Genomic DNA, 72,089 nt, shown 5'->3' on the forward strand with positions numbered 1-72,089 from the left:
CAATTCGACGATAGTGTAGTTAAAATTACAAATCACTCCTATGTTCCCCACAACACTTTGGCAATAAATAATTCTGATGAAATTCGAATATGTATTAATAATCAAGACTTGCTAACTCTCCCATGTAGGAGTTATCTGTATATTAAGGGAGAAATTGAAAATCATGATAAAGGTCATTTTATAAATAATGCATTTGCGTTCTTATTTGATGAAATTAGATATGAAGTCGCAGGCAAAGAAATAGACATTGTAAGAAACCCAGGAATTTCTAGTCTTATGAAAATATTGAGCTCTTACAATAAAACTACTAAATTGTCAAATGTGGCATTTGATTCTGATACAAATTTAAAAGAGTTCCATAAAGGTGGTAAGTTTAGTACAGGTTTGCCATTAGAGCTGTTAATGGGTGTATTTGAGGATTTTAATAAGGTATTAGTAAATGTCAAACAAGAGTTGGTGTTGAAAAGATCCAAAAATGATTTGAATTGTATATTAACAACCGCTAGTGCTCCAGCCAGTGGCACTGCTGATATGATTCCTAAAATTACACTTAACTCAATTCAATGGGTGATGCCACATGTGATACCATCAGATGGAGAGAAGTTACAATTACAAAAGATGTTATTGCAAAATAAAAATTTGCAAATTGCATTTAGAAGCTTAGAGCTGCATGAACTTCCATCATATCCCAATACTACAAGACATACATGGTCAGTAAAGACGTCTTCAAGTTTGGAGAAGCCTAGGTATATTATATTTGGTTTCCAAACAGCTAGGGATAATAGTGCACGAAAAAGAACTGATGAATTTGATCACTGTAAATTAAAAAATCTCAAAGTATTTCTAAACTCTGAATATTATCCTTATAGTGATTTAAATCTCGACTTTGAAAATGGAGATGTCTCTAAAGCTTATGAGATGTTTATGAGGTTTAGAGAGACTTACTACAATACTATCCCAGATCCTATGATTAGTAGGGCTGAGTTTATGAAGAAATATCCACTAATTGTAATAGACTGTTCTAGACAGAACGAAACAGTGAAGGAAGGAATTGTTGATATTAAATTAGAGATTGAAACTGCAGAAAATGTGCCAGCAAATACATCTGCATATTGTTTGATAATACATGATAAAGTGTTTGAGTACAATCCTTTGTCAAATGAGATAAATAAAATGTAAATAAAAGATGAAAAACATTCAACAAGAATTGGTTGACTCTGCAAATCAAATACGAGAGAAATATAGAGCTTTAAAACGTGGCAAGTTTCTAGAGGCTGAAGAGAGGTTCCAAACATTCCAACCTTTACTAGAGCCATTACAAGAATTAAAAAAAATCACATCAGAGAGGCCTCGAATGGAGATTCTCCCAATGACACCATCTAGAATATCAATGATACCAAGATTACAACCATTACGCCCACCCACCCCACAGAAATTAGATTTCGGTCTTTTAGCATCAGACTATTTAGGAAATTACCTCAGTAAAAGTAGTATGACAGACACTACATATGGTATTAGACGAGATGCAAATAAATTTTTTATTGGAAATAAGGAAGTTGATATTGCCAACGATGATGTTACAGTTGCAAATAAAGCCTACAAGGGAACAAAAGGTTTATGGGAATTGTTAACTTTAAAAGAACCTGAGAACTATACTCAGGTTGATTTGCAAAATTATAAAGAGATTTTGGAAGCTACAAACGGTCATTTAAAGAGTTACAAAGATGGTGCACCAATTTCAAGTAATAGACATACTAAATATCTTAATATAATTAAACCTCTATTTAAATCTGTTGGTGAAGGTATGAGACAAGTGACTGGTAATAAAATAGATTATATTTATTGGGATGATCCTAATGAGCTTGTAGATAGGTTAAGACTTCTTTGGCTAAGTCGCCAAGCTGGTAACTCTGGAGTGGATAATGAAATAGATTCCATTATTGAGGAATTGAGAGAAAGTGGAATTATTTATTAAATAAAAATATGTTTATAGATAAATTTTATCGTTTATATAATCCATATAATAAGCCTACAGAACCCAGGGCTAGTAGTGAACCTACTTTAAATTTACAAGATGATAGTTGGAATGGTTTAAACCGTAAAATTGGTAATGTTAAAGATGGAGAGTTTGTAGATGATGTATCAACTTTGGGACAGACATTAACTAGAAAAGGTGATGTCTTTTTACAAGGTAAAACTAAATATGAGTTTTTAGAATCTAAGAATAAAAATTGGAATGCTAAAAAACAGAAAATTACTAATGTGGAAAAGGGTGTAAGTTTAGATGATGTGCCCACTTTACAACAGACTTTAATACGAACAGATGGTGGTACATTTGTACAAGACAATAAAAATTATGAATTTTTAGAATCAGAGAATGGTGTTTGGAATGCTAAGAAACGGAAAATTACTAATGTGGAAAAGGGTAAAAGTTTAGATGATGTGCCCACTTTACAACAGACTTTAATACGAAAAGAAGATGGTAAATTTGTACAAAACAATAATAATTATGAATTTTTAGAATCAGAGAATGGTGTTTGGAATGCTAAGAAACAGAAACTTAGCAATTTGATGGAAGGTACAGATAGTAAAGATGCTGTGAATGTTTCACAAGTTCCAAAAATGGAAGCAGGCTATTGGAATTTTAATAATAAAAGGTTAGTACGTGTTAAACCTGCTATTGATGACACTGACTGTGTTACAAAAGAACAGACTATAACTTATAATAAAAAACTATATTGTTTTGATGCCAGAAAACTATTTATAAGAAATCTACCAGAGGGGAACATTCGGATGACATTTGTCTAATGTCACAAGCTATGCGTTATGATGGATCGAAATTTGTGTTTGGAGAAAAAAATTTTAATTTGATGGAATATAATCCTGATTTATTAGTTGCTGACCCCACATCTTTGAGTGGATTTAAGTATATAGATAATAGATCATATATACCAGAAAACTATGTATTTAAAAGAATGGAAGATAATCTATTAATTGGGGCTAATGGTGATGTATTTAGAGTTACAGGAAAGGATGATGTTATAAAAAATGAATGAAATTGCATACGAACTTCATAAGCCTGCAAGAAAGAATTTCATTAGAAGGTCTTTTAAAGTATTGGGGTATAAACGAAACCATACAAATAGATTTAATTGATATGCAAAACTATGCTAGAGAGAATTCTGGCAATAAATATATTTTAACTTTAATAGATACATTTTCTAAAAAAGCTTATGCTGCTCCACTAAAGAATAAGACAGGGTTGGTGGTTACAGAAGCCATTAAAACCATTCTACCAAAGGTGGTTAAAAACATTCAATCTGACAATGGAAAAGAATTTTTTAATCAATATTTTAGCAAACTAATGAAACAATTAAATATTAATCACTATCACACTTTTTCTACAACTAAGGCTGCAATTGTGGAGAGGTTTCAGAGAACTTTAAAGAATTGGTTATATAGGGAATTTAGTGCTCAGGGAAGTTATAAATGGTTGGATTTACTTCCAAAGTTAATTCGAAAATATAATAATAAGGTGCATAGATCTATAGGTATAAAGCCTAACCAAGTGAATATTAAGAATAGTAAATATGTGCATGAGAGGTTGACTTCTAAAGTAGTGCAAGTTAAAAAGCCAAGATATAAGGTAGGTGATAGTGTGAGAATTTCCAAGTATAAACATGTTTTTAGTAAAGGTTATACTCCGAATTGGACAGGGGAGCTATTTACAATAGCAGAAGTAAAGAATACAAAGCCTGTGACTTATATCTTGAAAGATGAAAATGGTAATATAATCAGGGGAGGCTTCTATACAGAGGAATTGTTAAAGACCAAATATAAAGACATGTATTTGATAGAAAAGGTTATTAGGAGAAAAGGTGATTTATTATTTGTCAAATGGCTTGGGTTCCCAAGTAGCCAGAATTCATGGATTTCCACTAAGGATGTCCAAGGGAGCACGCCATGAGTCGGGAGCGCGCCTGTGTTCGCGTACAAACCTCGCTCGATTTTGAGAATATACATGTGAATGGGTGTTGGAGATGGATTTGAAATTATACAATATAGATATGGAGTTGTACATTTATATAGGCTTGTATAGGCCCAAGAGCAAGTTTAAGAGGTATATCTCAAAAGACAAAGAAATGAAAATATTAAACAACTCATACAACTAATATATATATAGATAAGACAGAAATATAGACAACAATATATCAAATCAGTCAATAGAACAACTAGAAAGGGGAATGGTAGATGTACTAGCAATTAGGCATGGGCGGAGAGTTAGCCCAAAAACCCCGCACCTCAAAAAACGGCAGCGACAAACTATACTACTAAAAAAAATACACGGTGTTGCTCCTGATACAGTTAATAGTGTTTTTACACACAAAAATATATATTCAATCCAAAACAGGTGAAACATCGTGAGTAAAATATCGTGTACCGGTACACATGATGAGGTGCTATGGTACAATTGGGGGTTGCTGCTCCTGATCCAGTGAATAGCGTTTTTACACTACTATACTACTACACACCGCTGGAGATGAGAAGCATGGGCCGGGAGTGCGCTTGAGTTCTGCTGCAAATCTCACATGATTTGAAAATATATGTTGATTTGTAATGTTAATGGAGTTGTACAGTAGTATAGGGGATGTATAGGCAAAGATCAGGATTTTTGGTTTTAGTGGCCAAAAAATGATCCCATGTTATTTCTTATGGGAAAACGTGCCCCAAGTGGCGTTAAACCCGTAGTTCGCCACTACTTTCGGTGCTTGGGCCTACACTTTTTCTCATCATGATCAATAATCTTGATCCCCTTGGAACTACCCTCATATTTGCGGATGACACTTCTCTCCTGTCATATGATACCAACATTGACCAGGACGTCTCCAGACAGCGCCTCGAAGATACAGCTGCTTGGTTTCTGGCTAACCATTTTCAACTTAACGAGGATAAAACGCAGCACATCATCTGCAGCCTTTCCAGAAATCAACCAGATGTTCAGGGTCCTGTAAAACCGCTTGGTTTTGTTCTTGATGGTAAGTTCAGCTGGACACACCACATAGACCAGACCAGCAACACGGTCAGTTTCCTCCTCCTGAATTCATATTATGCGTAACGGAGTCATACTGGGCGATGGTGTACCATTCCTCCTAAGAATGCGGTAAATTTATTTCTATAGCCTAGTGCATCGGTTACAAGTTAAAATAAAAATAATAATCTCTTTGCTGTGTTATTATTAAATGAAAGTCGTTAGTCTTCATGAGTTAATATTAACTCAATCAATATTGAATATTAATAATTACTCTACCACTGTCCCCAAACTTAATTTTTAATCAATCAAATTCGAACCAAGAGCTTTAGGACTTGCGAAATACATATTAATACCTACTTGTTAAATCTGTAAACCTAATAACGCCCTATACACAAAAAGAAATCAAGTCAACTATTCTAATGCCACTAATGTGAAGGACAATAGGTCCTTATGCCGTTGTCCGTTCTGGGCTGGTGGGTGAAATCTATTACGTCCAATCAAACATTGTGTAACTAACGTCTCACGGACAGACTTACGTGCAAACGTACGCACGCGCACACCCGCATTGTGCTTGACCCGTGCAACTAACAGTTGCACATAATTAACAGTTTCAGTTTCAGGGTTAACAGTTTCTAACAGTTTCAGAACATAATTAATTGTGACTGCAGTTAGATGAGGTTTAAACGTAAACAAGTTTAAAATTATCATAGGCATAATATCAAGCTTTTTTTGTTTCAAGAACCAAAATAACTTTCTGAAGCTTTTCTCTTGTGGTCAGCTTTTCCATGAACAATTTTCGTATACATCACTGAAGCTCTTTCCACTTAAATTTTATAGGCCAATTAATTAAGTTGACAATCAATAATAGACAGTAATTCTGATTTCTTCTACCTGTTGATTAGTCGGTCATTCTGCTGTTTTTAAGAAGCAAACTAATACTGCTAACCAAATTATCCAGATACAACAATAAGTATGACGGAGCCCGTCGGATCAAAGGTTTATTGCCTTAAAAAGTGCGGAAGGCATCGGAAGGTGTCGGAGACTAGTTGGGAGGTGTCGTGGGTTTCCTGCTTTAGTTTTAAGCGTAATGACAACCGACAAAATAGACTGTTCATAAATTCCTATCCGGCCCGATTACAAACCGTACTTGTTAGACTTTTTAAACGCACTAAATATGACAATTTAATATGTTGAATGTCAAAAAATAAAAACCTAAGACATCAAAACGTGACGATGGCCAATGTAAGAATAAAAATAAACGCAAGTCTCTGCGAAATTGAGGAATAATACACTTTTATTTTTAAATCAAGATTGCTTCTTATTACGTCAGATGGCAGACGGCGTGGTCTCGTGTCACTTTCATTTGAACGCCGCGTGAGGCTCCTAATAATTTGATGACATTTTTTTGTTTTGTTACAACCGATTTACCTCTGAGAACCATCTTAGTTTATTTGGACACAAAAAAGTTGTTTTCGAAGTGATTTATGTGTGTGTGTATGTGTGTGCGTGTGTCTGGATGTGTAGAGCTAGGAACCATACCTGTGGTCCGATTTAGATGAAATTTGGTATGTAGGTTCTAATCCATGGTATCTCCAGGCGTTTTTTTTTCCTTTTTTTAAGATTTTTTATGGGCATTTTTCCATAAAAATCATAAAAAACCGGAAAAAACGGTTTTTCACAAAATATTGCCCGAACAATTTTGATAAAAATTTAGTATGTTTTAGCCCTTTAAATTTGGAACAAAATGGTAAAAATACCATTTTTGTAAAAATTAAGGTTCAAAAGTTATTGTAAATTATGTTATTTTCCCCATAAAATCCCATAAAATAACAAAAAATAGGATTTTAGAAAAAAAGTCCTGCTTTGATTTAACATAGTATGTTATGGTCCTTAAAATGTTGATAGTTTTTTTCCTTTTTTGGAAATTTGGATTTTTAATGGGTATTTTCCCATAAACCCCATAAAATAACGGAAAAAAAGGATTTTCCCAAAAATGGCCCGAACGTTTTTGATAAAAGTTTAGTATGTTCTAGTCCTTTACATTCTGAACAAAATGTTACAAATCCCATTTCTGTAAAAATTACGGTTCAAAAGTGATTGTAAATTGTGTTATTTTCCCATAAAACCCCATAAAATAACGGAAAATTAGATTTTCCCAAAAATGACCCGAACGATTTTGATAAAAATTTAGTATGTTATAGTCCTTTAAATTCTGAACAAAATTGTACAAATCCCATTTCCGTATATTTAATCTCACCTCTTTCACATGATAAAGGTTTTTGACATACTTAAGGGAGAAAGTATATGTCAGAATGCTGATACCGTTTATTTTCTTGATGCCGACGTTAGAGGAACTTTTACAGTTGAGGCAATATACGGTGTACTCAATTATTAACACTTTGAGGGTAGATCGGTCCAAATCTATACGTGTTGTGGGTAGCTGGGAATCGAACCTATTCCCGAATAGGTTTATACTATATAGGTTAACTGTATATAGGTTAATTATAGGTTAACTGTATATAGGTTAATTATAGGTTAACTGTGTATAGGTTAATTATAGGTTAACTGTATATAGGTTAATTATAGGTTAACTGTATATAGGTTAATTATAGGTTAACTGTTTATAGGCGTTCTATACTACCATAATACTACCCTATAACTTCCGCAGTGAAGTCCGAGACGCTAACCACGATCTAGGCTAACTTTTTTTTTCCTAGCAGGCCTCATTTTACCATACCCTCTGATTCCCACAAATTGTATAATATCATACCCTCATTGCATTATACTATATAGTTTATACGGGTTCTATACTACCATAATACTACCCCAGTCTCGAATACTCTTTGTGACCTAAAGTAACATTTGATTATGATGCATGTTCATAAAAGACAACTAACTGTAAGCGGTGGTACGGTGGTGAGACTTAGAGTTCTCTTATGTTTTGTGGTTGCATAGTTTACCACACTCTCTAACTTTGAATATCATCTTTATCCTCTGGTTTCCACGTTCATTTTTCATTTCTTCTAGTTAACTGTTTCCTCTGTTTAACATGCACTATTTTCTCTCACCTACTCTTCATTTAAACCTGTAGTTTACCAAATGCTCATTAACCATACGAAGTTCACCCCCTATAGATCCTCATACTCTCTGATCATACTTTCCAGGTTACCATGCCCTCGAGGACGTCCCTACACCCTGAACGTATCGTTAGGCAACCGTGGTTTGGCAAGCCTCAGTGATTCTTGGCACGCTCAAGAAGCCTGCTTGTATAAAGACTACTGGACATCGGTCGCTGGTCATCACACACCACCATGAGCTCCAGTCTGGTAAGTCAACTCTACTTGGTGTTGGTTTACAACTGTTTTAAGTATTTTGTTTTAATTATCAAATTCAGCTATACATTTACAAATCCAAGGTTTAATGAACAGTATGAGCAAAGTAGCATTTACTTTCTGTATTATATTGACAAAAACCATTATGATGGGTAAGCGGTGGGAGTAAAAGCTATGATATTTTATGGGTAAAAGTAACAAAAACTGCAATAACTTCGAAAACGTGATTTATACAGCATTTGGGTTTGTGCTATTTTGTTTAAAATTTAAAAGTCCATAACATACGAAGTTTTACAAAAAAAATGTACGCAGTTTTTCTGAAAATCTGGTTTTACTGGGTTTTATGGGAAATCCCCATCAAAACTAAAAAGTCTAATGAAAAAAACCTTACCTTATATATTATGGATTGGTACACACATAAAAAATTTGGTCAAAATTGGACATAGGTGTAGGCTGAAGCACTGTACAAATCCACACACACAAACCCATCCACAATCACCACTTCAAAAACCACTTTTTGGGTTTAGGAGATATTTCCAGCAAAAACTGAAACTTGAAATTTTTACGAAAACAATACTTTTCTTTGCTTTACTAGGGGGTTAAAGTAAAGATCTGCTTTATTAGCTTTGGTATCAAAGTTTTCTAGTATCCCCTTGAGTTAAATTTTATGGAATATGCGTTTATATTCTAAAATATGTAATTATATTGTATGAGTCAAGCAACATAAGTATTCTGATGCATTTATCGTCGATAAAGGAGCATATTTCAGGAATTTATCAATCTTAGAAAATGTCTATTGCGTATCAAAACAAAAGAGTTCGATAAACTGTATTTCATATTTATTCTTTTTATTACTTGTTAATTTAACATATTTTAAAATTTTTTATTACTGAATTACCCCATTGGTAAGTACCGCAGTCACCATTATTAGGACCTAGGTTAGGGACCACTTTGTTTTTAGTTTTAAAACAGATATTTGGCAGGTCACTCATATTTTTGACGATGCATAAATAGTTTCTACTGTTTAATTAAATTTGAAACAAAATTGCTTCCTTGCCCATGTTTGTAGTCAACGTTTCGGCAATCTTTATAAGTAATGCACACCATATTCTCATATAGGTCCTAAGGCATCCTGGGGCTACAGTGGATTGTTATCAGTTTTAAATAAATTTAAATTTAACTCTCACAATTAGGAAGGGTAAATTTATATCCAACACTAAGATATTCTAAGAGTTAACAAAGAAATAACCCTCCAATTCAAAGCCAGTAATAAATGCATAATCCAATTATTGTTTAAATTTTATATGAAGGGATTTTTTTTTAATAGTATTTAGAATTATCTTCTTACATTGAAGACCCAAAACACGGAAAGATCTTTGAACGCAGCAACCACTAGGAAAAGTTGAGGAAAATCTTTTTTCAGCAAAGAATTGTGAGAAAGAACACAAGGATATTAACTTATAAGAAGATTGAACGTTTATAAGGAAAAGTGTAAAAATATGTAACAAAACATGTGAATATAAGTATTCCAGTAAATCTATTCTTCTCCATTCTATGATGGCAAAGCACACTGGGATACTACGCAATATAATACTATTGTATATTTTTTTTAATTTCAGGAAAGAAACATTTAATTACTTGACTACTGGATGTGGAATTTATTTAGGTAGCCAATCAAAACCGATCCCCTGTTACTATCTTTGTGTACATGTTTTATCTTGTTTGACAATATAGTATGTGTGTTTTCATTTAGAGTCCGTGATAGTTTAAGTGAATTCCGATAAATTGCTTAAACCAGTTAAATTAATCATCCATTGAAAAAGTATGATTTAAATTATTAGTGTGATAAAAAGACTCTGGACGCCATTGCATTGTAGAATGTAATTTCCTGCTTGAAGCCAAATCAAGGTTTTTTTCTGTAGCGTTATTGTAAGACAATGCCCCAAATGATTGATTTTAACGCTCAAAAGTATAGAGGGTATAAGGCTAAGTACCTGGGGACCGAACATTGCTCGGGAAAATCATTAGTTTGTTCTGATAGCAGTCTTAGTATTGCAGACACATAAATCCATTCCCAAACTCTACACTGCTCGCCTTTACTACTTCCTTCAGCGCTCCCTACGTTGTGGACCTGTTTCCCTCCCTTCCCATTGCATTTAAAAATTGCAGATACCTTAATCTAATCATCATAAACAGTTCCCACACTCCAGACAGCTCAGCTTGACTACTTCCTTCACCACTTCCTACGTCGCGAGCTTGTTTTTCTCCCTTCCCATAGCATTTTAGGATTGAAAATATCTTAATCTAATCGTCATAAACAGTTACCACACTCCGGCCAGATCGCCTTGACTACTTCCTTCACCACTTCCTACGTCGCGGACCTGTTTTCTTCCCTCCCCATAGCATTTTAGGATTGCAGATACCTTAATCTAATCGTCATAAACAGTTCCCACACTCCAGACAGCTCGCTTTGACTACTTCCTTCACCACTTCCTACTTCGCGGACCTGTTTTCCTCCCTTCCCATAGCATTTTAGGATTGCCAATACCCTTATCTAATCGTCACAAACCGTTCCCACACTCCGGACTACTCGGCTTGACTACTTCCTTCACCACTTTCTACGTCGCGGACCTGTTTCCCTCCCTTCCCATAGCATTTTAGGATTCCAGATACCCTAATCTTATCGTCATAAACCGTTCCCACACTCCGGAAAGCTTGCCTTTACTACTTCCTTCATCACTTCCTACGTCACGAACCTGTTTCTCTCCCTTCCCACGGCATTTAAGATTCCAGATACCTTAATCTAATCGTCAAAAGCAGTTCCCACACTCCGGACGACTCGTCTTGACTACATCCTTCACCACTTTCTACGTCGCGGACCTGTTTCCCTCCCTTCCCATAACATTTTAGTATTGCTAATATCCTTATCTAATCGTCATAAACAGTTCCCAAACTCCGGACTACTCGCCTTGACTAGTTCCTTCACCCCTTCTTACGTCGCGGACCTGTTTTCCTCCCTTCCCATAGCATTTTAGGATTGCAAATATCATAATCTAATCGTCATTAACAGTTCCCACACTCCAGACAGCTCGCTTTGACTACTTCCTTCACCACTTCCTACGTCGCGGAGCTCTGTTTCCCTCCCTTCCCATAGCATTTTAGGATTGTATATACCTTAATCTAATCGTCATAAACAGTTCCCACACTCCGGACTGCTTGCCTTTACTACTTCCCTTATCACTTCCTACGTCACGGACCTGTTTCCCTCCCTTCCCATAGCATTTTTTGATCGCAAATACCATAAGCTAATTGTCATAAACAGATTCAACACTCCGGACAACTTTCCTTTACTACTTCCTTCACCACTTCCTACGTCACAGACCTGTTTCCAAACCTTCCCTTCCTATAGCATTTTAGGATATTCAGATGACCTTAATCTAATCGTCATAAACAGACCCCACACTTCGTACTGCTTACAATGCCTACAATGTATCGAGCATTTTACAGTATAATCTTTGCTCAATAGTAGCTAGCAAGTGATGCTTTCCCTTTTGTACTGTATTTGTAATTTGCTAGTATACTGTGGGTATTTGGCTTATTATGAACACGTGCTACAACTTCAAGTCTTTTGTTTACTTTTTCCTTGTTATTTAATTCAACCAACATGGTTACTTAGCAACCCATAAGACTAATGTTAAAAAAATGCGACTTTTAGTTTCGTTTTTCAACGTAATTAGATTTTTGTTGGGAGTTCTAACTGCATTAAGCTCGTTTTTAGGCCAAAAATAAACTATTTACAAGATTTGAAGAAAATCGTCGGAGCCGTTTTCGAGATCTTTCTGCAAGCAAGCAAGCATGCAAGCAAGCAAGCAAGCAAGCATACATACAAGCAAACATTGCTCGTATTAGAGTATAGGATAAGGCTTCATAAGTAGACTTTTTAGCATGTATTTTAAGCTAATTATTTTCAGTAATCAGTTGTGTTCGGTATCTGACACTACCGGTCTTAAAAGTGTCGGATTTTCGAGAGTAAACTACACTAACATTATTTCTTAAAAAAGGACTCTTTAGAAACGCAAACACTACGAGTATATGATTACAATGACGATTCTAATATATGACCCTGTTATGTTTCAGTTCATCGTCTTCGCTCTGACTGTGGCGGGAGCTAGTGCTGCCCCCAGTGCCGTAATCGCCGCCCCCGTAGCCTACGCCGCCCCCAGCGTAGTCACCGCCTCCAGTCATCAAGTAGTAGCTAGGAACTACAATGGTTTGGCACCCGTTGTCCCTGCGGCCCCCTACGTTTCTCCATATGCAGCCCCCTACGCTGCACCTTACGCTGCACCCTACGCTGCACCCTATGCTTCGCCCTATGCTGCCCCCTACGTAGCAGCCCCCTATGCTGCTCCTTTGGCCCCTTACGCAGCACCCTACGTCTGGTGAATGGCAAATGTTTGAACCCATTAGTGATTTTTAGAAAATTGTAAATATTTAATAAATTCTTCAACTTTACTTTCCCGAATTTTATTTTATTCTTAACCATTTCCATGTTACAGCACCGTTGTGGCATTGTCTCTACTAAACAAGCATTTCAAATAGCTACAGATTATATTTTCCTTACACTGAGCCAGGTTTACATAGAATGTTCCACTATATCCACGTATATTATTATCTGTTCACCTTACATGATAAATCAATTTTGTCTCGTTATATGTTCTTTAAAATACCTATAACATCTTTCCAATAACTCTAAGAACAGCTACTCTGTTGATTTTTTTAAGTTTATCCCAGTTAAGGTAGTACATAAGAAAACACAATAAGGTGCCAAATATGGTTTTATTATATAAAAATAGTGGACGATAACTCGAATCAAAATTTATCAAAATTTATTAATATTTATCAAGTAAGGTTAAAAATGGGCTACCCATTTTTTTAAACATAAAATTTAATGGAGCTTAAAGAACAAATAATTTATTGAATGAAAATGTTGCTGTAAGCTCGGTGGTTAAGGAACAAAATTTAAAAATATCGCATTAAAAATGTCCAGGTTATTATTATGGAGAATAAGTAAATGTTTATACTTTGCATGGTTATTGGTTATGTATATAGCCTATTTATATCAAATTAGGCAAATTTATTTTTCATATTAAGCTAATAGTACCTTTCCTGTAGCAGCAAACTTTAGTTATCATTTAACTGAATGTTTTTAAAAAGGCAATAAATCTAAGTCAGATCTATTCCCCATTTAAAAACATTAGGAAATCTTTTAGTGAATGGAAATTCGCTTAGTCTACAGGCTTGCTGCAGCGGGGGTATTTTTCATATATGTTAGCTTTACCGGTATTTTTAAGGTATTTTTAGCCTCAGTCCACCTACCTGGATTTGCAGTTTGTATCAGCAACATATCAAGCCAAGCCGGTACAACCAGATCATAAAACCGGTGCAGTAAAAACGTTACAGTTGCGATGACCGTAATTAATGATTGCGGCTGTCTCGTAAAAGTGAATAGAAGCATTCCCACTCACTATTCACAGCAGCATTGCTTTGATTTCAAAGTTGGTACCGCAGTCGACGAGCCATCAACTCACAATTAAACTATTTAATGTATTCAAGCCCAAAATATAGCTAGAGATATTACAAAACCTTTACGTTATAACAATTACATTTGACAAGCTATAACATTTCGGCTAATGCAGTTAAGTAAACTAGGCTTTCAAGGATTCGCAAAGTTCTAAAAATGAAAATGAAGATGCAATTTACAACCTGGGAAACCCATGCACCCCGCTGACTGTGTGAAACAGACTAACTAGGCAGAGCAGTGCCGCCGTCTGACAGAATTACTTCTGTTTGTGGTCACACAGAGGAATCCGGAATTGTGTGCTTTGAAAACTTATTAAATGCTATATAACCTCTGTGGAGGGATTTTTTTTTTAATTGTCTATTAAAATTGAAATGTTCTAAATATCTTTTGTTTTGAGTAAGTACTTAATTTGAGTAAACAGTACTGGATTACTGGCTTTTATTTTTTTATGTATGGACATGGGGTTTACCATAATTTTCTTTTGATTCAGTTCTTATTCGTTTATCATTAGAAAAAATATATGGTGGGATTCGTGTGGGTTTTCTTTTGTAGTATTTAAATTTCAGAAGGAATGTGTTTTTTTGTTTAAGGCTGGACAAATTGAAATACTATTGAAAGGTCCAACTTACCAATGACACGCACATTTGAAATACGAATACAAATTTTCAGGATGAGATAAAAGCCTTGACGATGTATGTAACCATCATGTGTGAAAACCAAGACGTAACCTTGTGAAATTATAATTATTTATAAAGAACATTCAGAACATTGAATTCACTGTAATTACCTTAAAATTGCGTTTTGTTGCTTATTTTTTTAGACATACATAAAAAATGGTTGTATCCTTCTCTAAAGCAAGTATGTTGAAGATTTTGTCAAATCAATCTCACAAAAACCTGTTATAAAATTTGAGTGGGGTTCCAGTGACGGACCTATCATGTATATCACATTCAGTGTGAACAAACGTTAAATTAATTCAAGAACTAAATCCATTTAGATACCAGGGGCCTTATAAACAGATTATGTCCTTTAAGGTTTCATTGAGCTTGTTTTGAATTATCAAAACCAGGACCACCCACAAAAAAATATAAAATCCATAATTTATTAAGTACAGCGACAGAACAACTTCTTAAGCATTAAATAAGGATCACATAACTATTTATCTGCATTGGTTCTTTATGTCAAGTAGTTTCTATACTACATTCTTTCTACAATCAGGAGTGGCTTGTCCGTGCCACTCATATCCTTATAATGAAGTAAATGTCTTCAGACACCATCCAATCCAGTAGGTTGAAGTTTAGCATTCAAGGTTAAAAATCAAAACACCGAACATGACAAATAACTTATTTATTGAGCACATCCAATACGAGGGTAGAGTTGGTTCCTAGACGACGACGGCGGGCGCGTGGTACAACAGAGGGGCCGGAGCATGGTACACGGTGGCAGCTGGCACTACAGCTGGGACAGGGTGGCTGGTGAACTGGGTGTGTGACACGTGGGAGTACGAGGTAGGGTAGTGGACCACGGGGGCGGCGGCGGCGTAGCTCTTGACCAGATAGGCGTGAGGGGCGGCGGGCACCACGGGGTATAGCAGTGAGGTGGGGGCGGCCTGAGCGGCAGCGAGGGCAGCAATCACAACAACCTAGAGAACAGAAGATAAAATCACATAACTTGTACACTCTGCACTCACATTACAGGGCGCTGGGCTCTAGGTTTGAACCGTTTTACACGTTAGTTCAGGCAGTCTTGCGGGTTTTGGTATATTACAAATAAACATTTTTTATTTGCTGTTTCTGTACCCGAGACCTGGGGGCCAAAGCCCCACACTCTACACTTGATCAGCTTGCTCTGCAAAATTCATACTTAAAACTACAACAATACCATTTGGTATCAATTTGTTTACAATCTATATTCTTAACAGTACTTTTTTGAGATTTTCAGACTACTCAAAGCTTTTGTCTTCCTCTGGCAAGTAACAGAAATAACCAGGAACAAACTGGCAAAACCGACTAAGGTTTTCCTGTGTCTTAATCCCGAAAACATGATTCATATTGTAGTCTGCTCAGTCCAATTGGAAGACGGTTGAAATCGATTTTGTCATCAACAATATTTAAGTGAGATTGAATGGTGGCGTATTAGCAAATGACTTTAGTGTCCAAACACTTTCAATTCAAGTCCTAACACATATACTGTAAAATTAAATGACAAATTGAATGGTAAATTTAGCACTTTATAAAAATATCGGATATAGGTCAAAAGCTTGCTAGTTTACAGCTTGTATTTTTTCCTTGTTCTCACTTTAAATACGCTAAACAATTTGTCGTGGTAATTTTTAGGTAAAAATAGGTCTAAACTAATCTATTGAAAAAGTAAGAAACATTTTCTAATATGTTTAGGGTGATAACTAATCAATAAGTATGCTATGATCATGAGATTCTAATAAATATCACAATTTAACACATACCAATTTGCATTTGATCCTTAACAAAGTTTTAATTAATCTTTAAATCACAATAACCTTAAATCATGCACGTTAGAAGAGACATTTCCATACAGGAATCGCAAAGATAAAGCTAAAATTGTAACACTGTATCAGCCTATAGTATATTTAGCTATAGGTGCGTTAGACTATAATAAACTATTTCATCACATTGCTTAATGGGGTGTATTATAAAATACACGAACTGTAGCAATGTTTTTTAAATGTGAACCATTAAAAAAATAGTGCAACATTCCAGAATATAATAACTGCAACTGTAGGCATTTAAAAAAAGTTTTATTTCGTCAAATAGTAATGACTTCTATAGCAAAATGGGTCAATTATTTATTTATAACATAAATTCGTTTGTGTAGCCTATAACTCTATGATTTTAAAACAGCAATGAATGACGTCGGCAAGTCGGTGTCCTATTGGCAGAGCATCTCAGACAAGTATTACGTTAGACCTGAAGGTGAAATCCATTATATTACATTCGACTGTTGCACTCTGAGTCAAGGACTTGTTTTGAAGGTGCATCGCCCGAGCAAGAGACATTATATCAATATACCGCTGCAGCCTTCAATGATTAAATTAGGAGAGAGATTCAATATAATTCTGTTTATATTTTACATCTTTATTACTCATTCGTCAGTTATTGGATAGTTTTAGATTCTGCCTATGATGTGATCAAATATATTGATGGTTTATTTTGTTTTACTTTATTTTGCGAGTGTATGGTATTGCAGTTAGTTAGGTTTTTTACGGGGTCGATCTTGTTACTACCTAATGTAAACCCTTTTTCATGTAGCTTTATTAAGGATCGAACCAGAAACCTTAAGACTTGATATAAGCTCTATGTAAATAGCTTGTAACTTGTAGCTTAACCAATGCATGTAACTTAAGTAAATCTGTTTAAATAAATGACTTACGACTTATAAACAGACAATGTTACTTATTTTATCGTGCTTAGTTTCTTTATCTTTACAATTTACCATACAAGCATATATAAATTAGTATTGATTTTAACTTAAATTAGTAAATTTGCTTGTCAAATATATTTCGCTACATAGCCTAGTTTTAAAACGTTTAAGTATTATGTAATTAATGACTTCTAAAATATAAACAGATTTCTAAAAAGGTATTTTAATAGTACCTATGTAGTTTTACTCGTAAAATCGTTTTACTGACATGAACAAAGTACATTTATGTGATTTTAAATCTTTATTCGATAGTTTTGATATATTCAACGACAGTAGATCTATTTTTGTTATTAATTATTTCCATTTTTGTTCGTTTATTTCGAATAAAATCAACATTGTTTTTAGATATATATTTTGCATATTAAAACACACGCATTTACCTCAGCAATGTATCAAACAAGCACAAAACCAAAATTATAATATAACTAATTCCAAGCCAAAGCTAGTTTTGAATGTAAAACAACACCAACAAAGCAGTGCGATTAGGTTAAATTCTACTTAAATCGTTGCGGGCGTTTGTTCTTGAACTACGGGAAAACAATTTCTCCAATAACGTACCAATAATTTTAACGAGCCGTTTTATGCCTAAACTAAGACATAGGGATCAAGTTCAAAAATATATTACAAGATTGGGAAAAATTGAAAATTAAGCTCAATAAAGAGAGACCTGGAGGCAGTGCGTGAGTGAGGCCAAATACCTTTTAATGTACCAGTGGCCACTCCAGTGAGTAAGCAGGTTTTATGCCTGCAAATAGATTGTAAAAGCATTTTATTTTTTTATGAAATACCTCATCACCTTGTCTCATTGTTCTGTTTTGTTGCTAATTTACAATTCAAAACCATTTGATAACTAATGACTTTTCCCAGTATTAAACATTGGTCATTGATTGTGGCGCGCCTTAAAAAGTTATTAACCTCGAAATACGTCATTGGACAATTTATTTTTGGATTAAACAGCTTTTTCGCTCTGAAAACGTATTTTTTTAATACAATTTTCACAATTTAGTTGTTGTCTGATATAAAATTTTCCTAGTATCCGTAAACGTAAAAATATCATAAATATAAAAATATGATCATTGGGTGGCCTTAGAAAAATTATTAGATTCATTTTTGTTAATACAATTTTTAAATAAAGTCAAAATAATTACACGGAAATGTGTTCAAAATAGCAAAGATTTACTGATTAATAATAGTCAGTACGTAGAGTACTTACAACAGAGAGCATCTTGATGGTAGGTGTGTGTAGACAGGATCAAAACAGAACTATCTGGAGGATGCGCCTTATATAGGAGTCAAGATCAAGGACACGCCGCCATTGGTCCTCTTTGTGATCTTCTCTGTCCCAGGGGTCCTAGACCTGCAACATGGCTGGCAGAATCTGAACCTTCTAAAAGCAGGGAATGATTCCTTTCGGTTTCCTAACACATTAATTCTTACTTAATTACCTCGTCGGAAAGAAACCTCAACCGAAATCTAGGTGCTTAAAATTGTATGTAAAATTGATACAAATAATTCTTTTTGGGCTTTACCAAGAGAACGATCCGTACCTTAGCCTTGCCATCCAACCCAGATTTTTAATAGGGAACATTATTACTCAATTGATACACCAAATCAACAATTATTGATGGCAAATGACATTTACGATTCAATCACGGTCGGGGTCGGCTCCTAACTCTTATTTTGAATGAGAACACAGTAACCACTCGGCTACCCAAACATGGAATACTATTGTTAGATTATTAGGTTGTAAAACTTTGGTGCACATTGTTCAGGTTCAAGTCCAGCTAGTTATTGTAAAGTTACAACCTGCCAAATAAATAAATCCTCATGCACGATGGAGTACCGAGTCCCGGGCAGCGATCCCGTTGGTTATTATGCATGTCTTGCCAACATTTATCAGTTCAGTTCATTACTGAACTCTACCGGTTCATCTTTGCTGGATACACTTCAATGATACCACCCCGAGACCCATGTGGACCTGCAAATCCAACCCAACCCCCTCGTAAAAAATAACGTGCAAAATCAGTTAAAGGGTCTTCATAATAAATACACATCATTCAGCAAAGATAACTTACCTATCTGAGCTACAGATCTTCCAAGTTAAAAGATGTGTTGAGAAAGAGTCACAAGTAAAAAGTAAAATTGTGTAGACCCTATAGACATGAGTGATGAGATGTGGGGCCTGGTGATTAATGTTTATTTAATGTTTATTAATGTTTATTTGTGTGGTAAAATATTTGCTTGGGAATAATTTGAAATAACAAAACAAATATTCATCTTAATTTGGTGTATTCTGTATTTTTTACGTTTTGAAGAGCCAGCGATACTTTTTAGCTAAATAACTCTCTAATTGCGTTTCAATTTAAGCAAATATTACTTTTAACTCTTTGTTATACATTTATTTTAATTGTTTCCCGAAACAATGGATGACGAAAGAGATATCCATATATTTTAGCCTGTTACTTGAAAGATGCTGCGTGGCTATATCGGCCAAATTAACTTACAGTATTTCTGATTGATCGGAACTGAACCTTCGTAAATTGATTTCATCGCACCAGCAAATAAACCAACCCATCAAATAACCCATTATTTAAATTATAAGATTCTATGCTCTCTTATCGTCAGCCTTATTACGTGCATTTATAGAAGAAATTTTAGTTTTGAACAGCAAATAAAGTATATGATTTTTATTTTTATAAGTATAAGGTTACCAATATTGTATGTATTTTGCGTCCATACTATAATATACAGTCTAGATCAACTAAACAAATTGAGAGTGGCAAATTATTTGTATGAATATTTATGAAATTCTCTTCCCTTCTATACTATGTTAGGCCAGTCATTATTCCGCAATTGAGAATTATAAAAAAATACAACAGTAGCATTTAAGTTTATATCCATCGATGCACAATTAAATACACCGTATGATGAAATCATCAATTCTATCAATGTCAAAACAACGTTGAAAGGAAAAAATCAACAATATGGCTATGAAAAGTTTAATTTCAATTTAATAATTTAATTTATTCAATGAAATTTAATAGTTAGAAGTCTTGCAACAATCATAAAAGCTGGGTGTACGCCTTCATACTGGAATGCGTCACCCGCCTACATCTGAGCAGTGCGGGTGGTGTGAAAATGCTTACTGGAGTGTACAATATTTCACTATTTAACTTTATATTTTATAAAGGAAGTCGATCTCTGTTTTAACTATAAGTGTATATCGCACGGGCGTGTGAGTGTGTGTGTGAACGAACATACGAATTTTCTATTCAGTTGATTGTGTAAAGTTACAAAGATAACACTGGTTATTGAGACATGAGCATTTCAGTTTTATTCAATTTTCCTCACTTAATTTGGTCAAATAATACCTTTGAACTATTTTTATCAGTGTTTTCAAACAAAATAAATATTAAATAGTTATGTTTTTTATATAGGCCTAACGTACGCTAAAATCACCTAACACGGAAGGTTATGTCACAATCCCTCGAATAACATGTCCTAAGGTTTATAAACATATCATAATCACATTTTTAATGTAAAAAGCTTATTAAATATAATCAAAAATTTTGAATAATTTAGAAACCAAACAAACATAGTAAAATTTAAAGGTGAAATAAAAATGTTGAACAATAAAATTGGGAAAACAATGTTTGATTGGATTCTATGAACGTTAAAATTATTGTAAACTTAAGATACTTAAACTAAATGCAATTTTATAGAAGGATAATGTATTTGAGTTATAAATAAAATAATATTCCCTTCAATAATATACCAACAAACTCCACGAAGAATTGTTATATGTTTGGCATGCTCATTGTTAAAAAGTTGAACTAATCAGAGTTTGTTTCGCTGGTCACGGAGCCATTGTTTAACTCCGCGTCAAAACAATGGAAAGGTTGACGAACCACACAACAATGTCTTTAATTATTTTCTTCATTGTTGTGTGTACACTCGGGTCATAATATAGCAGACCGCATCAATCGAAATTGCAATAAACAATTTTCTTTGTAAATAAAACTCTATCAAGAATTTCTACGAAATGTTTTCAAACTACTACCGTTTTTAACAAATTACCAAAAAACTGTAGTTTTTACAGGGTTCATGGTTTATACATGGAATACGCTATTGCCGTTAGTCTCATTGCAATTTCTTTCTAAACGATTTTAAAGAGCTTTAACAAACATAAATTTATCATAACGTTATTGTACGTCTACCTATGTCTAATAGTTAAGGGAAAATTACACAAATCTGTAAATTGAAAATGTCTATGATATTTTTATGAGGACTTAAAATGCCTTTGTAGTTTGCTTGATCATGGATTACTTTGATAAAAATTGGCAAATTTATTTATTTAACACCAAGGCTATTAACACTCCAAGAAAAACACGTTTTACCTTCCCTGTAGCAGCAAACCTAATGACTCATAAAATTTAATGCTTCACGAATAGAGAATACTTCTAAGAATTTTAAGGTAATAATGTAGTAAATTCAACAAGGAAATTGGAAATTCGATTAGTTTACTAGTTTCCTGGGTGGAAGTATTTTAATTTTAAAACTAGGTTATTTCGCGATCCGTCAGTTTATTCCACAAGTACTGTATAAATTGGATATACTCTTTATAATTCTAAAGAATTGGTGTAAATACCTGCATTTATGAGATCAATGTGTTTCGACTCACATAGGAGTCATCGTCGGTCCAGTCCGGTCTTTACAATTCTTCAAATCTCTCTAAGTAGCCTTTAAATTAGTTTCATTTTCTTTGTTCTACTTGTAACTAATTAGGTACATTAGTTTCGTGGTAAAATATATTTTAGAAATGGTAAATGTAAAAATTGAGACAAGTCCTCTAAGATTTTATTCAAAGTAAATTTGCGAAAGGCAAAACAGAGTATATGTTTTGTATACTAGCATAGATTAAAAGAACTCCTTTTATCTATGATACTACTATACGTCAACATAACAGTTGAAAGAATTTACACCATATTAATAGCAATGATGAATTGATGGTTCGTTTAAAATAATTATAGTTTAAATGAAAACATTTCGGGTTGTAATTCTCAATATTACACTTTTAGGTGTGCGTTTATTTAATCCTATTTAGAGTTTGGGCATGTACTGAACCTGTATTAAACATAATTAGTTACGTTTTATCACATACAATCTGTGATTTTATTCAATCAACACGACAATGATTAAGGTGGTCATATTTATAGATATTCTAGTGTATTGCATTTTGAATACATTGCTTTCAAACTATGTCCATTGCCATTCTGAAATGTGTATTTCAGGCACGTATGCAAGATTATTTACCCTTCACAAAACATTATATGTCATGTGTTTTATAGGAATTTATTTATTTAGACTCCACAAATTTGAGATGGATTCAGTAGAATTAGTTTGTGCCATAGAGGTTATACAGGGTGACAAAAAAGTCTGGAAACGGCTTGATATCTTTTTAACTAAATTTGTTAGAAAATTAAAACTTTTCACATCATCTTATATGTATGAAAACTACTTTTTGCAAGCATTACCATTTTTTGACCTTCACCAGGGGACGGCCCATGAGGAGTACGTACATAATCTTTAATGTAAGCCTAGATTGATATGCACGTCATTTTAAAGATCTGGTCAAGTGGAGTTCATTGCCGGAAACCGCGTCAAAAAAGGTTCATCCGTTACAAAATGGCGGCAGTCCAAAGTTCTTGCGGAATATACCTGCAGAGGCCTTAGATTTGGTAAATACTCATATTCAACATTAGCCGGGAAATCTGAAACCCGTTTAAATTTCTTTTGAAGATTGAATAATATTAGTCTATTAGCTAGTTGACTTTAAAATACAGTTTCAGCTCTCAAGCTAATGTTTAATACGAGTATTTACCAATAGTAAGGCCTGTGCAGGTATATTCAACAAGAACTTTGGACAGCCGCCATTTTGTAACGGATCAACCTTTTTTGGCGCGGTTTCCGGCAATGAACTCCACTTGACCAGAACTTTAAAATGATGTGCATATCAACCTATGCTTACATTAAAGATTATGTACCTACTCCTCATGGGTCGTCCCCTGGTAGAGGTAAAAAAATGATAATTCTTGGAAAAAGTAGTTTTTATACATGTAAGTTGATGTGGAAGGTTTGAAATTTCTAACGAATTTAGTTAAAAAGATATTAAACCGTTTCCAGACTTTTTTGTCACCCTGTATATTGAACGGAATTTTAAATAATGTATTTAAATCAGTAATTTATTATAATAAAATAATTTTAAAAACGATTTCAATTTTAACGAATTGTCTTAAGTTCAAAATACCAACAACAATATTTTACGATCCCGTACATATTGTATAACAGTCAATCCTCTCTTAGTATTAACATAATCGTCCTCCTCATTATTTACCTATCAAAAATATTCAAGGAATCAATTTTTCCGATAAAGATTACTAACTGTATCTGTGTCAATAGAAACTGCAATTTTAAAAAATTACTTTCAAATTTAATAAACCGGGAAGTATCAAGTGAAAGTCTGAAAATTGAAACTGAAATTAATCCAAATGACAGTCATTGATTAAGTGTCGTAGTTAACGTTATAGTGACCTAGATAACCTAGTCATTATGTTTATTGGTTACTATGGCAACAATGAAATATATCAAGCATTACGTCGTAGTATTACTGTACATGCCATAGATATTAAAGCTTAATTGCTATTATTTTCTATTTACTTGGTTACTATGACAACAAAGACAAACGAAATATCACAAACATTATAAGTAGTTGATGGTGTGAAATTGAATACGCTTTAATATCTATGTACTTTAGATGTAGCTTATTAATGTCCCAATGAGTTTGCAAAAAAAATTCATGTTTGTAGCTTTTTGTGGAGGCAAAAAATTGCTTTCGTAAACACTAGAAAACTGTTCAACATCAAAAAGTTAAAAAAAAACTTTGGACCTATCCGCATTACAAAAAACATATTGATGAACATGTTGTTTTGTTCATTTCAATATTTGCGAGTATTTAGGTAAACTCATATATTTACTTTGTTTTGGCTAACTAAAACAAAGCCAAACAACAAACAGTTTTGACACTTTATAGCATCATTTATTGTCATATGTATCATCTAGCAACAAGAACCAGAAGAAGTGTTCAAGAAATGGTATATTGGTATAATCTAACACCAAAAGAAGATTTGTATGAAGAGTCGGCAAAAGGCAAAGCCCTCACTGACTGACTGACTGACTCACTCACTCACTCACTCATCACTAATTCTCCCACTTCCCATTTACCTAGGAGGCTGAAATTTGGTACACTGATTCTTTAGGCATTAAATAGGAAAACTAAGTAGTTTTTATTCTGATCGGACTCTCGGGCTCCGCCGCAGTGGCTCTGGAGTTTCCCATGTTAACCTTATGAGTACTCATATTTAAATGGGATTAATGAATCTTAACAGCTGTTTCAATTAAACAAGTTGGTTCTGTTCTATGATGTGCAATAGCATTAAAGTTACAAGGATTACCAACAGGGTGCAGCACTATAATTCTTTTAGCGAATTTCCCATATAGGGAATAAGCTATTTTATTTATGACAACAGCTAATTTCCAACCAAAAGGTGAGTGAGCGTAGCGAACGAACTTCAACCTGGAGGCGAGTTAGCGTAGCGAACGAGCTAACCTGAAGGCAAGTGAGCACAGCGAACGAGCTCCAACCTAAAAGTGAGTGAGAGTAGCGAACTAACTTCAACCAGGACGTGATTGAACCATGCGAACGAGCTTATCTTGAAATTAAGAAGTTAAACGGGGCAAAGCCCGCGGGTACAGCTAGTTTCTTATATGTAAGGATTTAGTTTTTATGTATACAAAGTGGTTATTTGTTAGATTGTCGTTGTCTTTGATTCCTTGAGTAATTGGTGTAAAACTAATTGACAGGTGAATAGGAGTAAGAGGAATTAAAAGTTTGCCACAATTAAACACGAGTTAAACTGGTGTGAAAGTTGACATCGCCGACAATGAGAAGCAGGTGCTGGCGACATTGTGATAATGATCAGCTGTTGTCCGCCTGTCTCAGTTTGGTGACATACGACGCGACGACGCGACGCATACAGTAATAATGCGACTTGCAATTCCAGTCTATAGAACTATATACATAATCAACCACCTCTTAGGCTACTAACAGGTCAAAATAATAGTCTGTTACCGCTGTATTTTAAACGATTGTCTTCTTTAGATTTTATACAACAAGCCACAAACAAGGAGGCAAATTTATCATGCGCTATAAACATGCTTCGCAAAACAAATCTGTTTCTTGCTTATTTAATATATGGTATATATTTTGTTCATTTTCTGTTAATTTTACGTTACAAAATTGAGAAGAGTTTCATTTAATATATTTTTCCTACAATTACCTAACAATTTACATGTTCTCTCACTGATTTGAGGAAGCAAATTGGCCAATTCGCTCATCAGTGAGACTATGTTAACATTGTCTCACTCTAATTACTTTGTCTCACTCTAATTACTTTGTCTCACTCGCTCCAGATTTGCAACGTGAAGGCACGAAATAGTGAGCGCGTAACATGCAGACAAGGTCGTATACGTGCGAAATACGTTGACAGCACTGGCTGTAAATCAGCTGGTCAGCTGTTGTATTATTGTATAGTACGGTATCATTAAATGTCATATTAAAAGTTCACTTCTGTGTAAAAATATGTCACGTTTCGTTACCAATTTATTTGTTTATGGTAACTGAACTGTAGGAGAAATATAATGTGCAACTCGAGTGCAAAGTGCAATTGCCTCACCCGAGAAACCATTCCTCACTCGCCTACGGCTCGTGAGTAAAGTATTTCTCTCGAGTGAGTCAAATGCTCCCTTTGCTCACTAGTTGCACAAATAACTATTTCCAACGGATACACTATTTACTATTATGATTAATTATAAGATGATTTTACAGTTTCATTTTGCAGACAAGTGGTATACGCTATTTTAAAATCTTATAGGCTAGATACTTTGTTATGTCAAGTATACAATATCTACTTCGGTTTTAATATCTACACAGCTTTTAGACTAGTTAGTTACTGAAAGCATATAAACTACCACGATCTAATTTTAGAGAGTTCAGACAAAGGGTTTACTTTTTTCGGCCAAAATCCGTTACGTGCCCACAACTCTAAATAAGGACTGGGTAAAAAATGGCAGCCGTTCAAAGATTCAAAATGGCAGATTCAAGAAATATTTGAACGGCTGCCATTTTTGACTTGGTTGCCCGTTTGAGTTCGGGTTTTTGGCAATGTATTTAAATAAATAATACCGTCTATTTGATATCAAATTTGAGCTATGCTGCTTTCTAGGAATTTGTCTTACTCCTCGTAAGCCGTCCCCCTTAAGAGGTTAAAAAGTAATAATAGCTTGAAAGAGTTGACATTTATGGTTGTTATTGATATACCAATATTTATTACATTATCTATAATGTGAAAAATGTATCACACCGTTCCGGGACCTTTCAATTACACTGTATACAAGTGTATGTATATCATATTTTTATGTAAAAAATCTATACTTATTTAATACGCAAGCAGGGTTTTTATGACAATTACTCCTCCAAAACTACTGAACCAATTGACTTGTTTTTGGTGTCATTGGAAAGAGCGTAACGTAAAGTTGTGCATAAAACTTTCTTTTTAGGGAAATAATTAGAGAGTGAGGCCCTGAGACCCTTTAAAATTTCGTATTCCTCCATAAGATTTAAATGGGAAACAAAAATTGTTATGAAACTACAGCTGTTGTCAGAAATTAAAAGTGAGAAGAAGAACATATGTTAATTGTAAACAGTCAATAACTCTACTAATTTAACGGTTTCCTACAAACATTTACTTTTTATATTTACTATTTTAAATTTGCAAACTATGGGAACAAAGGTAAGTCATGGAACATCACCAAGGAGAGGAAATAAAAAATAATGTTTTTTTTTATATATTTATAATCGTTATTGTGGTCAACGCAATACGGATATGAGTAAGGCTATTTTGTGGAAAAACTCTTATGTACATCTTGAGTATTTCCATAATCTTTGAGTCGAATCTTTTAAAGTCATCAGAAATTATGACTGTTATTCGTTTTAAAATAACGCCTGTAAGTTAATACTTAGCAATTGCTCGAATTCGAGCAACAGGTACACTAGTATGACTAACTAGGCTATACCTTAATCAAACCTTTATAAATTCTAAAATCTCATTAATTAAAATTGTCTTGATTTAAAAAATTTATTTGATTTGAAATCAAACTAAAGTAAAATTAATTTGATTTTAAAAATTGATTTGATGAAAATGTCTTGATTCGCATTAAACTACTCAGCAAGAATACACTTTAACAGTCCCAAGGAACTGCTGTAGTGTGCACTGTACTTATATCAGCTGGAGATGAAATCACCTGATCAGCTGATGAGGGTGACCTTGGTCAGCTGATGATCAGCTGTAGGAGTGGAACTGTGCAACAAGTCATTACTATTGTCGCATTTCCTGTATTTAAACCAATACTACAATCTATGATTTAGTATTTATGTACAATGTGTAGTATTTCATTATTTTCTGAAGTTTTAATTGTCTTTTAGAATTTGCAGAAATTATTTGTAACCTGCAGTCGAAAGAACTTGAATAAAAATTGTTAATCTTAAACAAAATTTATGAAACTATCCATATACAATAAAATTATATGTTTGTTGTTTGCTTAGTACGAGTTAGTGCAATAGATTTTTATACATTATATACGTTTTTCTCTGCCATACTTTTCCGCGTAATAACGGTCATACAGTAACCTAAGTAATATATAACTCAGCATTTCTATTACCATATTTTTCAAGGCAATTACGTATCTATGTTAAGAGCTTATAATTCAATATATTTGACTTAATTTTTTTTTAGGTTCAAATAATAAACAGCTTTCGAAAACATAATTTATTACCATAACAATTAACAAACTTAACGTATTTTGCTATATTCTTTGTCTTATGTGGTAATTTATGCGTAAAAGGGTGTGTGTAAAAGTGGTTTTAGTCACACATGTTTAGTCACTTGATACGAGGCAAGTTTTCTTACTACTGTTTACAGGTAAAACTTTCTATGAAACTTTATAGGACCTAGTTCTGTGTGTTCATAAACTATTTTACTAGATTTAACTATCAATTTAAGTACTAGTGTTCTTCATGTTGTTTACAATACTTTTAGGTTTGTTCTAATTTTATTCGATGTGATATAGTTTTTAGGAGTTCTAACATGATGGATCATCATAAAAAATCATTTATTACATCCACTCATGTACAAATTCTCTATTTAAGGTGGAGCTGGGTGTCCGGGTGCTTCAAATAAAACTCGCTGAGCTTCAAGGGCATTCGCCAAAAGTCCTCGAGAAGAAGCACTTTGAGAAATTAAGGGCGGAGAAGTGGAACCTTCAAGTGTAGTTTGACTTGTGAAAATAGGGCTAATGGTTTCCTCTACTCCATAATCTGGGAATAAACTCGATTGAATTGATGGTGTTGAGGAAGAAATAGGTGACATAGTTGGCGGAACTGTTGTAAAATAGTTGTAACGGTTAACGCCATTCAAAGGAGTGATGGACGATGAAAATCTATATGTTGGGGGGGAAGAAACCGGATTATTATTGTTATGTTTGTTTGAATTCGAAACAGGCTTGAAAAGTTTGTTGACTGAAGGTACTTCACCTCTGATGATGTTAGGAGAAGCGGAAAAAAGAGACGGGTTTCGATCTGGTTTATACGATGGGTTCGGCTCAAAAGTATGAGGTATGTGATCATTGTATGAAGAAGCGTAAATTTGAGATTGGTCATGATGGACATTTCCTTGATCCTCATTCCTGATTATGTTTGGAGTACCTGATGCAAGCACTGTTGGCAGAAATGTCGTGGAAAAGGAAGGAGTTTGAGAGGGATTGTATGATGCCTGTGTGAATACTGTAGAGTATGGATTTTGTAAAAATTGATATCTAAATTTGTGATCAGGTGTTAGTATTTCATTTTGGTCGCTAGCATCGTTTATCGTTGGGTAGTAACCATTATTAATGTTTTTAGGGGGAAGTGAGTTTCTATCTTGCATAAAGATTCCATTCTCCGGAGTCCTCCAAGAGTTGTGAAAGTTACTTTGGCTAAAATCTTCAGTTGGAGATGTTTTAAAAGCAGGAGCGTAGAAGTAGTAGTGGTAGAACGGAGTCATGACCTCCGTGTAGGCAAAGTTTTGCTCTGGTCCTGGATACCCAGGAAGTTCTAGTGTCCTTGAGTCGTACCCAGGATAGGGAAGGTTTCCTTCGATGTGAGGATATGCTTCAAGACTAGCTCCACTCACGAAAGCGATACACAGTAGAGATTCTGCGATGATTAATCTCATCTGAAAAATAAACTTACTGAACATTGCTATTTTGACATACTCTACCATGAAGTTTTTCGAAGGAACTTGAAGTTAAAAAACGAATCAGCCGATTTGACTACTAATACAACTAGACATTCCATCCCCATGTTAAATGTGTAGCCAGATCTTTTATCAAAATTGTCGTAGTTGATGTGAGCCACCTACAGATTGCGCTGATCTAAATTACTAAATTCTACCAACTACTTAAATCGTTTTACCAAGTCAAACTTAGGGAATGACTTATGGTAAGTTATAGTAACTGTTATAACCCATCAACTAAAATCTCATGATGATTTCATGGTAGAGGTACCTCCCATCCTTAAGCTTTTTTGTATAGTTATTTGTTTCTAATATATATATTTTTGCTTGATAGAGTCGCAATATTAATTTTTACACTATATGCCTACACCTTATCAATCATCAACCTAATATGGAAGTAAAAAGGCCATGCTATGACACGCAGACAGCCAGTATTAACACGGATCATATCATTTGAATTTCTAGTGATATATTGGAGATGTTACCTTATAAGATATTGCAGTAGCGATCAAAAAGCTTTTACCATCCATGCTTTGAGCTGCACTAGATTATTGAATCAGGGCTTTCATATGTAAAACTAATAACATGCAATTTTATTCTACTACTTATTGAACTAATATAGAACGGACAATTATTCGTTTTAAACTACGTTTAAGCATTGGAGTGCAATCTAAGAATTGTATAAGCTGCAATCTTTGATTATATCATTCCATTTCGTGATCTATTTTGTATTTCTAAATGTTAATGTTTATTAAATAATCCTTTTTATTATTTTTTTTTATTTTACATTTAGTTGAATGTCCAAGTTATTCAATTTTCTGGGTGGCTAGGTGGATACAATGCTAGCATTAAAATTTGAGATTCCAAGCGAGATCGATTCAGGCCATAAATCTGTCAATTGGGTTATTCAGTATCTTGAAAAAAACTCACGTTTTAATATATAAGAAGTTAAAATTACACAAAACATTCACACAAAATTGTAGAAAGAATGTTGTCCAAATAAAGAAATCCTTCCTGGACAATGACGTCACCAACTCCTTGACGACAGACTAATCTTACAAAGGACATTGGAATCTCCTTGCGGAAAATTTGCACATGATACTCGCATTTTTGGCATTGCAATGTTATATTTTTGTCGTTTTATTTTCATTCAACAATCGAGATGGTTGAAGTTGATAAAGAAACCTGAAAGCTCGTGTCGAGCAGTGAAGTAGAGACACATTCTAAACTGCGTTTACTATTTCTTTATTAACAAGTTTTTTATGGATGGCTGAATAAACTATGTATGGGTTTTGTAGGGAGAAATATGTTTCATAATGAACTTTACGTAATAAAAATACACAATTGTTTTAGTTGAAAAGAAAGCAAAATGTAAATAAAGATATTATAACTTTTTTATATTACATTGATTGTTCTAATAATGTTTAAGCTACTTGCTAAATGCAATTGATTTATACATTACAAACAACAGTTAACTTAATCAGAGTACTTACGTGTAAGTCCATTCTTGAGCGCATTGTGGTAAAAACTGGGCTACAGAGTTTGTTTGAATTAACCTTGACATTAGTACGTGTTAGTGTTGTGTGTGTGTGTGTGTATGTGTGTGAGTGTACGTAGAGTCACGACGTACCTTGTCCAACAGGTTATTAAAGCACTAAGCAACACTTAGTGACTTCCTGTGTAACTTGCTCCTTCACAGCATCCTTACAAATCCCTAGAACGTTCTGGGAAATGGTTAATCAAAGTGGAAATCCTTGAAAATATCTACTTCGGTTAAAAATGATTTTTTATATTTAAATTGGGATTTTTTCATTTCAAAAACCAGGAAGACAGGATCGGCGAGGGGCTTAAATAGTTATTTAATCGAAGATAAATTCAAGATGACATATTAGTTTAGGGCGTCACAACTCAGTTAATTTTATTTTTTTATGTTAAAATACAGGTAGAACACCTAATAAATAGTTTTGAGAAAATTATAAATAACTAACGACGTGACTGGTGGGAGTTTACGTCTAGACTTAAACTAACGTCTAGACTTAAACGGGAGTCTAGACGTAAACTCCCACCGGTCACGTCTTTAAAGCTAGGCCTAGGCATGCGTGTTACGTGTTTTTTTAATTTTTTGAAACGTTTTTATGTATGTAAATCATTTGTCAACTTTGATGACCTTCGGAAGAAGTGACAACGTCCTTCCGTATTTTTTTTTAGTAATCGTGCTATTGACTATACACAGAATACCGACGATCGAAATCTTTGTAACCATCTTGTAACGTAAACATTTTAGTGACAGTTTGAAACCAGCTGTCAGTTAAACCAAATAATTTTGAAACAAACTTAAAATTAATAACAACGTCAGCTGCTAGACTTTTTAAAATTAAAACTTTTAAATCGGTGAGGGGCTTAAAGAGTTATTCAAACGAAGACAAATTCAAGATTACATGTTACTTTAGGGTGTTACAACTCAGTTAGTTTATTTATTTATTGTTTAGTGTTAAAATACAGGTAGAACATCTAATAAATAGTTTTGATAACATTATAAATAATAATAATTAAATAATGGCAAATTTAAGAGTCTTCCAGGATACTAGTGCATAATAAGAGAGTACATAAATAAAAATTTAAAAGAGAATACTTAACTGTATTTCACTTAAAGATACCCCATTATGAAGAAGTATAGATATAATTGATATGTCGCTGTTATGAACGTATAGTTTCCACAATAGTTTGCATCCGTTGCATTAAACTGAGCTTATGCGACAAATTAGTTTTACTTTTTACCGCTTAGCTCCAGAATATGTAGAATCAGCAAACCTAAATGACTCTACTATAAGTAAAATTATTGTAGCTAAAATCATTATATTTTATTTAAAACGTTCAAGCTTTTTTAATAACATGAAATTTTGCAAGAGTTACAATAGTTAAGGTATTTGTTGGCCAAATGGTTCAGCCGTTTTATTCCAACCAGAAGACCAAGCAGTAAGATTTTAATATGTGTTTAACAATTCCCCTCTTCAAGTGTGTTTTGTTATGAAAGACTTCTGTTCATCTCAGTGCTTTTAAAATAGTTTTTACTATCGTAATTATAGTATAACTCATACCTAGGTGAGCGTAAAATGGAAGTGGATATTCTGTACAGCCTTAGCTATGAATATTAATTGAAAACTCCCTTGGACAAGGAACATGAGGAATATTTATATAGCCTTGTAGCTGAGGGGACATTGTGTCGCCTGGAAAGCAGATGGTTACCAGTTTGATCTCAAGAAAAGTCAGAAGCTTTTTATTATATAAAACCTGATGTCCTTGGTGTTTGGGCTTTTAATAAACGGTCCTGGCTAATGAGCCAGTTGATCAAGTCAGTAACAAAGCCGGCATATCACTTGTTCGAATTGGCGTATTGGCGTCTAACCTATATAATAATGAAATAATGAATTTATTTTCTCTGTTTACATACTTGTACAATTTATGCAGTCAGTTCTGGAAAGTCTAAGACAAACACTGATGATCAGCTTATAGTTTTATGGCGTACAAATTTTGATTCTATTATTTGTGCTACATACAGAAGAGAAATATAGGGCCTCCAAGGCTATGCCCGCTTGGAAGTTTCATTTTTTTTATCTGAGTTCAAAATAAGATAAATTAATAAGTAAAGGAAAGCCAATCTTACTCAAACTCAAATATTTAGTTTAAATAAATAACACATGTTCAGTTTTTACAATCAGTACACTTGTTGGGGGTGGAATTAAACTTATTTTTTTAGTAAGATATGTGTGGTGTGGTGCTACCTTCTACAGATGTCTTCAAGACGAGCGGGGTTCCTTGGTAGCAGCGTGGAGCGTGGATCTGGCGTCTCGTTCAGGATCAGCGTGAGGGCGAAGATGCCGAGGAAATAATATACTGGCTAGACTGTTATGTAAACTTGTATATTAAAACATATATGTAGTACATAGGTGACAAATCATAGTGCCGGTGGGCACTAGCGTGTAGGTAGGGGCGGCCAGTCACTGCAGGAGTCAGGACTCAGGAGTGCAAGTGGCGTCGTCCTGTCCTTGAGGGAGGGGGTAGCGTAGAGTATCAGCTGTTTCTTGTCGGCAAATTCAAGTTAGTAGCACCACATTTTTGGGACGGATGAAAAGGTAATTTAATGGCTGAATTAATATATTTTTAGGTTTAGGCCCTAACATTCCCCTCACCCAAAACAATAGTTTTGAAACGAAAAAAAGATAACATATTTAGCTTTAACACACAAACACGAAACAATTTTAGTTTAACACACGCAAAACGAAATACACCGTTGTTTTATCAATTTAAAGGTTATGGTCAGGAGGCGGGAAGGATATCAGCTTGTGCACTGGCCTTGTGAATGTGCCTTGAGTAGTTTTTATTTTAGCTGCTCTCACTACTCCATCTTTTCCTGGGTAAGTAACTTCAACTCTACCTATGGGCCATTCTAATGGACTAGTGTTCTTCAACTGAAGATAAACTATATCACCAATGTTGATAATGGGTTGAGTGGTTGTCCATTTGTTTAGCTGGATCAGGGTATGGAGGTAATCTCTGGACCAGGCCTTCCAGAAAGCTTGTGTGGCCTGTTGAAGAAGCTCGTATCTTGTAAGCCTATTCATTGGCGTATCGGTGTAGTCGTGTTCTGGAGGTGAGATGAGTGGGGCACCTACTAAAAAGTGTCCTGGGCTGAGGTAATCTCCATCGTTGGGGTCGGTCGTCATTGATCCAAGAGGACGGCTGTTGAGAACGGCTTCAATGCGGTAGAGAAGTGTAGACATTTCTTCGTACGTTAGACTCAGATTTACTAAGATTCTGGAGAGATGACGTTTGGTTGACTTAACTGCAGCCTCCCAAATTCCTCCAAAGTGGGGTGCAGCAGGGGGAATGAAAATCCACTTAATTTCCTTTTTGCTGAGCTGATGAGTGAAATGTTCATTATTTTCTTTGAGGAATTGTTGAACACGTAAGTAGTGGTTTGAAGCACCTTGGAAGTTGATTCCACAGTCACTGTATATTGTTTTGCACAGTCCTCTGCGCGCTACAAATCGGTCAAATGCAGCGAGAAATGAGGCAGTTGATAGGCTAGTAGCGAACTCTAAATGAACTGCTTTTGTGGCTAAGCAAACGATTATGACAATGTATCCTTTTGATATGGGAGCCTTTCTTCTTGAACCTTCTTTAAAATCAAAGGGTCCGGCATAATCAACACCAACATTCAAGAATGCACGCACATTTTCGAACCTTATTGGAGGAAGGTTTGCCATTTTTGGCGTGAGTGGTTTCGCCTGAAATAAGTAGCACTTGTTGCATCTAAATATTCTCTCTCTCAGGAGTTGACGAATACCTATTATCCAAAATTGCCTTTGAATCAAAGACTGAGTGAGCCGTGGACCTCCATGTAAAGAGAGGATGTGATAGTGATCACATATAAGTGTTGCGAGACGTGAAGACTTGGGAATAAGAACTGGATGTTTTGCAGGATAAGGGAGAAGCGAATCTTTCAAGCGTCCCCCCGCCCTAACAAGCCCATCATCGTCTAGAAACAAGGCTAGAGGTCGATACTTGGGAGACACGTGTTTTCCAGTTTGGAGACTTATTATTTCCTTTGACAAGTGACATTCTTGGGTAGATCTTACAAATCGTATGAGAGCATTATTTTGTTCTTCTGGTGTTGTAGGACCTTTTAGTGGTGGTTGCTGTGCTATCCTGTTCTTCAAGTTTTTAATGAAGCGGAGTAAAATACTTAAAACCAATTTAGCTTTAGACAAACTAGACGATTTCTCTAATATGTCCAATACTATGTTAGGAGATTGTTGAGTTATCATAAGGCTCTCGAGTTTTATTTCGGGCAAATCATTGCTGATTTCTGGATTAGTATGTGCTTTGAGATTGGATATAGGTCCATATAGAAACTGAGGGCCTTTCCACCATAGATCGGAGTTTACTAAATCTTTAGGCAGAGAGCCTCTGCTTGCAATGTCACAGGGGTTTTCTTTGGAGATAACATGATACCATTGACTTGGATTCGTTTCGTCAAGTATTTCTACTACTCTGTTTGCAACAAAGGTTTTGAGCTTATAAGGTGGTATTTTTAACCAAGAAAGTACTACAGAGGAGTCGGTAAACAGCAGCGTATCTTGAGGATGAAGTGGGCGAGAAGTTGTGCTGCACAGAGTTCGAGGCGTGGAATGCTAATGATCTTTAAAGGAGCGACTTTACTCTTTGCTTTGAGGAGATGTATATTAACTCCATCTGTATGTTCTGTACGTAAATACAAATTGGCGGCATATCCCTTCGCTGATGCATCGCAGAATCCTATGATCTGAATGTTAGTGGCATTAACAATGGGTATGTGTCTCGGAATCTTTAGGTGAGCCAGTTCTGGAAGAGTAGAGATGAATGTTTCCCATTTATTACAGATCTCAGTAGGAAGTTCGTCATCCCATCCTAATCCTAGCAACCAAATGCTTTGCATAAGATTTTTCACATAGAATGTGCACGGAGTAATCCAACCTAAAATGTCGTAGATTTTGGACATCTCACTTAACATTGAGCGTTTTGTGTACACTAGGGGGTTGAGATGAATTATGTACGAGAATGTATCGTCATCCGGGTTATACTGCAAACCTAAAACTTTCATATAGTTTTCATTTTCTGAACTGATGCTTAGAGGCTTTTCTCGATGATCTAAAGGCACGGTGTCTAGTACGTCCTTACAGTTGCTAGCCCATTTGCGCAACGAAAATCCTCCTAGGTTCAGTAGGTCTATAAGTTCTTGTTGCAAGGTTAGAGCTTCGTTAATAGTGTCAACACTGACGCAGATGTCATCTACAAAAGTTTGGTTTATAATGGCTTTAGATGCTAGGGGATACTTCTGGCCTTCGTCTTGTACTAGCTGTAGCAAAACTCTTTGAGCTAAAAATGCACTTGATGTTACGCCATATGTTAAGACGTTGAGTTCGTATTCTTCTATGGGACCATCTCGATGAGTTCTATAGTATATGTGCTGGAGTTTGCGATGTTCTTCTGTTACTAGCACGTTTCTGTACATTTGTTTGATATCTGCACAAACGACGATAGAATGCAATCGGAAATTGGTTATTATCTCTGCGATATCCTTCTGTAGTTTTGGACCACTGTACAATATATCGTTTAGGGACGAACTAGATCCACTAGGTTTGAATGAAGCGTTGCATACTGTCCTTAGTTTAGTTGTAGAACTGTCCTCTTTGCGAACACAATGGTGAGGAATTATGTAGTTGGATGGTTCTAAACAAAGACTCATATGTCCCTGAGATATATAGTCGTCCATGAAGCTTCTATATTCTTCATACGTCTCTTGATTGCGTTTTAGTCTTTGCTCTAGAGTCACTAGCTGTCTTTGAGCGCTACTTTGAGGGAGTGATGGAGCTTCAGGCTTAGTTGGGAGGGACACAATGTATCTTCCATTAGTGTCTCTTCTGTGAGTTTTTATAAAGCTTTCTTCTGTGGCTTCATCTTCAGGATTGGGTCTTACTACATTGTTGACAGATTCTATCTCCCAGAATTTGGTTAGATGAGCATCAAGAGTGTTGTTACAAATCAACATTGAGGACCAGTCATTCAATGGAATTTCGTTGATAACTTTGCCTCCTATTACCCAACCAAATATAGTAGCTATCGCAGACGGTTCTCCTTTAATTAGGTTGCTTGACTCCTGAAGGATGTCAAAATACAAGTCCGCTCCTATCAGGAATTCAATTGGGGATGATACGTCAAATGATGGGTCTGCGAGTTTTAAATGATGAAGCTTTGAGCGTATTGATGAGTCAATGGGGATGTTCGGTTGGTCTGACGATATTTTAGGGACAACAATTGCATCTGTTGTTAGAACAATGCTGGTATTTTCGAGTGGACTGATAACGCAATGAACTAATCCTTTATTGAGGGGAACGGATGTTTCAGCTACTCCAATGAGGTTTACATTGTTAGAATATCTTTTTAGATTTAGTTTGGAGGCGCATTCTTCGGTGATCAAGCTAGTTTGAGATCCTCCATCTATAAGAGCCTTTATTGGTAATAGTTTACCATGATGATCTTTAACTCCAATGACTGCTGTACTCAGTAGCATATTAGATGAGGTTTTCGAGTTAGCAAAGCTGCAAGTTTTTTCTACAGTGTCGCTAGACGGCAATGTAACATTATCGGATGGTTTAGGACTACGGGTGACATTGTTATAACATGAATCTCTTTGGCGATGAAGGAGAGAATGGTGTTTACCAAAACACTTGGAACATCTAGATTTGGACTTACAGTCGGAAATTCTGTGAAAACCCAAACAACAATAGCACAGAGAGTTTGCTTTAGCAAAGTCATTACGACTGGACACATTTTGTTCCTTAAACTTTGTGCAACCAAAGATTTTATGTGATGTATCTTGACAAAAGGCACATTTTAGTGCTGAAGGCCATTTATGATTGCTGTTATCATTGACGGTAGTAGATAGCATCGTATTTTTGTTACTATACGGTTTGCTTGGAGTCCTAGTCTGCTTAGGCTTAGTTTTAGTACTCGTTATTTCAAGGATTTTAAGCTGTTGTTCTATGAAGCGAATTAGGTTTTCAAACTTAGGGATTTCTTTGTCTGTCTGTTCGCTTTCGAAGTCTTTACGGGTACCTGGAGTTAGAGTACGCAATGCGACATGAAGCATAGTAAAATCGAACAAATCATCTATGCCAAGGGCCTTGAGAGCGGAGAGATTGGTATTAAATACTTCTAGAAAACTAGTTAATGAACTGGCAGTATCTTCTGTGAGAGCTCGGAACGAGAACACTTTATCTAGATGCGAGTAGACGTTTGTTTTGATACCGCTGAATGAGCTGATGTAGAGCAATATCGTAGTTTTCTTCAGATATAACTAAATTTTCTATTAGAGAGAGAGCGTGAGACTTGAGTAGACTACGTAGATAAGTTAGTTTTTCTGATTTTGAGAGAGAGCGATTCTTGTGTATTAGAGAGTTAAACAAAGCGTAAAAGTTCGGCCAATCAGCTATCGAACCATTAAACGGCTCAATTTCAATTTTTGGTAACTCAGCTACCTGAGGGGCAGATTGCGGGGGTTGCGTAGGTGTGGCTTCAGATTTGCCGGAGGTTTGCGTTTTGGGTTGCTCAATCTGCATTTTGCGAGCAAGAGATTTTAAGTTAAAATACATTTCATCGTAACTCATTGAGACTTTGTGTACCTCGATCTTATCGCTATCATCTAGATCAGAGTTAATAATGGTAATGTCATCACTAATATCTTCAAAAACAGAGTAATCATCCTCTATTCTATTATATCGGGAAACAAAGTGATCAAGTTCAGCTTGATAAGGTTGCTTCTTTTGAGCCAATTCTAAACATTTTTTACCCACGTCATAAAGCGCTTGAAGTCTAGCAAAGTACTTTTCTCGCTTCTTTATCAGTGAATCCATTTTTGCTTTATTCTCTTTAGTGGCCATTGTTAAGCTGACAATGTACAGGAATCAATAGGATAAAAGGTGATGGTAGAATAAATGAATATTTACCGATTAAAAATTACGTTTAGACCGTTGCTGTAAATAAACAAAATAACACACGTGTACGAGAATGAATAATTGACAGTTGTAAATTAGATTAAAAACACACTACTATAATCTACAAATGGGGAAATAATGAATGAAATAATAACAGTCAAATTGTTGAAAGAGATAAGCAACTAGCGGACGCGTAACGATAAGCAAACAATAGGCGGCGGCGTTCCGAACGGGACCTGAACTAACCTGTCTCAACAATAATCAAGCAAAACCTCTTTAACTTAAACTTTATGTCAAAGCTAAACTAATTAAATACTGATTAGTACTTTTAATAAAACAGTTTTATTAGTTTACTGCCTTCTTTTTACACAAATTAAGCAATAATATAATTCCTTACTTTTATGATTTTAAATGGACTGTAATATTTAAAACAAAGCGTTTAGTTCAAACTTTTAATTTTATCGGGCTCGTAAAGGACCAATGTTGGGGGTGGAATTAAACTTATTTTTTTAGTAAGATATGTGTGGTGTGGTGCTACCTTCTACAGATGTCTTCAAGACGAGCGGGGTTCCTTGGTAGCAGCGTGGAGCGTGGATCTGGCGTCTCGTTCAGGATCAGCGTGAGGGCGAAGATGCCGAGGAAATAATATACTGGCTAGACTGTTATGTAAACTTGTATATTAAAACATATATGTAGTACATAGGTGACAAATCATAGTGCCGGTGGGCACTAGCGTGTAGGTAGGGGCGGCCAGTCACTGCAGGAGTCAGGACTCAGGAGTGCAAGTGGCGTCGTCCTGTCCTTGAGGGAGGGGGTAGCGTAGAGTATCAGCTGTTTCTTGTCGGCAAATTCAAGTTAGTAGCACCACATTTTTGGGACGGATGAAAAGGTAATTTAATGGCTGAATTAATATATTTTTAGGTTTAGGCCCTAACAACACTCTTAAACATACTCTATTTAACTTAGTGTACATAACAAGTAAATGATAACATAGTCCACTATTTTTTTTTACGAAAGGTATTAAAATCTACGTGTAAAATATAGAACTAATACTGTACTAATATATGTTAAGCTAGAATCCAGATCCCTTTGATTGTCAGACGGGTATGATCTTTCAACTATGTAGCATTTACCCGGTTAACCCAAATGCATACACTATTAGAATGCTATAAGGCAACGTTGCGTAGGCGTATTACGTATTACAGAACAGATGTTACGGTTATGATCATGTACGCAAATATGATGCAGTCACCCCTACCTCCCCCCTCCCTCACAACAGGTATGACTATGACAGGATTTCGTGTCAAGTGCAGAGGCACCTTACCTCACACATACACAACATGGAGGGGGACCTCACAACAGCACTTTTGGGCTGCTATGTTTAGAAGTACCATGCTAAATATATAGGGTTGGAAGTATAAATGCTGTGACACATAGGGGCTTCCGTCTAACACCAACCATAGATTGTCTCTTCAAATTTGTAATCCTTAACGGGTTGAAGACAATTTACATGTAAGCTCCGTCCGTTTTATGAGAAAGGAATTTTGTTTTATGGGATTTCTTGTGTTTGACAAATTCTAAAAGTGATTTCCTGGGTAACCGTGTGCTTATAGATCTTTCCTTTAACCCTGAAGGCTTCTGGTTCGATTCCAAGCGAGATAGTTTCCAGACCAGATACGATTTCTCATTGGGCTATTAATTAATTAAGCTATATATCAGGAAAGTTCGATGCTATATTAACGAGACCAAGAATTGGCCTGTGCCCTTCCAAAATAGTAAAAAATAACAAGGAACCTCAATAAAAAGACTGTCATTAGGATCACTAAATAAGATTTGTTATCAAGGCTGGCTTCTTAGCAAGATTTTTAATAACATATGATGAGGAGTAAAATTATTATTTCTAGTGGATTTGAAATATACTTGCTATTGAGGTTCCACTACTTTATTGGACTTTTGTCTAGAATCGAATTGTTTTAGTACAACATTTATGTAATGAATCAAAATAAATTACTCTTAAAAACGGTAACAAACTGTGCCATGTATAAACTTATTGTCTCAAAAGTCTTCACGTGTACACTGTACATAATTTCTACATTAACTACAGCCGTTTGTCAAAACTGATTACATTGAGTCCTGTTCCTTAACACCGCACCTATGACGCAACCCTGTAAACGCCGTCACTAAATAACTGAGTAAAAATAAATGCGACATTTTTATCTACATAAGGTCATGGACATGACGTCATATGGAGCTGTAACCACGTCATAGTTCCGAAAAATTGCAATTATTTCGTCTAAAAAGGAGTAAAACGACGTTCCTTTGAACAAACGCCCACTGACTAGAGGTTTGTGTGATCACCAGAATGTTGTCTCCTTAAAGGTCACATGAAAGAGTGTCTTCCTTCAATACGGACGTCAATGAACAGCAAAAACACTTCCTCAAATTCCTTTTATTACGTTTATCAACGTTGGTTTATTTCACGTTCAAAAAGTAAATTGTAATAATTTTAAGGCTATTTCACTTTTTTGTAATAGATGCATGAGTGTATTTCTTTATCAATGTAAACTACGATAATTTTTGAGAACATCGTCATTATTTTTTATATTTCTTTTCTTTTCTTTCCAATGAAAAATGTTTCTTGATAAATCCGATACGAGAAAGAAGATTATTTGTTTCAACACAACATAATTAGACAGTATCTTAAAACATTCTTGTCATCATTTATTGGCTTTTTAATGCCCCCTTGGTTAAAAACACCAACATACATACATACACATATATAGGATGTATAGGATACATGCACATACGATCTTTTTTTAGTTATTTAACATTTAATGACAACATTACTGGTTTTAACGTTAAAGTTTTAATCTTTATAAACTTGTTATGTCCGTTTTCAGAACACGATTTGTTTATATGCTTTCAAAAATCATAATAAGGATACGTTATAGTTCTTCTTATAAAGGATTTTCATTTTTAATACAACCTCGTGCACGTAAACCTTTTATTTTCAAACGACGCACGATAAAAGTAATCACAGTACCTGAAATAATGTTAATCTCACAGCAAGAATCTTGGAAATTATTATTATACTTCCACTTTTGCCTACTGTGGTAGGTAAATATTTCTTTGTTTTTATTATTGCAATTTTTCAGTTTTCTGTAAGAAAACAGTAATCACCAATTATAACTAACATTTATAATTGACCTTTATATTTATACTGTTAGATTGTATAATTTATATCCCTTTTACTATCCTTTCCTCTCGTATATTATCTATTTATTCTATTGCTATATAAGTAATAACACAACGATGCCAACTAAAAACTATTTATTGATACAAAATGTAAAAAATCAGAACTAAGGTAGTCAGAAGCCTTGTAAAATCCAGGTCAGATATGGTCAGTATCAGTGCAAGAAGGGGTAAGGTGCCCTGAAGTAGGGGTAGTATCCGGGGTAGTAGTGCGCGAGGGGTAGTGGCGCCTTTATCAGTGGCGCTGGGTAGTGAAGGGGCGCCGGGTAGTACTTGGGCACTAGGGGTACAGGAGGGTAGGCGGCCGCCATGGCGAGGAGGGCAGCCAGGATAATCTGTAATCAAATAAAAAACCAAAATAATTACAAAATGTTTCATAAAAATAATGTTAACAGTATATCTAATTAACTACGACTTTTAAACAACTAACTGAATATTTTGTTAAAATCTATATTGAATTTTAAAACAGGGTGGAATAAGAAAGTATACGAAGAAATAGTGTTTTTTTTTTTAACGACATTAAGCTATAATAATTTCTAAATTTTTAAATGGATTATACAATTTCAAGTACTCATTAAAATAATATTTGAGTAAGATAAATACATGACTGTTAGTTATCTTCATTACTTGTCTGGTGTTTGGAAAAAATACAAAGAAATAGCACAGAATTTGTTTTTATAACTGACCACCACTCTTATGAAGAAAAAGGATTAAAATACAATATTAGACATGTAGTAGAGAGAGCTCCATGGCAATCCTTTACAAAACCTAACACAATTTAGTACATATTAAATTATACATAATAATGTCAAACATAAACTTACCTAGATAGTGTTTACATTTATAAACCTTTCACTAATACTAGTTATCTACAAGATATCCTCCGATGTACAAAAATGTATGTATTTAAGTAAGAATGAACATCAAATAAAGATGAATTTCTATTATGGTTAGTTTTTGGAAAAAGAAACATTCCTTAACACCGCTGTTTTAGATTATTTTGTTCCCGCAATAATAATATTTTAAATTATGAAACAGTTTATCATTATAGTAAAAGGTGTTGTGTACTCCTAGATCAAAGCAAGGCAATCCAGTTGTAGAATTTGTTGGGTAAATCAGAACCACTTAACTTTAGGACATAACTACCAGTATCTATGAAATCACTAGTTCCATGGACTATAATAGCCGTAGCCGTAATTTTAGCTATACAGTAATACATGTTATATGACATTAATATAGTTCGAGTTGTATAACATAGCCCGTGTATAAGCATCGACACAATTATAGCTGATGAGTAACACATCACAAGCAGCTTTCCTCATCATCTCTATCATTAGAACTGGTGGAAACATTCCAAATATCGCAGAGCAAATGAATAAGTATTATGATTAAATATTAGATAAGTATTATAAATTGAATATATGATGGTAAATAGTATCTCTATTAGATCTGTATTATTGTCGTATGCCTAGTAAAATACTTTCGTACTATTTCACATAAAATTATGACGTCCAGTCATTGATAAGTCAATCAAAACTAAACCGTACTAACCATCATACAATTTTATCAAAAAGGCACTTTTTTAATGATACTGCAATTACACCCTCTTAAGTGTAATTCATAACTTGAGGTAAAAGGTTGCAAGATTGAGTGGTACGCCATTCTAAGATTGTCATTATTGTTTTGTCTTTGAATTATTACTTGAAACTTTAAAATAGTCCATACGTATCAACAAAAACGTCAAATAAGGACAATTTTAAGAACGTGTTATGATCAATAGCTAAACTCAGATATTTACGAGTTTTCTTAGCTCACGTTGGGTTTTAATTATACGTGCTGATTGATAGAAAACTGTAGTTAACTATAAATCTAAAGAGCAAATTGTTATAAATCGATTCGGATTCAGTCAAACATTTGGATCTCTTTTGAAAATTCTTTAATGTTGACGACCTTACAAACAGATACAAAAAATCACAATGAGGTAAAAACAACCAAACTATCAAAACACAAAAAAATATTTTAGAAAAATTAATTACATGTCTTATGCATGAGTACTTTCAAATTATATTTAAAATTTGTTTTTTGTTTTTTATAATGTTATGTATAATAAAAGCCCCACAAACACAACAGTTACAAATTGAATTGGCTGTTTATACAATTGAGTTTCCATCATTCAACACGATTTAGCTTAAAAAGATAAGCAGCCACATAAGAAAATTACCCAAAAGTTTTGAAACGAAACGTGTTCATCGGTTGCGTTTACCTAAAAAAACAATCAACCATACTTTAGAAGAAAATCGCATTTTCTGGGGAAAGTTTTGAAGAAATAAGAAATCTCTACTTTGAATCTCTTTGTTGCTTTTCTCGTTCCCTCGGTTCCCTTGTCCATCGTTATTCGTCTAGACCTTGACGTTTCCTTGTTTTGTCACACTCTTTCTCTTCCTACATCGATGTCTCTCTTAACCTTTGTAACTGTTTAATATTCTATTCGTTAGCTTAACATAAGAATAAGTCTCAAGAGAGTCACGAGTCAACAATACTTTGTCAAGGTTGATGTTATCCTTCTGCTGTAAAGAAATAACTACAGTGTATTGGAAATCTCTGGTTTTAAGGGATGGTTTTATAAAACACATTTGAAAACTGAATACAACATAATGTATTCTATGTTTAGTATGTCAAAGCCATGTTTGAAATATTTTAAGCACAGCCACTTTGGAGCATTTATTATCAACGTTTTGTAAGATGTGCTGAGTGTCTTAAGTCTTTTGGTATATCGTTTGAAATCCATGAACCTCTTGAAATACAGTATTAGGTCAAATTTGCAATACTAACATGATATAAAACTAAACAAAAAATCATAATATAAAGGACTTTAAACATTCTACTAAAGTAAATTAACTAGACAATATACAGAGTTCGTTGTACAAACGACTTGCTATTTAATCTTCTAAAATAAACATAACACAAACAAATCTATGAGTTTGTATAGAATGACTCATTTGATTTACTAATGTTTTGTTTGTTTTTATTTGATTGAATATTAAGTATTGGTGGTATTATACAGTATTGAGTTCGTCCTTTATGTTAAGCTTTTATGAGTTACTATCAACTTGGTTTTGTATTAATACTTAATCTATATTAGTTGTTATCAGTTTGTTTGTTTGCAAAACCATTTCGGCTCGTGGTACGAACGCTATTTTTCACTACACTACAGTATACACTATTACCACTATTCACCACAATAATAATGCACACTGACAGTCACCACAACTACAACTTTAAGGTTATGTGAAGAAATAATTTGAGGAATCAGCAAAAATAATAAAAAATAGTTGCTTGGCAGCGGTGACAATAAACCAATAAAACAATTTTATTGCAATGCTATGGATACTGATTGTGTATTTAATATGCATTCGTGTTTTAGAAGAAAGAAAGCGGGCAACTGATTTTGCGGTCCTAGGGATGTAAAAACCTAAATGACGATGACAGTGGGCATGGCCATCAAAACGTAACTTTCAGACACCAATTAAGTATGTAAAACAGCTAAAAACGTCATAGTGTGGTGAAAATGCATGTTTTTAAACTTTTTGTAAGAGATCAATTGTTTTAATATCTTTTTAATTACCTTATATACCGTATAGTTCTCGAACAGATATAGACTAGTATCTTGATTAAAGAGGGGTTTTAAGCCGACGCCACTAAGGGGCATTGAGCTCACTAAAGCATGGTACTACTAGGAGAAGATAGTGACTTTTAGTGTATGAAAAATCATTCAAACCTACTCACATAACATAAGGGATCCAACTTGTATGGTTGGAACAAAAATATTTTCAACTGTGATAATTCAAATGACGTGTCCTCTAACTAATTAATTGCAACCGAAACATTTTGGTACACTGAGAAAGACATTTTGTACAGAGGCAATTACAAAAATTCTTGTTATTTATATATTTTCAGCGTATTTTAGCTAATTTTTTTTAATTAATATGTTTTTCTGAATTCCTAAAAGTAGTGTTAACTCCTGTAGTTAACTACAAATGATTAGTGTAATTGCATATTCATTAAATTGTCACATACTACAAACACCGTAACTAGCAAATGGAAACCCTTGTAATTAATGATTGTCCAAATTATTTCTATATCAAATTCACCAACATTGCCTCGTCTGAAACTAGAAACTGACAAATTAAAATCTAATTAATTGCACATGAGGTCAATAACACTTAACCAATAAACTCACTCATTAGTTTTACCTGTGATGTTTAATAAAGTAGGACTTTTTGAAGTTACGAACCCATCTACCAGCCAAATATCAGACAAACCTGACCCACAAATTCTGTGTAAAACGGAGGTTCTGAACAAATGTCCATGTTTAAACATAATATGTCAAAATACGACATTGTTTATCTTATTGGTAAAATATGAATTGAGTTTGATTAACCCATCTTATCAATATCAAACCTCAACCAAACCATTTGTCCTAGATCGTTGTACTTTTGTAGCTGATTTGAAAGGTAGAAGAATAATTTTGTATATTGGCTTAAGAAATTACTATCAAGGCAATTTTAATAGGGTTATTTTTTGGGTTCAGCCCTCCTTTCCAAAGCAACTAAAATCACAATCCGCGCAGATCAGTACTACAGCGAACCCTTTCCAATCAAAGTAGGTTTACTAGACTATCTCAAATTCCTTCAATATGATAACACCATAACAAGTAATGTAATGCCAACTACCCTGTAGGTAAACATGTTAACATTCCGTTACCTGGACAGTATAAGTCCGTCTTCTTATTAAATGTTTTTGGGTAAAATTGTTTGTCCAAGTTAAACATTAGTTTGTCTTAAAATAGTTTTAAATTTCAAATTATTGTACTGGAGCGTTTGAGCAGACCTTAAATAATGACAAACATAACTATTCAAACTTTTGCAGGTTTTCAATTTTTAAGTTTATCCTGAAATTGAAAAGCTCTGATTCACATATTTATTAGTCGAAACCATCAACAATGGTGTGCAAAAGTACTTATCCTATTAATTTTAATGTAACTAAATATGTTCAAAACTGAAAACCGTTTTAAGCTGTTATTTTCATTGAAATATTTTTAAACTAATACACATAATGTGGTGACATACATTAATTTGTAAAAACTGAAATAACAGTACTCACCAGCTTCATCGTGTTCAATGTGGGTAGCAGGTGAAGCTAGGAGAGGTGTTTTATATATAAACCTCAAGGACCACACAGAGCCCTTCCATTCATGAGGGCCGAGCTTTGCATAATTGAAAGGATCGTGTCATTCTACAATTATTTCATCGTGGGTAGGAAAAAAAATAGTTTAAGCCCATATTGAGCTATCTTGAGATCACCAATTTATTAACTTTCTAACTGTTAGGAGTTAACGTGTATAGTTATTTGTATGTCTACAAAGTCCCGGATCTTAGTATCTAAACTAAGATGTGTATTAAGTTAATACTTCGACTTTTTTTGGTACAGTATTGTGTTAACTGCACTCAGATTTTTCTCGATTCAAAAACAAAACTGTTAAAGAGGCATTTCCAAAATGATTGATAGTATGATATAAATATTAAACACACTCCCTTACAAATTTACTTTTAACAACCACTGTCTTAATGATTTTTAGCTGCCATTTTGTTATTAGTGGTCCGATTTCTACTTTCTTTAGATAATTGTTATATTTCCTCAATACCTGTAAAATGATACCATACTCGACTATACTTGCTGTTTGAAAATTTTGAGCTACCCCCTACCCCCGCTACCCCTAAGGGCAAAATTTTCAAAACTGACCATAATTATTGTAGCCCTTCATATCAAAACAAGTTGCCGCAATCCGATTTCAAATATCTCAAATAGTTAAAACGTTAAAGGGGGTGCAAGTTAATTTTCAGCCACCCTGTATATCTTTCATCGTATATCTCGATAATTGTTACAAACAGTACTTTAAATATAAACACAATCATTATTAATAACAAATTACTATTTTTTTATGCCAAATACCTATATTACCCGACCATCAGGCGTCCGGATAATGCCAAAATATCGGTTGGCAGGAATCTGAATGTGACTGACGGACGCCGGCAGAGCGACTGACGGACCTTCGTCGGAACTGTGCCGGATGAATATAAAGAAAATGCATTAAAAAATATTTCTTTTTACTGTGACAAGACTGATGTGACACGTCAGAAATGGTGTGTGAGTAAGCCTTTAATGATATAATTCAAATTTGTTGAATTAATTTGAGTTCACCAACTCATCACACAAATGTAATTCCAATATTTCAAGAATCAAGTACAACTTTAAGTTTTTATACGGAAATAGATTGATTCTAGAACACAGGCGTTGGGGCCAGCCTTGGTATTCATATAGAATAATTACCCAACCCTACAATGGACACAGTGCTGAATGTCTGTCGAGTCCAGGCCTCAGGCTATTGTAGTGTGGCATCACTTGTCTATGTAATGGCTTACGCAACTGGTGATGTATCGGAGTGTAATATCTAGACATGCTGACCGAGCGATTCAGGAGTATGAGGGAAAAATACAACTTAAAAAAATAATGAATGTTTCCTACAAAAAATACATAAATATAATATTGTTTCCTTATTACACTCATAATTCTAAAGAGCTATGAAAAACTCTATAAGCTCTTCTGAATTATATTAATATTTCTAGGAGTGGCAAATACTTCTACTAAAAATAAAATTTCATAATTTGAAGTCCGTTATTATGTAGCAAAACATTGGCCCTTTATTTTTTTCTGTATTTCTTCTAGATCACAAGCATACTTTTACTTCTCAGTAAACAAGAATTATTTTTTAATAAAAACAATATAATGTACCCAAACTACAGCAGATTATCTTATAAAAAGATGTTTAGGAATAGTTAATAAGTGTTTGCATAAGTAGAGTGAACGTCAAAGAGTCATATCCCTGCTAGGCATTTTAAAATTATCACTACAAGTATTGCCTCAGCGGAATTTCTGGCTTTTAAATCCACTTGACTTTGCATTGTCCATATTGGTCATGTGAGCCAATGTTGGCATGCAGATGCCAGTGGTGTATAGATTCAATGTAATGTTTACTTATCAAGATAAACTTTTATTTAGATGGATGTTTAATTAGTTTGCGAATAGTGTATGAGTTAGATTTAGGGATATATTAAGTTTTTTTTTCTTCTTACAAATATAAAATATTTCACTCCAGGTTCAGAAATTGTTTTCCAGTTTCAATATCGTGTTCAAAGTATAAGAAATTTTGTATCTTTGAAAGATCGAGGTCAAGGAACTCATTTGACTAAAGAGACGAAGGATAAGTTTCACAAAACTATAAAAACACTGTGTCAAAATAACTAAATGGCAAATTACATCTTCCAACAATTATAACACCTTGGTCTAGAGAAACAGTTGGTTAATAAACAAACCTTCGCAATACCATGGTTTCATCCTGATAATAAAAGGGCTCAGTAACAACAACCTTTTCGCAAATAATTGTTTTAACGGAATAAAATAACAGCTAAGACACAGAATCAAATATATTGATTTTCAACTACGACCTGTAAAATGCTACTTTGGTTCTACAACTAACTAAAAGAATCTTGTATAGTTCCTGATGTCCTGCGCTGTATATCAAGACCACAAATTTCCTCGGCGTGGTGGAAAACATGTTAATATCTATAGAAAACTAAGCTTTTTTGGTACTAAATTTAATATTACGTTACATTTTTTATTTGTACCTTGCATATAGATACCGCTGCGTTAAACCAGTAGTCAAAATATATTGAAAATCCCTGTATGCGAACTTACATAAAAGACAACCTCAAATAAAAACCAAGGAAAAGGAAACAACATTGATTCTATGTAAGACCAAGACGTAGTGCTAAACAACAATGGCCTCAATTTATATATTTGGCAGCTGTTTGGGCTATATTTCTTAAAACACTGCAGCCAACTGTACGGAGTTAAAGTTATTGTAAACCACTTTCTAACAGTGACCTTGGCTATGGCAAGCCTGATTGTGTTATAAAGCGTTCAAAGTCAAGGCCACTTAGATATTGGCTTCTGTTGTTAAACTATTCGTCGTTGAGACTTGAGTCAATTTAATCAAGTTTAAATCTAGTTTGTCACTTGTTAAGTCTGAACTACGTAGTTAATTCTAGTTGTAATAAACGTAGTAAAGTTTTCTAACAAACTTGTTTGAGATGTTTAATAAAAGGGTTCCACTTAAAATATATTCATATTATGTAAGGCGACTGTACAGTACCATAATATATCGGTAAATTTAGATAGTTTTTTATGTTTTAAGTTTCAATTTATAACGACAATATATATTGTTTTAGATTTTTTTTGTTTTTTTCCTTATGAAGGTGAAAATTTATTTGTTCTGCCTGATTGCTAATCACATCAAGTTAAACCACAGTTTAAAATACAATCTACTATACGAAATGATGTAAACTTCATGTTAATTGGCTGAGCATTACATTTGCCCACCCGAGCGTGTTTCAATCAGATTTCCCGGTAACAAGACAATAACATTACATAAACAGTAATACACTTGTAAAAGCAATATAAATGTACTGTATCTAGAGAGTATAGGGTTACACGTGTAACTTTCGGCTAAGTAATATTTATTACAAGTTAGTCTGAATATGATTTATTCATTACAAAATAATTGTGTTGCATACCGTAATATCCTGACTAGTTTGAAATATTATAAAAAAACTACATAATATTTTACCGCACAGATATTAATATTATTGCAAAGTACATTTCTAACAAAAGATATTAGCTCCTGGCTCGGTGTATTTTGTTTCCATTTTAAAAGCAATATCAAGGAAACTCACGTTTTATTTACAACTATTTTTTGCTTTTATATTTTAAGTTTCAGTGGAATTTCAATCTATTATGATGGGAATTTTAACCTGGCAATATGCAAAAAATCGATAAAACATTAATTTATTTTACAGTCGATAATCACCCATTTATAATAGCAAACATTGTTTTGACAGTTTGTTTAAACTGAAACAGCTGATTGAAATGTTTTTACTTTCTCCCCCTATACCATATGGAGAAAGTATTGTTTTCGTCAAAATTTTCGAGTTCGAGTTTTGAATGGATAATATCCTTTTTGGGTCCCCCTGGACATTGAAGTGTCATTTACCTGTTCACTCGCAGTCTCTTTAGCCTTGTTTGATGTGTGAAGCGCGTGTAGCAGCCACTGGACAGTCAACTCGCCCCTGCAATGTCTATGACGCAATATGGGTACTCTGTTTACATTGCCTAGGCTGCATTTGAAGGCTACCATCATCCCTGAGTTTGTATAGCGAAAATTGTACACCTTGGTAAAACACGACTCTACTTATCACAAGCTGTTTCATGAAATTGGTAAACTTTAGTTTGGGCTATTTAAAACAAAAAAATACTTTATGCGTAACTCTAAGAAACCACATAAATATTGTTAAAACATGTCACGAACCAGAAGGATGGTTGCATTAAAGACCACATGCTTATTTAATACTTATAGTTGGATTGCTGATAATGATTCTATGGTTTACTTGTCACTATTTTCTCCATTCTCCTTGAAGCTCATGACACACATCTCAAATTTGGCCGGATGAGCCTAAGGGGCCAGTATTTAATCATGCAGTCATAGCTTTGTATCTGTACAAAGGATGCTTTCATTGCAGATGTTCACAGTTCTGACAAATGACTGCCTTTGCAGTTAAGAAATGAAAAGCACGCTTGCTTTTATTTCACTGGTTGAAATTGCAAATTTTAATTTGCTTAGTAAAAGTTTCTTTGATATTTACAACTTATATGCAGTATGTTCTACCATTGATTATGTCAAACGTTCTACAAGTTCCAGTCAATATAGGAATATGCCTATACACAATGATGACAACATTATTGTACTATGATCTTTCCATTTAATCTCGCACTTCAAAACAAATGTAAAAGACGCAGTAAATAATTTGTATGTTTTTACAAACATATTATTTTAATACAAGGGTTATACAATTTCCGTTAAAAATTATTAACGCTTAAATATAATAACCAAGCATAGTTTGAATAATGTACAAAGAACAAACCCCAGTCTCTTTTAGATTGCTGAATATCTTTAGTAAATATAAACAAAACAAGAAGTAATAAACTAATAACTAAACTTAAATATTAAATCCTAAATTGGCTAATAAATAAAATCATAAATGGGGTTGGTATTCAAATCCAATAGCTTCCAATGTGTTTAATAATAATAAAGTTGCTGATACATATTCAACGTTGTACTAAGTGCTCGCAATTACATCTGAATTTAGCTGGCTCAAATCCAAGCGAGAACATTTCTAATTAACGATGTTATCAAACTATAAGTTGACGATATCCTTAACTATAAGTTGGCGGTCCTGGGTTTGGACCATCCCCTAAACGTTGAAAAATGCTAATAAAGTGGAAACACAAATACAAATATAAATTCCAATAAAAACTTCACCTATATATCCCCGCTACACCGCAGCCCTTGGTGGGGGGGGGGGGGGTGGACGTTGCGTAAGACGCTATTTTGATCGCTCGCCGCTGCAAAGATCAAAGAGTCACGTGACTATATCAGGCACTGTCGTTGCTGATCACGTGGACAAGAATCACATCTGTGACGTCTCAGTGGTAATTACCGTTTGGTCGCTGACATTTCCATTTAAACTTTTATTGTTTTCGCCACCCCATCCACCACTTCTCCCTCTCTCCCTCTCCGTCCAACACTTACCTTCTCTCTCTAGACCTCGTTCACCCTCTACAACTGTTGTGGCTTCTTTAATTAACATTGTAAAGATGTTATAGAGTTTAAAACATGATGTTGAAGCTGAGAAGTCTGAAAAAGGATTTGCAACTTTATTTGGAATATTTTAAAACCAGTAGATTAAATGGTTTAAACCCTTTAATTTGTCAATTTAAAACACTCCAGATTATTTTTTTGACGTTTTTCATTAACCATGACTTCAACACCCAGGTTTGCCTGCCATTGATTACTCTGCTTAAATCTAATGATCCCGTATATATATCACCTTGGTTATGGTCAATTACAAAGCTACATAGCAAAGCACACTCTCTTTTTAAACACTCTACATGTAAACATTTCCAGGTTTGAGTATGCCGTGTAGCTTAAGCGCATAAGATAGTATGTGAAGATGGTAGATTTTGTTCCAAGGGCCAAAGGTTATGTCCATTATACATGTACAAAATTATGCCCAGCTATATTGTATTTGAAATTCCGAGCGATTTTGCCCTTGTGCATTCGTGATATGGGCGTGTGTTACTTGTGTCTCTTCAGGATTGCTAAGGTTTTCTAGGTAAGTTTAGAGTGATCAGATTATTTCTGTAAAATCGGTTATTAGTATAGTAGGCTACTGCTGTTTTTACATACAAATAGATCCTTGTAATACTACTAAGTAGAGATTCCTAGGGTGTTTCGCGTACAGATTTCCTTTAATTATATCTTCCGCCATATGGATGCAGTATTGACCCATGTAGTATCAATAGAATTAATAAGATCAGTAATAAAAATGTTTAACCACGAGTTGATATAGAATTTGTCCCAACATGTAATGTAATTAATTTATCAGCCAGTGCGTTTAATTTAGAACACAAGTACAACATTATTATGAGTTTAAATATGAAATGAGCAACGTTTGTGTGACATGAACACTAGGCTAGTCTAATTTATAATCCTATTGATATGACGCATTTGTGTTTTTGGCGAGATTAAAGAAAAATAACGTGAAAGATTTATGAAGATATTCGACGACTACAACCACCAACCAATCCCTTGTTTAACTAAACATTCCAAGAAACTAACAAGTTTAACCCTCTGGTCACCAATTTGAAATTCTAAAATATACAAACATACAGATCAATGAAATAAAAAACTATACGGTTTTATGCAGTAAAAAAGCTTAAAGTGATCAGCTGAAAAAGCGGAAATTTTGAAACTTCCACCTACCCCAGACACAAAACTGACTGCTTACAATATTATTCTAAGTAACGGAACCAGCGTAAAGAAACTAAGTACAAAACATCTCAAAGTCAACAGTTACAAGCCTAAATCATACATCAAACTTATAAATCTGACAAAGAAATTGAGTTTCTTTTACAGACATTCAAACACTTATAAGAGAAATGTTCTTTTCAATCCAAACCCAAAGATTATTGACCCTGAAGAGAACAGACTCTTCTCTGAAATTGAATTTCCAATTCTAATTAATCATGTTATTTACCTAGGTATCCGATGAGAGTTTGGCTTTCAATCTCGGCCAGACAAAATAATGAACTTATTTAATTTCAAAGCTCTTCCTGCCTCATTAGTTTATGAGGCAGCACCACCATTCTACATTGCACCTACCATTGCTTTCATTACAGATTGTGAATTCATTCTTCTGATTTAAACCAATATTTTCAGCATCAATTGCAATATAGATTACCAATAGACTAAAGTTTTTAATTAAAATTATCAGTAAAATGTATAGTAAAAAGAAATCTATATAGTATGCTTTGTGTAAATATATTGTTCGGATGTTTTATAGATTTTTCTAATAACTTTAAAAATAAAGAAAATAGAATAACACCTCTTTTTTTAGAAGTATCAGTACTGTAGAAAATATTTTTTGCAATATTTGTCATTTGGTTTTTGGAAATATTTATGTTAATTTCCAACTTAGCTAAACAAAAGTTAAGAGTCTGTATGTAGTTGTATTAATATTTTCTGATAAGTTTATTTTTAATTGCAGGGCGACAATTTATTCAAACAAATAAACGTAAAGAATTTGTAGTATGTACATAGTTTTACTTGATTGTTTTTTTTCTCTCCATATAGCTAGTAATTTTCAATTATTTGCAAATCCATTAGCTTGGTAGGGGAAAACTATCTAATTTATATCACAGCATACTCATAAACAAGCGAAGATATTATATATTTTCCTGCTCTCCATATGAATAACAGTATAATAATTCACCTCATTTTGTTATCAAAACTTTTTGAAGAATATGGTAACTTTTTATATAATTATTCCTATTTCCTGCATAATTAATTAAATACATTTCATAGTAATGATTAAATTCGCTTACCGTTTTTTTTACAGTATAGTATCAGCTCTACGAAAAAGTTTGGAAACCTTTAAACCAATCTTTAAATATATACACAGGGTTAGACATGGAGTATGCGTTCAACATGTTCATTGAAACACCTGATTACAAACAAGATTGAGCTTGAGGGGTTAAATTAAGGAATTTACTAGTTTACCAATATATTAGAAGGATACAAATGACAATGTCTGTTTGTGCTCGAATTCGAGTAAGACTACACATGTTAACCACACCCTTAACCCTGTTTGCAAACAAAGCAAGATTGTTCCTATTTTCAGGGCGTCGCTGAGAACACGTGTATGAACTTCCGGTCATTCATGCTGCACTGGTGACGTCACAGGGCCCCAGCCATGGGAGGCCTTCCCTCGCTACATTCATTTGGCGGAAATCACACCAGTGACTAGTCGCTGGGGACTATGAATGCTGTTAGGTAGTCAAATAATATCAGTTACCAAAATTCATATCTGATTAAATTATGTAACAGGAATGTATCCACAATGAAGTAATATTTTAAAAATTGTGCTTAAGTGTTGTAAAAAAATATAATTAGTTTAAATATTATTTATTATTTTCAAGGTATGTAGATTTGTGTGTCAGGAAAAATTTTTTACAAATCTGAAAGATGATTAAGAATTTGTTCAGCTGCTTTTGACATATTTTGGTTAGTCGTGTATACAAATTATTAAAAGTATAACATTTTAAGTGTTTTTGTACCACTATAAATTCCTTTCAAACAAAGCACTTAGTAGTATAATCCTAGCTGAAGGAACTCAGATACATAGTATCAATTTACAAGCTTAAAAGTATAAAATTTGTATGAAATGTAGTAGTTGAGTTTTCTTTGGTAATGTTTTCTTCGGACACTCATATTTTATGAAAGATATTTACTTTAAAATTTCTTACATGTTTAAGTAGTTACCTTGAGCAAAAGCTTATAGATTTACTTTAGCCGAAGAACTTAAGACAATATACAAATTACTATATTTTCATCTAGACAGATTTCTCCCGATTTCATTTATCCTGACTGCAACTATAGAATTTTGGCTAAAACTATTGTTAACATTAGTCTACTTAAACTTTTATAATTTTTGGATTCTTACTGGGGAAAATCATAACATATTACTTAGCATCTTTAAATAATAATGCCATAATAATTCTTGTTGTACAAGGATATTTTGAAAAAATGTTTATAGAAAAACATTAGAGTTACTGAAATCTCGTAATTGTACAGACCTATCAACTACACGTTTGACGATTTGTCAAGTTCCAAATTCCCAAAAATCTGCGTAAACAACCCTCCTGTTTCCGCCCTATTGCACCTGTCAGCGCCGAGCGTTGTTTTGAATGTGGAAAGAAACCCGACGACCTTGAGGGGGGTCCTCCCCCCCGTCCTCAGTATTTGTGGGGGGTTACGGGGGGTGAAAGTGGCACAGACACGTGGCTCGCAATGCGTGACGTCACACGCGTGAGGCACGCACCACGGCCTTCTGAATGACGTCTTTGAATGGGAGAAGAACAATTATTTCCAAGGTGGTTATAACTGAAAATATGGTTGAAGTATTGCGTTCTGGGAAACAGAGAAGTGAAAATGTTAATTGGGTGTTAGTGGATTTTTTAACTGTAGTTTTAAAAAGATAATATCTAGTTAATGGACATATTATTTAAGGGTGGAAAAACAATTATTCCATACATGATTTTCACTGACAACATGGTTGAAGTATTCTACTCTATGAAATGAAAGAGTATACTTTTGAGTTGAGCGTGAATGGAATAATATGTTATAAATTTCTGTTTTTACACAATAATATGAGCGAAATAATATGAATGGAGATCTTTGTGAGATAAGAACAAATATTTCCAAAGCTTACACCAACAATGAGGTTGGGATTGAATTGTGTTCTGTGAAACGAAAATGTAAGCTTGTGAATTGGGCATGTGTGGAATTATAATTTTGTTTATGTTAATAATGACGTTTTTAGTCGAATATTTCATATCTGATTGGTGAATTATGTCCTTAGTCTAGGTTTTTATTCTTATTTAAAATAACATAAAAGCCTTTCACTTTTACTAATTATTAGTGTTATTGTTAAGAATATGTTTTAAAGGTAGTTTTTAACAGAATAATATTTCATATCTGAATCGTGTTTAAAAAGGTCAATGACACACTAGATTTAATAGTGATAATCTGATTTTTGTACACAACATAAATTAATGATTGTTTTAACTCGGAAATAATATGCATACATTTTACTTTTGTTCAATCGTTCTGTATTTGTTATTGACAGAGATCTTAAGACCATCTCTGACTAAATTTATATGTTTGCCTCACTGGCGTATCTTGATGAAAATATGTCTTTGAGCTGTGCTATCTAAACATAATTATCTTACATTATTATAGTATAGACTAGGGTCATATTTCAAAATAAAATAAGAAAATATAAGTAAGCAGATCGGAAATATCCCCTTGGACAAAGATTACAAGATGAGGAAATATGTTGTCTATATTTTGCTGCGAAGTAACTCCAAATGAAGGAGGAAATAAAACCAACAACAATAATAGAATATGACGTTAAAATGTAGGTTACTCTCTGTATATTTTCTCCAGAACTACAGTAGTTGTGCATTGGATTCGCAGAAAAGCAATGTGGTGGCTTTTAAAATCCAAAGCAAAAAATAAAATAATGTTAATGGAGCCATAATATTGTAATTTTTAAGACTGATAAAAAATCAATTTTAACTTTCAATATTATATTTTTATTCATATTTATTTTAAACAAATATCTAACTTGCACCTAATGAATGAAACGTACTGCTTTTAGTTTAACAAAATTATGTGATCCTGAAAGCATTCTCAGTGCACTTCACTGACTAAAATGCTAGATTTTTCACAAATAGTCTAAGAACATATGGTATATTTTGTTGACTTTTGGTCTAATTATTTGAAAATAAACGGTGTAATCAAGCTGGCACAAACTTTTTCCAAATAACTATTGGTTGTGGCAGGAAATGAGAAAGAGAGAAATCACAAACGTTAATTTAAACCGTAAATGTTAAAGTGTTTGGGGTGGTGTGTTTTGTTCAAAGTTAAGAGAACTTTAACGTGTTAATTTTAATTTAGTCGAAGTTGTTGGAGCATTTTTTTTAACCAGATGTTTCCGTTATTTGATGAGTTTTAATAAAAAAACTACCATTAAAAATCAAAATTTAAAAAACGCCTGAGATACCAGAGTTAGTACCCACCACATATCATCAAAATCGGAGCACGGGTGTTGTCTTAAAGTACAACACACACACGTACAGATATAACTTCGAAACCCTTTTTGAGGGGTTCAGGGGGGGGCATAAAGGATAAGTTCAACCACAACTGAAACACGAAAATTTTTACGTAAACAATACTTTCTCCTTATACTATGTAGAGGGGGAATATCTATATATTAATAGGCAATAGGCGATAGGATTTCTTAAAAAAAAACTGTTTTCTCAGCTCGTGTGCATCGCAGGGAAACCCTACGCATATTGTTAAAAATATATTTTCATGTAGATGTGCAGAACCCCTTTATAAATTAAAATAGGCTCAAAATAAGCACAAAAATTAATTTAAAATTAAAACAAAATTAACTCGTGTTTTATGAGTTGCTATGCTGGATACGAGATATAAAATGAAAGTCAAGACAAATAGAAGGAATTCCAATCACATGTTTTATTTATAGTGCGGGGTGAAAAATAGACATGTCTGTACATTACATACTTTTAGGTCGAGTTTTCGACCACTGGACGACCTCTGTTAATAATAATAAGCCTACACTTAACGGTATCTGATAGACTTGTTGTTGTGTTATGTGTTAATGGGGAACTAAACACTATGCAATTTCTTACCGTTTCCAAAAAATCATATCTTTTACCACAGTAAAATATCGATGATAAATCTTTTAATATAGTTTCCTCATATACAGAAGAACATCCTGTGGAAAAATTAAATTTTTATCCCATTTCCCATCAGAGATATTAAGCTCCTAACTTTACAAAAATTTAAAAATCTATATTTTCAAAAAATTGCCAAAATTAAAGGACACATATATCAGTGTTATAACTCTAGCTACATATAGTACACTAGTATATGTAATTGAATAAAAATTATTATCAGTAATTTACAAATCCTTCATGTAAAAAATAGGCTTCAAAAAGTGAAATTTATTTGTTTCTGTTGCTTGTTTTTAAACATGTTTTTCACCCATGTGGGTAAAAATTAGGCTGATTATGATCATAACCAAAATTAAAGATGGGAAAATGATGAACAAAGTGAATTTGGTTGCATTTGTGTAACTTAAGTAGGTAAAAAGATATGTTCGTTTACGTGAACGTCTGCAAACTCAAAAATCACCGTGCGCTGCAAGACAAAAATGGCCGCTAAAAAAAAATTGGAAGGGATACAAATTTAATAAAATCATTTTTGAACTTCCAAAACATGAGGGAACAATATATAAAAAAATAAAAAATATTAAAAATGGTCCAGCAACCATATTATTTTTTATTGGATCACTTGATATGGATTGACCCTAATGATTCAACCTTTCATAAACAAAAACAAGTTATGTATCACGATTGACATGTGCTTGTTTGGATTGTTCGACATTTGGGTGAGCTATTTAGCAAAATAGTGGTACTCTTTTTTTCTAATTTAATGGTATATTTACCATTAAACCGTTACCGTTACTGATGGCATATTTTCGGGTTTCAAGGGTTTTCCGACATTATTTATCACTACTAATTTGAAATAATAACTTCGCCAATATATCTGAATTTTTAATTTTTATTTTTTATAAAATAATAAAAATTAAAAGTTCAGATATATTGGCGAAGTTATTATTTCAAATTAGTATTAATTCCAATATAAACAGTTCATCTTGAAGGTTATTTCTCACTGTTAAATAAAACAGAATTGGTTTTACTTTATCAGCTATAATATTTGTATAAACAAATGAATAATTATTAGGTACATCACTTAATATTGTCCCTTTACTAATATTGAATTTGACCAAAGTGAACTTTAACCAATTTGTAAGATTGGCCAAATAAAGATTATCCCACTAACGGTCACGTAACGCGTATTTACATAGGATTTCTACGTCGTAACTTCTCTGACGTCACGATTTGGCCTACATAGCCACAGACACGTGTTCGAACTCGCCCGGTCATTCACAGACCTGCAGGTGACGTCATAGGTCCTCCGCCAATCAGAAGACGCGGTTCCTGCATTCATAATACCGTGGCAGGGATCAACCCGGTAGTTCTATTTTTAGACTTCATGTTCCTGCGTGTAGGGTTGTTGGTAATTTTATCTTATTCAATGGTTCAAATTTGTTATATATAATAATACATGTAATTTTGTATTCTTTATATAAATTGGCAAAAATATAGAAAATAAACTTTATAATCAAAATTCTCAAAGGATTGGTCATTGCATTTATCTTTTATGTACAATAGGTTTCGTAAAAAGGAGTAAAAATGTTTAAATGCGGTACAAAACCACACAATTTTGGATTTTAATGCAATAAAAAATATGAGAAACACATTTTTCTCTTTCAAAAATTAAAATGAATATTTGGTAAATTCAATGAATTCACAAACAATAAAACGTATTTGTATAAATGACAACTCAAATAATTGTTAAGTATACCAAATAACTGATTTGATCTTGTTGTTAAACATTATGCCTTGTACGTGTTGAAAACTGTTTCTATAGTTGCATTGTTGTAAATTATTTCTCGACTGGTTTGCCCCATGGCAGATTAAAAAAACATCTGAAGATGACTTGGGGTATAATATACTCATAGCACTTAGCTTTTTACTGTACTTATATTTTCGTTTTCCAAGGGAATAAATGACTTTAAAACTACTAAAAATCCTGGTTAGGAGATGTTACTGTTCCAATAAAGTTAATTAAATTGGCCAGTAGGTTGTGAAAGAATAAAAGATTACAAACAATGCCTCGATATTATATTTTAGAAATATTTTCATTAAGAATGTGTTAATGTGTGTTGGGGGTGATATTCAGCAGCGATCTGAGTTTCGACGAGCATATAATATCTATAGTCAGCAAGGCTAACAGGCTGGTTGGTTTCATCTCCCGTTCTACCAAAGGTATGAATAACCCATCTGCATTGAAAACTCTGTATTGTGCAATGGTGAGACAGTGTCTGGAGTATGCTTCCCCGGTCTGGACTCCGTATACAGTTGGTGGACGCACTCGTCTAGAAGCAATCCAGGAAAGATTTTTGAGGCTGGTGGGAGTGCGCCAGGGATACCCCTATCGGGAGGTGCCAACGGATGTTCTGGCTGAGGAGCTGAAAATCCGGCCATTACACATGAGGCGCAGCGTTGCTGATGTTGGTCTCTTGTACAAGCTGCTAAGGGGTCATATATGCTTTCCAGAGCTGCTATTAGAAATAGACATCAGAATCCCTACCATAGCAAGATCCAGGGACCTATTCGGCCGTCGCTTCAGAGGCACCACTTATGACTTTCACAGTCCTCTGGCAAGAATCCTCAGGCTGGGCAACTGAGTTGCTCGTGATGTCGACTTCTTCGCCGACAGCTACACTTCCATAAGGAGGACAACCGAAGCAACCCTGGTAGAGATGTTGGACTAGCCTCAACGCCTCTATTGTTATATATATTCTTTGTTAAAAAATGTCTATTGTTGTATTTGCTCTTTGTTATATTTATTATTGTTATATCTATAGTCTTTGTTAACTTATTCATTGTCAGATTATTTATTGTATCCTATTGAGTATTGTATTGTTCAGCTTGTTTTTTTTTCATCTATGTATTTCATATTCTTTTGAGTATTGAATTATTGACTATTGTTCAGTTTGTTTTTTCATTATGTATTGGCTTAGCCGTTGGCATGTATAAATAATAAAATAAATGTCTTACTGTTTTGTACGGTGTAAGAAAATTCAGCATTACAATGAAAGTATTTAAAATTTAATATTATTTTGTAAAAGAAGATGAAAGAACAATGTATTCTGCAGCAAAGTTTTCTCTCCCTAGAGCTACCACAGCCTATTATTGTCTTAAACCCCAACAATTCTGTTTTTATAACTTGTATGACAAATAACTATGTTTAACTAGCGTGTCAATTATTATAATCAATTAATATAGATAAAGCCTATTTAGTAGCAATAATTATGTTGATGTAATATTTTATTGTAGCTGTACCATAATTTTAAAGAAGATATTTATTTTAGATTGATATGAGTATGATAAAAACAAGCAAAAGAGTATTAACACATAATTTTTTGCATACATTTTCACTATTATCTTAAAAACGTTGTCTGTAAAAAGTATTATTTCTATTAAATTAATGTATCATAGCTTTATTCAGCGAACATTATAATGATAGTTGAAAATCCTGAAATATTTGTATAACAAAATTTAAAAAGCAAGATATAGGAAACAAATCATATTATCAAACTTAAAGATTTACCTTAGTGATTATAACATTTTTAGTGTTATACCTTATTGAGAACTTTTTCCTCGAATTCCTAAATAATATTATTTTTTTAAGAGTTTCTTAAATCTTTTGGACTTAGGCCAACAATCTTTTTTCCAAAATTTTTAGTTAACATAATTTTTTTTATCAAACTATTAACACATTTTTTTATTTTCTAAGATTTTGATGCTGCAAATAAAATCTCTTCTTACTGCGAAATACCACTACATAGGCCTAAGCGACGCAGTCATAACATAAACAACACAGGTTATTTATAGCCCGATTTTCCTTAAGCACGTGGATAACCTCAGGCAACCATTCATACTTCCGCGCCCTGCAGAATGAGCGGGTCAGGCAAAGGGTGCGCGGCAAGCGTTCCTATTGGCTGAGAACACGAATACTGCGCTCTGATTGGTCGAAGCGGCTCCTACGTCACTGGTGTAACTAACCTCTCCAACACGCGGCGAACACGTGGATGACACGCTAACCTTTATATTCCCGCACTATTTGTGTCCCAAATTCCAAGTTGGCAGCTCTGGTTCGAATTCCAACGATTTCCTGATTGGCCGATGCGTCAGTTTATTTAGGTCGAACCTTTTAACAATGCTTCCAATGTTAAGTTCCTTGTCAATTAAATCAGTTATTTTGTGGAACTGAATTTACAAAGCTGTTTGTTAGGCTAAGACTTCTGGGGAAATGGGTCATAACAATTGTTTAATCACTTTAAACGTAAGCATTGATTTGTTTTATTTGTGTTACTTTACTTAATTCAGGCTTGGTGATGTACACTTGTGGTTATACTGTAGGATTTGTAACAGGAAATATTAGGCGATTCGTAAAAACTGTAACATGCCCTTATTCAAAATTTACAAATATAGATGTATTACCAATTTATAGCGATTAACTATTGTAATAATTAATACTACAACAGAATATGACGTGTAATAGTTACAATATTAAAAAGTGGTAACTGAAATCCACTGTATTAATTTGAATCACAATACGTTATTAAGAACTCACTTACCTTTTGTAATAATAAGTAAAAGGTAATTATGAGTATCGTTAAACTAATGCTATTTAAATAGGGAATATTATGATATTTTAAAGATGATATTTTAGTGGGCAAATGGGAATTCGTTAGGTCTGCAGTTTTGCTACCACAGGGTATTTTATTAGTACTGGCGCTCATGTATTGTTTATAACAATGGCATACGTAAAAACAAACCTCTTTCTTCCCCCGAAAAAAAAAAAACTAATCATTATTCATATATGAGCAGGAGACCGACAACACAACAAATATAGCCACCGCGTGTTTCGATGGTCCCGGATGTTCAGAGGTAAACAAACCACTTTACCCTAAAGACCCTTGTTTGGGCAAAATTACAGTTTTTGTTTACTTTGTTTGTGTTTTTACTGTATCAGGCGGATAGTTTTGATTATTTAACTGTATACTTATACACATCATTTGTCAAGCCTTTGTATAAGTGGAAGTAGAAATACTTTGGGGATTACACCCATAATAACAGTATTTCAAAACGGTCAGCATTATTAACATGAGACCACTTTTTAAAGTTTTATCATTAGCTTTTACGGATAGACATCTTATTACTTTCTCATCGAAGTTGGCCCTTATAAAGCATGTTCTGATTCGATTTTTGTCTCAATTTAAGGTATATTTTTTCACGATTTAAATATTACATTTTTGGCAAAAAAATATGAACACTGTGTTTTATAAAACGTATTGGATGTTTATTTGCTGCGTATATTTTTCATTTGACTTATTTCGTTTGATTTAATTTATTTATCCACATAATGAATCCTCCTACTTTTTAAAACCCTACAAATGTCACTCAACAAAGCTTGCAATAGCGTAACGAGTATGCAATATGGGAAAAGAATAAAAAGCAATCATGATGATGTTGTAGTTTCCGAAAATGTTATCTTATTTCTTTTTACTATGTTAATATGCGTCATACATAATTACATTATAATAAATACAATGATTCTTACACTTTACATTTTAACCTTTTCATCTGCGGACTATTATATCGTTTGTCTATTATTAAAACGGTTTGTTTACGAAATACTCCCTACATATCTGATCTCTATTGCTTGCAGTGTACGTATCATATTTGTAAACTATTTATAAGGGATTACATTTAATCATAGAAAAAAAAGAATTAAATTTTGTCTATGATTTAATATATCTTAATACCCGTTTATTGATTGCCATTTTTCAACAAACAGTAAAGCTTTTATTCTTTAATTTGTGTGATATGTAATTTGTGTGTTTGTCTTCATTAATACTGAGTATCTTTCTACACACAATAGTGATTATTTATATATTTTTCGTGTACGATTTCCAATGAAATAACGAAAAACAATATAGGCAATTCATTATAAAAGTGTTCTTGGGGAGGTGTAAGTTGTAATCATTCAATTGAAGAACGTACGTTTCCAATACAATTAAGCTTTCGTTTTACTGTTTACAACTTTTGTTACAATGTAAATTAATTAATCTAGTACATTGTTTAAACTAAGCCCTACATATTTCCAGCACAGTTACTACATGTAAAGCAATTTTTACAATCTTAAAAATATTCTGTGCCCTAAACAATAAAATAAGAAATTAATAATTACACCTGCTTTTCTTGATTATTAACCATACTTGTTATACATTCAGTCAATGAGTATCATGACGTCACTTCTCGGCACGATAGCCAGCGGTGACGTCATTGTAGGCCAGTAGGTCGCTAAGGGTCATCAACCCCTACAACGGCACGTGCAACTGTGACGTTTTGTTTATACGTGTGACGTCATACTACCGTCGTCATGGAAACCACAGTCTACCACGTGCTTACAGGGACTGGGGGCGAGCTTAGATTTATGAAGAGGTCTAATTTTAAACCTAACAATTTTAAGTCTGAAACTCATACGCTTGTGTATATGAATAGTTTAGGTATTGTAACAGTTTAAGTTTATTTTCCTACACTAGCATGAAATAGATAAGTAAACAATTTTTGAGACAAAACTTTGTATGAATTTGTATCAATTTATCGTAACAATATTTTATTAATATAAGACATTTTACTATTCAGTCCACAATTTCTTGGCCAATGTCTATGGTGTATTGATTTTAATTAAGTTGAATCAGCTTTTATAATACAGTAGCTACCTCTCCTGATAAAATGTAAAACTACAAAAGTCACAAATTGACGTAATATTTGTTACCATACAAAAGCAATACTTATTTGAATTAAGTTTTAAGTTATAATTATGTTTTAAGTGTTTTTTTTTTATAATCGTAATTGAAAAGGTCCACAACAAAACTAAACTTACTTTAACAAAAAATAATCTTAAAACATTTAAATTCTAAATTAAAATACAAAATTCTGTTATTATTCTAACATAAAATTATATATTTTGTAAATATGTTTAGTTGTTTGTTTTTACGTAAAAATAGAAAACAGCTATTCAACCCAAAGCATGTAAAGTTTGAGTAAATGTAACGGACGTAAACGTAGTGAAAGTGATTAACATGCATATTTGTCGTCTACGTAAATAATACACTGTCAATAAAACGTCATTTAATGATTAATTATTAAATCTACTAAATTTCTTTTATACTACAACAGGGGAGGAGACCACGCCTTCATAGAGACACTAGGCAAAACAACAGCTGTACTCATATTGCATCATTGATGCGGCAGGGGTTTTAGTATTTAAGATGATATATTTTGTCTTAACATTACCTCTAAATGTTTTTATCTGTTTCGGCTAAGTATTTCTGTTTTTAAAATATACAATTAATTGTGTAATTATAGCAGTTTTTTATACAAAAATTTCCAAGTTTTTGGTGTTTAAGTGTTTGGGATGACAAATCTATTACAAGAATATTAATTTCTAACTTTTAAAAGTTTTTTGAAACAATACTACAACACATTTAATCTCTTAAATGTTTTAAATAAAAAAAACCATTTTATTATTAGACATATTCTAGTAATAGTTTTAAACTAATAAAGAAAACTATGCAAGTCAAGAAAAGTACAGAGTGTCCCACGAAGGGGTTTAAACGTTTGATTTAAAATTACTTGCCCATTTATGCTCCGAACATTTTGAAACTTTACACAATTTATAAAGTAGGTTTAAAAAATGTCCTGGGAAAATTTCAACTCCCTAACCCTCGTAAAAACAAAATGGCGGTATATTGAAAAAAATGATGCTTTAAACAAATTATAATAGTGTTTTTGGTTTTGTAAAATATTTGTATTATCACATCCTAGGGAAATAATGCTTTTTAATCAGGAAATCAGAACATAGCCTGATGAAAAACTTAAAAGTAGAGTCCAAAATTATCAAACCGCAATCCATCACTAGTTAATCTATACTATTATAAAAAAAAAGGTGGTGTCTGTGTGTATGGGAAAAGTAAACGCGAAAACTACTGGTCGGATCGGGCTGAAATTCGGCACGATGATAGCTCATATTCCCGATTAACATATAGGCATATTTTTATCCCAAAAATCCTTCCGGGCTCCGCCCCAGTGGCTCTGGAGCAAAGGTTCCCATGTTAACCTTATGAGAAATGGAATTAATGAATCTTAACAGCTGTTTCAATTAAACAAGTTGGTTCTGTTCTATGATATTCAATAGCATTAAAGTTACAAGGATTACCAACAGGGTGCAGCACTAGCATCATTTCTTTTACATTTATGACAACAGCTAATTTGCAACGAAAAGGTGAGTGAGCGTAGCGAACGAACTTCAACCTGGAGGCGAGTGAGCGTAGCGAACGAGCTAACCTGAAGGCAAGTGAGCGTAGCGAACGAGCTAACCTGAAGGAAAGTGAGCGCAGCGAACGAGCTCCAACCTAAAGGTGAGTGAGCGTAGCGAACGAACTTCAAAAAGAACCGAAATTTCTTAAACCATGTCCTCACTCATAACTGCTATAAGCATTTGATACTTATATGCCAACCCCGTACGAAGGACGGGTACTCTGCTAGTAAATAATAATAAATTAATTAATTTAATATGATTAGTTAATCAAAAACATTCAATATGGCACCATTTTGTTTCTACGAGGATTAGGGAGCTGAAATTTTCCCAGAATAGTCTTAAAACATATTTAATAAATTATGCAAAGTTTCAAAAACATCGGTCAATAAATAGGCAAGAAATATAAAGTCAAACGTTTAAACCTCTTCGTGGGACACCCTATATATTCTTACTAACAATTTTATCTTGTATGTAGCCTCTTGATAATGATGTCAAATTTAAAAGCTCGTAGACATTTTTAACTCTTGATAATTGTATAGCAAAAACCTCAATATAATCTGTATAACAAAGTGTTTATGATGCTGGAAACGTATATAAAAATATCATTTCCCTACAATACTACTACTTGACAAGACGGGCTTTCTTGTACTGATTATGGCACTCAAGTATTCCAACCAAACAACACAAAATTGTATTTTTATTAGGCACCCAATACGTGTACGCTTGAAAATAATTTGGCAACACTTAAAGACACTACGACTACGATCAGCTGGTGCAGCATTGCCCATTTCCTTCAACACTTGGATTTAACCTAACCTAAAACGTGTTGTTTAGTGTTTGAAAGACTAATAATTTCCATGCTTTATAGTAACTGTAGGAATAATATAATGTTTAACGCAAGTGCAAAGTGTCTTTGTAGCACTGAGTAACATTCCAAACTCGCCTGGCTCGTGCGTAGACATTTCCCTCATGTGCAGCAAAGTGCCCCTTCGAACACTAGTTACAAGAATAAATATTCCATTCAACGAACATAGCATCAAGTATACATTTATACATTTATTACATTTTTAAATTTATAGGCCCTAAATTGTTTGTTCATATTTTTTAACTGGAGTTTTGTACACAAATTATTGGTAGACTCTTTTGCTTACTATATTAGTTATTCGTGTTACACATTATATTTTCCCTGCAGTAACTATAAAGCATATAAATAATTAGTATTTCAAACACTAAAAATACGGTTTAGTTTAGGTTAAATCAAAGCGTTGAACGAAAATAGAATGTTAACACGAAAAAACATTGATGTCGTAGTATCAAAATTCAAAAGGCTGTGAAACGCTGCACCAGCTGATTGTAGTCGTAGTGATATTATCTTTAAGAGTTGCCAACTTATTTTCAAGCATCCTATATCTTAATAGGCATGAATGTTTCTTGAAATGTTTTTCTCAGCTCGTGTGCATCACAGAGATAATCTAAAAAATATAAATAAAAACCTCAAAAAATTAACATGGGCCTTATGAGTTGATATGCTGGTGACTAAATAACAACAAGAAACAGAAAATCAAAACAAATTTAATAAATTCCAATCACATGTTTTATTTACAGTGTGGGTTGAAAATAGAGAAGACAGTACATTCCATATTTTTGGCCGAGTTTTCGACCAATGGACGACCTCTAGTTCTCTTTATTACATGCCTAAAAAAAGCACACTTTTTTTCTTGTTTGGTTGGAATACTGTATTGCGGCCAAAACATGATTGCTGTAAAAGTAAGTAAATGCAGCAATTGCCTACTTTGCGTGCTATAACCAGTGCAAGAAAGACTGCTTTGACAGGTAACTGTAGGAACATAAATTACCATACACTGTGTAGCATAAAATGAGGGACCTATCACAAAATAAATACCCTAGTTTATGAAAACATTATGTCATACATTACATTGTCAATTGAAAAGGAGTTTAACTGGGCATATTTCAACTCAAATATTATGTGGGAAGATGAGTGTAACTGGGCTTATTTAGTCCGGACTACACCTTAACATCCTAATCATCTGGGACCACTAGGTCCAGCAAACAAACCATTAAATGTTTATGATTCGTTCCTGAAGTGAACCGGCAACTCTTTGGCTGTCACGAGCAATGTGTTTTACAAGCTTTATTTTGTGTCGGTTTATTCTACTTTTACTTTTAAAAAACATAACATGATTTTTTGTATTTGACCAAAAATATTTCGACGACAGAAACATAAAATGCAATTAGAATTGTCTAGTAATTTAATTTCAAACCTTCAACTTTGAAATGAACAATTAAAAAATTGTAATCACTTTCGTTCCACGTGACTAGTAATGGAAAGTTTACAAATGATATATCAGTCTGGCACTAATAGACTTTGTAAATAATTATTGGGGATGAATAATCATCCCCCTCTACACCTCCCAGACAACCATAATGGTCGGCAGGTTGACACGTACATGTGATCACACGTGTACCAACCGTACGTAGGAGGCAAAAATAGACACAGGGTTACCAACATTGCCTATTTTTAGCATACCTAAATTTACTACCGATCTCATTTTTATTCAGTGGATAATTCTTTCTAGATATTGTGTTCTATGCTCTATATTTTTTTATCAACTCGTAGTCACACTAAAATGACTTCATTGCCAAGGGAAATTGCGGGATAAAGAAAGGACGTAAGGATAACTGACGGTGTTTCATTTATTGAACGCAGGTTCACCAGTGTTTCTTACATAATGTAAAACTTAAAATTTGAACTATGGAAAAAACACATCGATGGGAATGATTTACAATATTTCTACCAAGAATCAATAATCTTTCTTGCCGATAATCTTTGACATACAGACATTAACATGAATAAATTAAATAAATTTAAATATATTTAAATTTAAATTTTAAATATTTAATATTCTAAAATTACAATTGCTTTTAGTTTAACACTTTATGATACAGAGTTGAACAATAATAACAGAAACAGTCAATAACATAATTATTTCTGTTTCTAGCTAGGTTCGTCTTTTTCAACTAAAATGTTTAGCTTTAATTGGTATTTAGGAGTTAACAGCTAAAAGCCTGGTTAAATTATTAAATTATTTCGCTAACAGAGACCTGTTCTAATATGTTTAAACAATCAAATCTGGGGCCTTTTTCATAATAAAGTACAAACTAATATTATTAGTAAATAATAAATAGTAAATAATAATAGCTGATCGCCCAATGCAAATCTATGGAAATTACAAGTTACAAGTTGTAACTTGTTTGTAGTTTGTTATGAAATGGGCCCCTGGTAACCAAAAAAATCTAAGCATCTATAAAATATATGGTGTATGCTAAGTGGAACACCAGTCATACCAACTGGCTACCAATGAACTGGCTGTTTTGTAGGGTGATTATGGTCAGTTGGGTGCTGGTTATAGTTAGACTATGGCTAAACTCTAAAGAATGACAAGTTTTTAGCTTTTAAACTGAATGAAGTTCGAAATATATGAACTCTGAACTATTGTTAATTAGTAATTAAATTAATTTATAATAACAAGCCTGAATACCTCTTTCATAAGTCTTAACTAAAAATATTTGGCGTCTAGAATAGTAATAGAGTAATACCAATCAGTGTTGTTCCTCAAACGGGCTATTTGAAATCATCAATTGCATTTTTCATACTGAGCACAAATGGACAATCAAGTCTTCTATAACCGCTGAATGGCCCCCCCCCCTACAAACATGCAAATAGTTACAGTTTAAAATTTCTTGTTTCGGACCCTTAGATATTTCAAATTATGAATGTTATGGTCAGAAATATCTTGAGCAATCAAAATTATGACTGGTGACAGTAGCATTTTGAGACTACTTGTTCGAACTGACTATACCTCTGCGCTGGTTCCAAATGCCGTCAGCTCAGTCGTTTGGAAAGATGGTATGAATTATATTGTGTTTATATTTAAAGTATAATTTATATATTGATATATATAAATTATATATATATATTTATATATAATTTATATAATTTATATTTATATATTGATTTATAT

General features: G+C 33.7%; 5 protein-coding genes and 1 long non-coding RNA gene across 6 annotated transcripts; 1 reads left to right on the forward strand and 5 right to left on the reverse strand.

Moving 5' to 3' along the window:
• The first annotated feature begins 8,341 nt into the window (after positions 1 to 8,341).
• LOC129004353 (cuticle protein 16.5-like) lies at positions 8,342 to 12,868 on the forward strand. Its single transcript, XM_054432918.1, has 2 exons — positions 8,342 to 8,358; positions 12,502 to 12,868. Exons 1-2 carry the CDS (start codon positions 8,344 to 8,346, stop codon positions 12,805 to 12,807), a joined length of 321 nt encoding a protein of 106 aa, XP_054288893.1. The 5' UTR covers positions 8,342 to 8,343; the 3' UTR covers positions 12,808 to 12,868.
• A 15,464-nt stretch (positions 12,869 to 28,332) lies between these two features.
• Positions 28,333 to 31,434, reverse strand: LOC129002974 (uncharacterized). Its single transcript, XM_054431128.1, has 2 exons — positions 31,344 to 31,434; positions 28,333 to 29,790 (listed from the first exon to the last, which is right to left on the reverse strand). The coding sequence occupies exons 1-2, from the start codon at positions 31,365 to 31,367 to the stop codon at positions 28,723 to 28,725; spliced, it is 1,092 nt and encodes a 363-aa protein (XP_054287103.1). The 5' UTR covers positions 31,368 to 31,434; the 3' UTR covers positions 28,333 to 28,722.
• A 2,720-nt stretch (positions 31,435 to 34,154) lies between these two features.
• Positions 34,155 to 35,117, reverse strand: LOC129003259 (uncharacterized). The gene has a single exon (XM_054431553.1). It carries the CDS (start codon positions 35,115 to 35,117, stop codon positions 34,155 to 34,157), a length of 963 nt encoding a protein of 320 aa, XP_054287528.1.
• An 842-nt stretch (positions 35,118 to 35,959) lies between these two features.
• Positions 35,960 to 37,963, reverse strand: LOC129003260 (uncharacterized). Its single transcript, XM_054431554.1, has one exon. The coding sequence runs from the start codon at positions 37,961 to 37,963 to the stop codon at positions 35,960 to 35,962; it is 2,004 nt and encodes a 667-aa protein (XP_054287529.1).
• A 703-nt stretch (positions 37,964 to 38,666) lies between these two features.
• Positions 38,667 to 39,332, reverse strand: LOC129003261 (uncharacterized). The gene has a single exon (XM_054431555.1). It carries the CDS (start codon positions 39,330 to 39,332, stop codon positions 38,667 to 38,669), a length of 666 nt encoding a protein of 221 aa, XP_054287530.1.
• Positions 39,333 to 42,699: 3,367 nt separating this feature from the next.
• Positions 42,700 to 47,849, reverse strand: LOC129003762 (uncharacterized). The gene is made up of 2 exons (XR_008491639.1): positions 47,802 to 47,849; positions 42,700 to 42,973 (listed from the first exon to the last, which is right to left on the reverse strand). It is a non-coding gene; the product is annotated as an uncharacterized LOC129003762 (long non-coding RNA).
• Between the last annotated feature and the right edge of the window lie 24,240 nt (positions 47,850 to 72,089).

The sequence above is a fragment of the Macrosteles quadrilineatus genome, unplaced genomic scaffold (genome assembly GCF_028750875.1).
Source record: "Macrosteles quadrilineatus isolate MER2022 unplaced genomic scaffold, UCM_ALF_1.0 Scaffold_9__3_contigs__length_116548681, whole genome shotgun sequence".
In the NCBI taxonomy this organism is placed as follows: domain Eukaryota; kingdom Metazoa; phylum Arthropoda; class Insecta; order Hemiptera; family Cicadellidae; genus Macrosteles; species Macrosteles quadrilineatus.

Coding starts and splice junctions, on each gene's coding strand:
- LOC129002974 (XM_054431128.1), bottom strand. CDS start 31,367: ATGCGCTCAAGAATGGACTTACAC. Junction 29,791..31,343: donor GCTCAAGAATGGACTTACAC/GTAAGTACTCTG, acceptor TTTATTTTTCAG/ATGAGATTAATCATCGCAGA.
- LOC129003259 (XM_054431553.1), bottom strand. CDS start 35,117: ATGGCAAACCTTCCTCCAATAAGGTTCGAAAATGTGCGTGCATTCTTG.
- LOC129003260 (XM_054431554.1), bottom strand. CDS start 37,963: ATGCTACTGAGTACAGCAGTCATTGGAGTTAAAGATCATCATGGTAAA.
- LOC129003261 (XM_054431555.1), bottom strand. CDS start 39,332: ATGGCCACTAAAGAGAATAAAGCAAAAATGGATTCACTGATAAAGAAG.